This window comes from Emys orbicularis, chromosome 13, assembly GCF_028017835.1.
Source record: "Emys orbicularis isolate rEmyOrb1 chromosome 13, rEmyOrb1.hap1, whole genome shotgun sequence".
NCBI classification, from domain to species: domain Eukaryota; kingdom Metazoa; phylum Chordata; order Testudines; family Emydidae; genus Emys; species Emys orbicularis.
In genome coordinates, this window is record NC_088695.1 from 29,091,840 (window position 1) to 29,163,146 (window position 71,307).

Below are 71,307 nucleotides of genomic sequence, written 5' to 3' on the forward strand. Positions count from 1 at the left end.
TGTATATATGTGAATATTATTCTGTGCATGTAATTATGAGTGTACTTCTGACCCACCTATAGCTATCTTATACAAATAAACAAATTATATATATAACCTTTATCTCTTCTAATATCACTATATATATAGTGGAGGAATTTCAGTTGCAGCCTATATATATATATATAGTGATTTTAGAAGAGATAAAGGTAAGGTCCACAACCTGTCTCCATCTCTCTGCTCCATCTATACCCCATTCTCTTATGCTGTATGAATTCCACGTTGCTGATCTCAGTCTAGATCTCTGCCCCTTCCCCTCCACAAGTACATTCCGAACCTCCTGCTGTGTATGGCTTTAATCAGCAGGGTATGAAACAGGAAACAACTCCCAAAGGTTCTGCTGACAAGGCAAGGCTATGGGGTTAAAGAAACCCATCTGTGGAAAGACATACAGTGAAAGTCCTGTCTTTTCAAATACACTGGAATAGCTTGTAAATAGAGTGGTCAAATTCATCACTGGTATAGGACAGAAGGCTGCAGAGACTTTGAGACACCAGAGAAACAAGAAAGGGAACAAGAAAGGGAAGAAGGAGGATCCGGGGAACTACAGGCCAGTCAGCCTCACCTCAGTCCCTGGAAAAATCATGGAGCAGGTCCTCAAGGAATCAATTCTGAAGCACTTAGAGGAGAGGAAAGTGATCAGGAACAGTCAGCATGGATTCACCAAGGGCAAGTCATGCCTGACTAACCTAATTGCCTTCTATGAGGAGATAACTGGGTCTGTGGATGAGGGGAAAGCAGTGGATGTGTTATTCCTTGACTTTAGCAAAGCTTTTGATACCGTCTCCCACAGTATTCTTGCCAGCAAGTTAAAGAAGTATGGGCTGGATGAATGGACTATAAGGTGGACAGAAAGCTGGCTAGATTGTCGGGCTCAACGGGTAGTGATCAACGGCTCCATGTCTAATTGGCAGCCGGTTTCAAGTGGAGTGCCTCAAGGGTCGGTCCTGGGGCCGGTTTTGTTCAATATCTTCATTAATGATTTGGAGGATGGCGTGGACTGCACTCTCAGCAAGTTTGCAGATGACACTAAACTGGGAGGAGTGGTAGATACGCTGGAGGGTAGGGATAGGATACAGAGGGACCTAGACAAATTAGAGGATTGGGCCAAAAGAAACCTGATGAGGTTCAACAAGGACAAGTGTAGAGTCCTGCACTTAGGACGGAAGAATCCCATGCACTGCTAGGGACTAGGCACCGAGTGGCTAGGCAGCAGTTCTGCAGAAAAGGACCTAGGGGTTACAGTGGACGAGAAGCTGGATATGAGTCAACAGTGTGCCCTTGTTGCCAAGAAGGCTAACGGCATTTTGGGCTGTATAAGTAGGGGCATTGCCAGCAGATCGAGGGACGTGATTGTTCCCCTCTATTCGACATTGGTGAGGCCTCACCTGGAGTACTGTGTCCAGTTTTGGGCCCCACACTACAAGAAGGATGTGGAAAAATTGGAAAGAGTCCAGCGGAGGGCAACAAAAATGATTAGGGGGCTGGAGCACATGAGTTATGAGGAAAGGCTGAGGGAACTGGGATTGTTTAGTCTGCAGAAGAGAAGAATGAGGGGGGATTTGATAGCTGCTTTCAACTACCTGAAAGGGGGTTCCAAAGAGGATGGATCTAGACTGTTCTCAGTAGTACCAGATGACAGAACAAGGAGTAATGGTCTCAAGTTGCAGTGGGGGAGGTTTAGGTTGGATATTAGGAAAAACTTTTTCACTAGGAGGGTGGTGAAGCACTGGAATGGGTTACCTAGGGAGGTGGTGGAATCTCCTTCCTTAGAGGTTTTTAAGGTCAGGCTTAACAAAGCCCTGGCTGGGATGATTTAGTTGGGATTAGGTCCTGCTTTGAGCAGGGGGTTGGACTAGATGACCTCCTGAGGTCCCTTCCAACCCTGATATTCTATGATTCTATGATTCTATGACTCCTGCCAGGTAGGACAGGGAGCAGCCTGATAAAAGCAGGGACTTGAGGGACTCTATTTTGGGGACTTTGAGTTTTGTTCTGACCTTTTACATTCATAAACTCAGACCCCTAGGAGGGGTGTGTGCACAGAGAAGCCTGTGTGGAGGGGAAATGGAGGCAGAGTTCTGTAGATCCACCCCTGGCCATGAGGGGGCGCTCGGGAGGCAGTTGACCCTGTCACACATATCTTGGTTTTGCGATCCCAATCCTCATGCCAAACAGAACTGTCTACATTGGTATCTATGGAGCAAACATATGCCATATGCCCTTTGGGTGCCACCATTTTAGAAGCATTCCTCTTTCTGTTTAGTTTCCATGTTATCCTAACAGACATTTATCAAGCACGTTCTATTTGCTGAAGGCATAAAGAATAGCCCTCCTAGAAGCTTATTCACATGATTGAAATATTTGGAAGCAGCTTGGTATCAAATCCCTAGAGCTATAAGGGAAATCACATGCTCAATAAATATTTCCAAAGCCCCGGTCTGTTTGGCTAAAGTGCATTTCCAAAAAGAGACAAAACTCTGCTGGAGGAATGTCTGCGGAATGGGCTCTTTGCTGTGTACATCCTCTTTATTTCCTTCTCCCTGACTCTTTGCCAGCGAAAGCTTCCTCACCCTTGGGCCACTCTTCTCTCCTATTGGAGTTTCACATATTTCTCTCTTGCTTAAAAAGCTAGGTTTGGCTCCATTTTCAGAATCCCTGGAAAACAAGAGTTTATTCTCTCCCATTTACATGGACAGGAGTTCTGCTCATACAATCAACCCATCTTGGTGCTTTTATGGCTCTTATCGCAGAATGAATTGAGCTCCCTCTTAAGCGTAAGTTGCGACAGACCTGTACTTATGCCTGTAGGTCCATTGGAAATCCTTGTGGGTGCTGCTTAATGTGAGTGGGGGCATATTAGGCCCAAACTGTAGGGAACGTCCTGTACTAGCTGGGGGGAAACAGCCAGGCATGTCCTCTAGCCCTAACTCCTATGGGCTATGGTTAAAGATGGACAGCGTTTGTAATTCCAGGTGAGTTCAGCTCTCTCGCTGTGATGAAATTGGGGTGAGATCATGGCTGACCCTGCACAGGTGCACAAATGGGTGACAGGTCCTGGGGAGCCTTCCCTCTGGCCTGGCATCGCTGCACAGGGATGGGGTCACGCTCCCACGGCTTGCGTCTGGGACTTTTGAGGGTGCAAGTGGTGCTGTGGTCTGCTGTGAGAGCCTGCACAGGGAGGGAAGCAGACAACTGCAACCAGAACAACGCCCCCCCCTCGGCCACTGGGCAGAATTCTGCTGGTGCTTGACGGTTGGGATTCTCAAAATGCCTAAGGGACTTGGATGCTTGGTTCTCTTTGAAAATCAAGGGGAGTTGGGCACCAAATCCCTCTGGTGCTTGAAACATCTCGACCTGAGTTTTGTGGAAAATTGCTGCATTTCACAGGCCTTTTGCACTTGAATCCTGGTGCCAAAATTCCTGAAGAAATTTCACTTCCAACACACACACACACACACTCTCTCTCTCTCTCTCTCTGCAGGCAAAACCTTGCTGGATGCATACACACTTCCATTTAAACATACTATTGGAACCGAATCCAGGTGGTGAAATCCTAATGCCATTAGAGTCAATAGCAAACCTCCCACTGACTTCATGGGATTTCACCCCAAGAGGCCACACATCAGCCCCATTCTGAGTACTTGATGATGCCTATTCCTCTTACAGTTCACACTTCCAAAATCTGATGAGGCTGATGTAAGAGGAGCCCCCAATTCTTTGTGCCCTAATAATTGTCACCCAGGACACATCCCCTAAGCCTCCCCCCAACTTGTATTGAAAAGACTCCCTGAAAACTGCTTATTTATTGCTTTCAAGAGGGAATCTTTGAATTGCCATTACTGCAGAAGAGCTGTAAACCAGAGCAGCTATATCACTACCTCTCAGGGTACGTCTACACTGCAATAAAAACACAGTGGCACTGAGGGCTTGGCTACACTTGCGAGTTAGAGCGCATTAAAGCAGCCCCAGGCGCACTAGCTCACTACCCATCCACACTGGCAAGGCATGTAGAGCGCTCTGACTCCACAGCTAGAGCACTCCTGGTACTCCACCTCCATGAGTGGAATAACATTTGATGTGCCTTGGCTACAACACCCAGGCGTCAGTGTGAACAGGGTGTTGCATTACTGCGCTCTGAACGGCCTCCGGAAACGCCCCAGAATCCCCTTAAGTCAAGTGGTCACTCTTGTCATTGTTTTTGAATCACTGCAGGAATGCGGATATGCCCTTTCAAAGCTCTGTTTCTGACAGCCGGCATGCTTATCTGCTCTGAGACAGAGCAACCATTACTGTGGAATGCTGTGTGTGTGTGAGAGAGAGGCAGGGGGTGGGGAGGTCTGTGCTGTCTGAACTTACAAGACAGTATGCTGACATGCTCTCAGCCCCCCTCAAACCCACTCTCTCTCCCCCTGCATACACACAACACACTCCCTGTCACACTCCACCCCCCCACATTTGAAAAGCATGTTGCAGTCACTTGCATGCTGGGATAGCTGCCCATAATGCACCGCTCCCAATGCCACTGCAAGTGCTGCAAATGTGGCCACACCAGTGCACTTGAAGCTGTCAGTGTGGACAGACTGCAGCGCTTTCCCTACTGCGTTCTCCGAAGGCTGTTTTAACTCAAAGTGCTCTACATCTGCAAGTGTAGCCATGCCCTGAGTCTCAGAGCCTGGCTCAATTGACTTGGGCTCACAGGGCTAAAAATTCCAGTGTAGTCGTTTGAGCTCGGGCTGGAGCCTTGGCTCTGAGACCCACCCCCCTTGAGGGGGGGTCTATGCTGCCATTTTTAGCCCCACAGCCTGAGCCCCCTGAGACTGAGTCAGCTGATCCAAGCCGGCCGCAGGTGTGCCACAGCTCTTTCATTGCAGTGTAGACATACCCTCAGTGACCAAGGTACCCTTGAATGCTGGCCCCTCTGACACCCTCCTGGCCTACAGAGAAACTCTGTGCTCTCTGCTGTTTTCTGTAAGTCAATCACTCTGAATGTCGCTGACTCCAAGAATGTAGGCGTTTTGTGTAAGCAAGCAACTGCGCAGCCTTTGAAATAGACAAGCTGTCTTTGCCTATCAGGAATGAGCAGTGTTTGAGTCCTACCCCCTAGACTGCAGATGCCTGTAATTCGGTTTGATGAAGCGCTTGAACTGAAGGGAGTGGGTTGAGAGAATATTGTTCCCTCTTGTTAAAGGTACATCAGAGATAGACAGATGGGTATGTATGGGGATGGATGGATAGATAGCAGGGAAGGAATATAGAGGCCACTTTGTGTTCTCCATTACCCCATGAGATTCTGCACCAACTCCACTGACTTTAATGGATTTCGTCCACTTTATAGCAGTGTAGTTGAGATGGGAATCTGTCGCTTGGGACCAGCTTCAGACATCCGTAGTCACTTCACAGAGCTCCTCAAGTAACACTGCGGAAAGGCACTGGGTGACTCAAGGACTATCCGGTTCCATTAAGAAGGGTGTGTGTAAAAGAGGTGTGGAATCTGGATGTAAGTGATCATCACCCCACCTGGACGACTCCGCCAGACCCTGTGACTTGCCCAAACATTTTGTGTGATCACATGGTGCAGAGCCAGCAACAGGTGGTTTTGAACCACATTGTTTTAATTTTTTTTAGTGACAATAGTCAACTGGGTGTTTAAAAAATATACATAGCAGCAAAACAACATCACCTTCCGAAAGAGGTTAGAAAAGGCCCCTTGTTAAACAAATAATACCCAATAGGCCAGTCCTCAGCTGGGTGTAGATGCTCTGAAGTCAATGGAGCCGCACCAATTTCCGCCAGCTGAAGATCTGACCCTAACCCCCCAGCAGCGCTGTCTAGCAGCTTCCCTCTCCCTTCAGGCCTGGAAACATTTAGCCTGGCTGTTTTGCCAACCCCTTGAATGACAGCTTCCCGAAGGAGATCGCTATTTATTGTTCTAGCATCCAGGGCTTTGATTAAGCCTTTAAACTGGGACGGAGGCCTCTCAGCCACTCCTTTCTATTTAGTCTCCAGCACCCCCTAAATAGCCCCTGCGTGCTGGGCTGTGTTCTGGGGAGGAGATAAAGATAGGAGCTGTCTCTTTAAATACTAGAGGCTGTGCTCTCTCAGGCCACCGTGACATATCTGGGCGTTGGACTGGGGGATGAATAAACAGTGAATGCACCAGATCTGTGGTTTCAGAGAAGGGCTCCGATACGCCAGGGATCCCCCTTTCAACTCGACCCCACGCCACGAGTGGCTTTTAGCATCCTCTGGGATCCTGCCCCTGCTGGAGGAACTTTAATGCACGTTGAGCTGGCTTCCTAGGAGCTACCATTGCCAGGAAGGGCGGCACGCTTGGAGTTTGGTAAGTCTTTGGTGGTGAAATCCCAACTGAGCTCTGCCAGCAAAGCCACCCCCCCCCCCCCCGCCCGACAAACAAAGAGAGGGGCGCTTTCTACTGCCCTTTCTCTTCCCTGAACTGTGGCTCATCTCCAAAGCGCCATGCAATTTGGAGACACGCGTTTACAAGAAAATAAGCGAGTGGCAAACATGCGCAATTGTATTTGGATGAGCCTAACCCATCGAGACCATTAGAGAGCCAGGCTTGCTTTGCATCTGCGGGTGAGCGCGGGAGAAAGCAAAGAGGCAAGAGACAGAAGCAGCAGCAGCAGCAAAAGCAAAGTCTGGTGCATCTAAATTAGGCTGACACCGCTCTTCGGGACTTCGTGAAGCGCTTGGGGATCCGCGGGTGGATGAGTGTTTGAGGTGCAGGGTGAATGGTTTGGTTTCCCAGAGGACTCAGGAGAACAGGGGGCGTGTATCCCCCCCCCAACCGGGCAGATCTGAGAGGGGTGAGGAGTTGGGGTTACTGAGCTCACCCCGTGTGTGTGCTCAGCCCCGGAGCCAGGCTGCGCCCTGCGGGTTCCCGGAGCGCGCGGCGGCCACTTGCACGGTGCCTGGCGGAGCTGGCATTTCCCCTGCTGCAGCCTCCTGCCCCTCGCCAGAGCGCAATGGGGAGTCTCCCCCGGCTCTCCCGGCCGCTGCCCGCCAGGAGCCCGCAGGCTGCCGGGGGGGGGCTCGGTTGGAGGCAAGAGGAAGCAGCCCCCATGTGGAGCGCCAGGCTAGTGGCACGGATGCCCCTGCAGCCCCCAGGGCTGCAGCCGCCTCGCCTCGCCTCCCTCCCTGCACAAATCGAAGGGATCGGGAGCAGCGCGCAGAGTGGATCCTCCGGGGACGGGGTGTCTCCGCTCATACACCGGGAGGGGGGGCTCCCCGACCCCACCCTGCCAGCGCCGCCGTGTAGGGTGCGGCCGCTCTGAGGTGCTGCTGGGACGTGCTGCTCCCCCAAGCCATGGGCTCGCCTCTTCCCCACGTGGGCTGATGAGACATGCGGGGGGGCGGGGAAAGTGCCGAGTACAGCGTGATCCAAACGGGTGTGAGTAAAAGTTCCCTGCTGCGGCGAACAAGCGAGTGTCTTTCTCCTGCGGGATTATTTATAGCCGGCTCCGCTGCCTGGCCGGGCTCCCTCTGCCTGACCCAGGGACACACCCTGCGGCACAGACGCAATCCGGGGCGTTGTTCCTCGTTAAAGGGGAAACTTTATAACTTCGCGCTTTGACCTCCCCGCCTCCCTCTCTCCAGCCCCCTGGCTCAGTTTGCCGTGGGCAAGGGGACTGGCGCACACCCGCACCCACGGGCTGGATTTGCTCCTTTGCTTCGGTTTGATCTTTTGGGGCCAGTCGAGCCTCTGGGACGCCGCTTGGTGGGTGACTATTGGAGAGAAGTAAGTAGCAGCTGTACCGCCCAGGAGCGGGTTATTTTCGATAGTGGAAGCGAGGGGAGGATTTGGGGGAAGACGGGGAGATCCCAGTAGTGTGGCAGTGTATGGTCCCCACCCAGGAGCTGTCTTGCCTGGTGGTGTCTGTCTGCAAATAAATCCCCTTCATCTTCAGCGATTCTGCTTGTCAGTGGGTTCCCTGTTGCTTGGTTATGCTGGTTTCACCCTCTTGTTCTGTAGTAATCTCTGTGCCAAAACCACTAGCTTGTTGTTGTGGTGTGTGTGTGTTTAAAGCAGATTCACTCCCCTATACGGATTCCATTAACCTACTTCAGACCTGACCTCGCTTTGTTATAATTAGAAACAGTTCGAACCATTGAAGAACGTTAGCTGGGTTTTTTGTCCCCCCTGAGACGCGCTTTGTATTTTTGTAACCTGGTTGATTTCCATGGGGTGTGTGCACGGACTGTTGCTTGCAGTGGGGGTGTAGCTGTGTTCCTTTCTCTATGGAAAGGCTCAGAGTTTACACATACACACACAATGCGCCGTATGGTCATTTCCCTTTCTTTCCACAGAGCTATTTAACCAGCTCTGTTGGCCTTGCTCAGCTAATTGAGAAGCGCAGTAAAGGCAGCAGCGGGAATGGCTGGGGCATGGCTCTCATCAAGGGGCTCCTGACTTTAATGGAGTCCAAATGTTGGCTGTGAAGTGGAGAATAGTGGCTTTGTGGAATAACGGTTTCCAGTCCCCCTCCCCCTACCTGAGCCTCTGAGCTAAAAATATTTGATCAGGGGGCTGGTTGGGGTGGGTTTTTTTTTTTTTTTTTTAAATATTTTAATTCTTTGGCTGGAAACCTAGGCTTTCATATTGTTGTGACGCTGCTTCAGGAAAAACAACCCCTTATTTTAGCTTTGGCTAATAACACTTCCAAGACAGGCTGAGCTAAGTGGAAATTTTGAGGAATGTAATGGAATTTGCATTTCTCCTTGTATCATGAGTCATCAAACTCTGGACCATGAAACTTAAAGTGTGGAAGGAAAATAATGTAGAAGTTGAAGGTTCCTTGATGTTTCACAGCATTTATTAGAACTTCCCCAGCCCTTCTTTGGGCACCACAAAGAAAACCCCTCTTAGATAGGTTTGCTGCCCTTTTCCAAACCGGGTGATGTCTGGCATTTCTCAAAGCTGTCTCTTTCCTTTTCAGGCTTGCAACATTTGACTCTAGTACTGTAGAGCCACACCATGGATTTCTGTCCAACCCTGGGAGCCTGTCCCTTTCACATTGTAAACCCCAGTTAGCACTTTAAAAATCTCCCCTGACCCCTCCCAATAGCTGCATTTGTTTGCCAAAAGAGATGTTGCACTGGTGAAGAAATGCATTTAATACAAATTGTTGAGCCTATTAAACTTGAGCCCCTTTGCTTATTCTCTGTTGCTGCAGTGCCCCCTGCTGCCTTTTCGGATCTAGTTATCCCTAAATGCTGGACACACCCCACATAGACACAAATGCAAAGGGCTGACTGCAAGGGGTTTTGCTGTCACTTAAAAGCGTGTCTCTTTTTTCCCCCCCTTCAGATCTTTCCAAAACTTCAGCCAAAATGCTCCTTTTGTTGCTGGGGATCATCGTGCTCCATGTTGCGGTTCTGGTGCTGCTCTTTGTCTCAACAATCGTTAGCGTAAGTACAAACTTTATCCTTCCGATCCCCATATGGGAACATGGGGGTTGTGAGTGTCGCCTGTGGGTTGGGGAGTGCGGGGATAGAGAAGAGGATATTTGTCGCTGAGCGTCACCTTTCAGAGTGTTTTCTGTAGGAATCCTCCGGTTTCAGCCTGAAGTTCTTTAGCAATCAGAAGTCATGACCTCCGTAATTGAGGTCTTGGAGCACTTTGCACATCAAGCCACCCTCTTGGTTAGTGCCGAGAGCTGCATGTGGGTTAATTTTAGTTTAGCGCAGCAGTGGGGACCTTACCTTAAAGTAGATCAGAATCCATTGCAGAGTTCCATGTGTAAGATTTGTCCATGTAGATGAAACCAAGGGCCAGATCTTGTGAAATTAAAGGTTACGCCTCCAATACCAGACCTTAATTCTTTCAGAGGCCCTGTATTAATTAACATGGCCAATCTAGGCAGACATGTTTGTGGGTTTTGGTTTTTTTTTTAATGCAGAGCTAGTCACTTCCAGACTAGCTTTCAAAGGGCTTTTTAAAAAGACCTTAAAAAACTACTTCTAAAATAATCTCTAAACTGGTTGGGATTCATATGGAGCAGTTACTGTAGCTTTCCATGCTGCCAAGAAAACGCTGGAGAGGAGTGAAGTGTTTGAGAGCTTTGGCACATATTTAAAGAGAATAAGAAAAGTCTCCTCTTTTAAGCAGTTGAGTCTAGAACAAGTAAAGAACAACGCAGAGCATTTTCTTTCCAAACTCACTTGAAGTGTGTGTGTGTGTGTGTGTGTGTGTGTGTGTGTAATGCTTGTGCACAGATTGAAATAAAGACATGAGACAGAAATAACCAAAGCAACGGTAAGAATGCAAAAGACAACAAGAATGAACGTGCACGATTATGTCGGATCCTTTGCAAGTGCATTTAGTTGAGCACAAGCTTATCTTTTACTTTGGTAACTCTGCTCTGCCACCCCCCGGGCCTTTGCTGCCGCCTCTCACAGATTTGTGCTTCTCCTTCAGCAATGGCTCAACGTTAATGGGCGTACGGCAGACCTTTGGCAGAACTGCAGCACTCTAGTGGCCCCGAGTTCCTTTCAGTGCTTAACGTCCTCCACGAACGGTGAGTGCTCTGACATCTCGTCTGTTTCTTCAGCAGTGGAGGTTTTCATCCCTTTAACTCCTCCCCCACACCTTTAGAAATAGATATGTATTGCAGAACGATCTCTGCAGGCTCTGTCTGGTACAAGTCAAGCACGATCCATCGAGGGGCTTGGTTCCGTCCCTCATGTGAGTGGTTCTTTAAGCATTGTTACTCAGGCGGTTTTGTCGATACTGCTTCTGGAATACGGTACCTGAGTAGAGGTGGAAGAATCAGGCCCTAAATAAAGATACAGAGCAGGGTGGAACTGAGGGAGAGGAATTTAACTAATTTCATGTAAAGGCTGCCATTCTATCAATGGTTCTTCTGGATTGCTCCTTATTTGTATCTGAAGTGGGCACATCTCACTTGTTTTGCAGGGGAGCCTCTGTCTGTACAGCAGCTCATCACACATTAGAAAACCAGGGCTTGATTCACTGTTGCACAGCGCTTTGTGCAGTCATTTACACCGTGCTGACTAGGTGGGGCAGGATACCTACTTTGCACTGGTGTGCATGGCTGCATGAGATGCTGTGCAATGGAGGATCAGGCCCACGTGGCCGGATTCTGGGCTCAGATGTGCACATGTGAGTCATGGTGAAGTCAGCGGATCAGATTCCTGCTCTCCGTGAGATCTGCGGAATCACTCTAGATTTATGTTGGTGTAATTGAGAGCAGAATTTGGCCCATTGAATTACTAGTTGGGGAGAAGCCATGGGTCAGGTACTGTCCCCGGCCTTGCTTCATTCTGTATTTGTGGTATGTTGACAGTGCCCTCAGCTGCAGTGGGGGATGACCCCATGTGACCTCTTTGCAATATGCTCCTCACAATTATTCCTACTAGGTAATACCCAGAGAAACAAACGTGGGCAGCCCTTGGAGTGGGACTTTTTACTGCTGTGACAAGTGTGCAGTAGTCATTCTAGGCATACCTCTTGTTTGCTGAAAGGGATGAAGTGTTAAAGGGCCAGAGCAGATATGCTCTATGAAAAACACCCGCTGGGTCTTTGGGGAAGCCAGTCCCACTTCTTTTTATACTGCCTGCCTCTGTGCATATTGCTAAGCAACCAGGACAGATCCCCAACATTCCCCTCTGCCAGTGCTTAGCCGCTACTCCCAGGATGGGTCCCAACTCCCCCCAGTTATGGTGCAAGTTAGTGCTCCAGATGGTCACTTATCCCGGGGGATGGAAGGTGTTCAAGGACAGCTGACCATCGCGGACTTTCCCTGCTCCATCTCCATTACACCAACGCTTGCTCTCCCATCTCTGCAGTTTCCTGAGCACAGTGGCTTTGCGAGAGCTAAGCATTTAAGAGCTTCCCATTCCTCGGCTGGGGTGGGGTAGTCCAGCACTCTCTATGTCCGCCTGTGTGAAGAAGTTTCTCTTAAAACCTGAGCCACAGTAAACCATGCTGTTGTAGTTATCCTTATACGCTTGGTTATTTCTGTAGCGTGTATATTGGGTAAAGAGCAAGATTGGGTTTTCGTATAGATCACCTTTTACTTTTCGTTACACTCGTATGTCTGGAGTAATTCAGCGGAGTTGCTCTAGATTTATACTGAGCACAGGGAGCCATATCTTGCCATCAACTTTTCAGACAAGCCTGCTATCGAAATCAATGGGAGCAGAGCTCTTCTTTAAGAATGAACAGCTCAGAATTATGACCTACAAGTTTCAGAGCACAAAAAGTCTGCGTAGAAGGTAGGGACCAGATTCTGCTCCACAAGTGGAAATCATCAGTGACCCCATTTGATTTCAGCCAGGGTGACAGTGGTGTCAATGAGATCAGATTCAGGTGTGTAGGAGAAGTCCCATGGAAAGCACATCGATCCAAAGCTAGCTTCAGGTAGCGCAGTGCCTCACGCTTTGATCAGCTGGCTTGCCCACATTGTGTGAGGCCAAGGAGTTGCCTCTGTACACTGTGGGTACAGAATTACCAAGCGATGTAGGGGAGGCAGTGTGGTATAATGGATAGCACACTGGACTGGGGCTCAGGAGACCGGCATTCTAATACTGGCATGCTGAATGACCTTGTACCAGCCATTTCCCCTCTCTGCCTCAGTTTCTCCCTCTTTATAAAGGGAACCATGATCCTGACCTCCTTTATAAGCCACTTTGAGATCCACTGATGAAAAGTGCTACGTAAGAGCTAAGTATAATTATCTGGACAATTTTTTAGTTGAGCGATTGGTATGGGGTTTTATTACTATCATTGCTAGCTTTAGGAATTTGCATCTTGACTTTCCTCTCAGAACAGTTTGATCCCAGCATATCCCCAGTGAGTTCACTGGAGTCAATCCTGATTTACACTAGTGTAATTGAGAGTAGAACCACATCTCCGGTCTGTGACAGTGTGACCTGCTGCCCCTGAGATGCCAAGAAAGGGGAAGGGTCTTAAGATTGAGCCACTAGATTGAACATAACACTGGTGCTGGGACTGGTGGGGGACATTTGCCTTGTGGAAAAGGAGAGCATTGCAGGTGGTGTGTGCAGGGAGTGAAGCCTTTGTGTAGCTTGGCAAGTTCTTATCACTCTCCACCCTGCAGGGAAGTGAGTCTTTGAAAACTCCTACTACAATTTTGTAGTAGGAGTTTTCTGGAGATCAGGTTTAAAACACTCCAAACCAGCCAGTCTGCTGGTAATGAAATACTCGTGGGGACCCCATGTTGGGAGATAAATGCAGGAGCTCGCCCTGCCTCTAATTTTAACTGTACTTAAAGCAGTAGCATGTTTCTCATCTCGGGAAGAGGCTCAGATTTCCAAGGTGTTGGTGGAGTGGTTTCGGCCTTCTTCACAGCCTTCTAGCAACACCTGGTGGCCACAAGTCAGACCAGCTGTGGAAACCAGCTGGAATCTTCTGTTGGGGCACTGCAGATTACTGTAGTTATGTCCTGAATCAGCATTTGGCAATATTGGCCTTATACTGCTATCTGCAACGTAGGCAGGCTGGTTCAGATTCACTCATGCATGCTCAAAAACGGCTGTACATGTGCTTAAAATAATGGCTGCAGTAATTGCGCCCTGAACACGTTCTCCCCCCCCCCCCCCCGAAGTGGGGGAAAATCTGTTGCCCTTATAAATGTGCCTATTACTTCAGATAACTAAATAGCTTGACCCCAGTATTTACAGTATCCTGAACATTTTCTGTAGGGAATATTGTAAATAACAAGATAATCTTACCCTAGGCAAGAGGTTTTTTTTTTAAAGGGGGAACTCTTTAGCTACTTGTGATCAGACCTGAATGCTGATGGTGATAGCAGAATAAATTACACACCCGGAACCAATGAGGGTGGAACCCTTTTAGATCCTTTCAACTGATTATTTTTACTATTAAAGGCACACATTTGAGCAGCTAGTTTAAAAATGTGACCTGCCACTGCTAGTTGGATATGTGGATTGCAGGATTCATGCATGTACAGTGGTGCTTTTCCTGCTTATGCCCAGCTGCTCCATTCTTGTGAGCTGGCGGAATAATGAAATCTGAGCTACTTCGAGGAGTTGTGACCCAAATCCAGCGCAAGCCAGGAAAAGTCACATAAATTCAACCTTCCATCCTTATGTGAATGCTCCTCTCCTGGCATTTGCCTACATGAAGCGGGGTTTTTCATGGGCAAAGGGGGTCTGACTACATCCATCCCTTTGCAGGATAAGGGCTTTATGCATTAGCTAAATTACTATATAGAATGGTAGCACCAAGAATCCCGTGTCTTTGGCCAGGGGCCCCACGGTGCCATTTTCCGGGCAAACACAGAACAAAAAGACAGTCCCTGCCCCCAGAGCTCACAGTCTCACTCTTGCAGTTGTTTTGCATTTTGCTTGAGGCTGATCTGTTTTGTTGTGTTTTTTCAATAGAGAAAATATTGTGTGATATTTTTATTTTCTAGGTAAGGTAAGCTAATCTGGCCCCCATTCGCATTGTCTCTGAGCACCTCACGAGTTTTACTGTGGTTTTTTCCTCCCAATCCCCCTGTGAGGTAGGGCAGTGCTATTATTTTCACCGCATAGATGGGAAGCTAAGCACAGAGATACCAAGTGATTTGCCCAGGGTCACACAAGAAGTCTGTGGCGGAGCATGGAAGTGAGCTTGGGTCTCAGGTCGGGAACCTAGCTTCTGGACAACTCCCCACCCCATCTGCCCCAAAAGAATTGGAGACTCTAGATGCTCTTTCTTTTTTGGGGGGGGGATATATCACATGAACACCTCCTCCCTCAATATATTTTCAATGTTTTCAACAGCCATATTGTTTCCATCTTCTATGCTATTAGCTAAAAGTATACTTATTTCCACCCCTCCCCGCCAATACAAAGTATGTTCCACAAGAGTCCAGGGGAGACTCATGGGAATGTGTTTCCAATACCTACGCCATGCCTGTTGCACAGTATCCTAAAAAGCTTTAGGAAAATGTTTATCTTTTTTCTGTGCCTCTGCCAAAGACACTGCTCAACATTTAATAATGTGGCACTAAATTCCGCCCTTGGGGGCAGATATGAAATTCCCATTGAAGAATTTGGCAGAATTTAGTCCTTTGGTAGAGATGATTTCTCCTCCCCCGCCCCCCAACCCATCATAAGAGTTAAGTCTGTATTGTGGAGTAATCACTTGCCAGATTTCCCCCTCTCTTTTGCTAAACTCCCGCACCGCCTCCTGCAACATTCATCATAATTGTTAGCAATTAAATAGGGCCTGATCTTTCACTTTGGAAATGAATGGGCGTTTTGCCATTGACTTCATTGGGCTCCACATCAATTGCATAGTGCTTATACTTAGACTGGAAACTCTGCGTAGCAGAGTCTGCATTTGTACAGCACCTGGCACAGTGGGGTCCTGGTCCAGGTGCTACAAAGACCTCATAATAATTGTTTGTTCATAGATCCCAGAGCTTCATAAATTTTAGTGATGGGAAAATGATGGCACAGAGAGGCTAAGGAACTTGCTCAAAATCAAACAAACCCAGTTCTGTCCAACTTCCACTGATTGGTAGTTGAGGCTGGAATTTTCAGAAGAGCTTAGAATGTTGGGTGCTGAAAGCCAAGCCATGTGTCTCCCAGCAGGAGATGGTGGGTGCTTTGGAGAACATGGTCTTTGTTTAGGGGCCTTCATGGGAGCTGAGCTCACTGGAAGATCTGGTCCCAGTGGCGGGTGCTGAACATTTGAAAATCTGGTCCTGAGCTTTTGACTTTTCAGCCTGTGCCATGCAAGTCATGCCTTTGAAATCAGAGGGTGGCACAACCAGACCCCAAGTTAAACATCTGGGAACAGAACCTAGTTCTCCTGACTCCTAGTGTTTAGGTGCAAGCCACTAGCCCACGGTTCCATTTGGAACTTGTAAACTTTCAGCAGCTGGTGGGGTTGGCTCCCAGTCGAAGCTGAATGATGACTTCAGGAATTTCTTTCGGAGCATATGAGTCTGACAGGCATGTTGCAATACTATGGAAGGACGCTTAGAGACGAGCAAGTGTCACAATCAGTGTGGGATGCCCCGTTCCTTTGGCTTTCATGTCTGTGGACTGATTGCTTTGTTTGCAGCATTTGCTTGCTAGATAATGTCATTTTTCAAGAGGCTGAGAATTATGCCAAAAATGTTGCAATCGCTGCTTAATTTAAGCTGCCTGGCATTCCTGGAGCAGATTTATCTGAGGAATTCAGCACTGAATCCCAGAATTGTATATTTAACAGGCTATGGGTCAGATGCTCAACTGGCAGGGGCGCTAGAACAATTTGTATAGTGGGGGTGCTGAGAGCCATTGAACCAAACTGTAAACCCTGGAGATCATGAAAACCACTGTAACCCTGTATATAACGGAAACCACTTCAAGCCAGGCAGGCAGAACCCCTAGTTCTGTACCTATGTAGTAGTGTAAATCTAATGAAGTCTGGAGTTATGCCAGCAGAGATTTTTTGACCCTATGAGTTTTAATGCTCTTAAGTAGAGCTGGACAGAATTTTTCAAACTTTTTTTGTCAAAAATTCCCCCTTCCACCCCTGCAAAAAACAGAATTTTTCACAAGAATGTGCAGATTTTTTTTCCACCTTGCAATTTTTATGTTTTCAAACATTTTTTTATTTTTTTTATTTTTATGGAACCTTTAAATGGACAACCCCTGCCCCGCCCACTCCCGCCGGCTTCAGGATTGTTCGGTAACATGTTTTTCCTGTTTCCTCTTTCTGTTCCTCAAATTGTGACTTTGTTGGTTGGCTTGGTCACTGCTTGGGATTGTGGGTAACCTTTAGTAATTGAAGGGATTGGTTTTTTGAAAATAATCCCATGGGAACTTTGCACACTGCAAAGCAGATGGTTACTAAGCACCACGGGAGGGAAGGGACTTTCCAGTTTGCTGATATGAGGGCCACCATCTTGGCCCATACATCAGGAATTGGAAGGGGGACCTGTACAGCTAAAAGCATAAGCTGCTAAGCTTGAGCTAAAAGAGCCAAGGCTCACTTGCTGCAGGCCCATAAGAAACGCCTGCCCTTCTGTGGATTGGGCACAGAGCAGGACCTGTGACACATGCCCACCCGTGGGTTCCACTGACCGTTCTGAAGACGGCTCTTGCAACACATGGATACCTCGCAGCAATACAGCCTCTGATCCTGGACTGACTGCTCTGCATTGCTCCACTGGCGCACCACACCCTCAACATAAGAACGGCCGTACCGGGTCAGACCAAAGGTCCACCTAGCCCAGTATCCTGTCTACCGACAGTGGCCAATGCCAGGTGCCCCAGAGGGAGTGAACCTAACAGGCAGTGATCAAGTGATCTCTCTCCTGCCATCCATGTCCACCCTCTGACAGACAGAGGCTAGGGACACCATTCCTTACCCGTCCTGGCTAATAGCCATTAATGGACGTAACCACCATGAATTTATCCAGTTCTCTTTTAAACTCTGTTATAGTCCTAGCCTTCACAACCTCCTCAGGTAAGGAGTTCCACAAGTTGACTGTGCACTGCGTGAAGAAGAACTTCCTTTTATTTGTTTTAAACCTGCTGCCTATTAATTTCATTTGATGACCCCTAGTTCTTGTATTATGGGAATAAGTAAATAACTTTTCCTTATCCACTTTCTCCACATCACTCATGATTTTATAACATCACTCATGTTACTTGCATTGAGCCTTGGAAGGTTTTCTCCTTGTAGAGAGATCTTTGAGTGGTATAGACTAGAGCCATTGTAGTGGCTCCCCTGCCACTCCTGGCTGCTGGCATGAGGAGTGTGGTGGGGGAAGGTGGTATGTCCAGTGCTCCCCTGGACCCCAGCAGTCCCTAGCTCAGGGGTCGGCAGCGTTCGGCATGCGGCTCGCCAGGGTAAACACCCTGGCGGGCCGGGCCAGTTTTATTTACCTGCTGACGCAGCAGGTTCGGCCGATCGCGGCCCCCACTGGCCGCGGCCCCCCAGTGGGGGCCGCGATCGGCCGAACCTGCCGCGGCAGCAGGTAAATAAAACTGGCCCGGCCCGCCAGGGTGCTTACCCTGGCAAGCCGCGTGCCGAACGTTGCCGACCCCTGCCCTAGCTGCTGGGACTAGCCTAGCACAAAGTGCCCTAAATTCCCAGGAAAGCAAAGAAACTCTTAGGCCCCCTCCTGCTGCTGTGCTCAGTGCTCCACATCCACTGCTGAGTGTCCGGTCTATAATCTGCATAGATGGGAGCCATGCCAAGGCAAGGCACCATTTACTTAGGGGGATCACTAGTGATTCGCACTGGTGCAGCTACAGCAATGTAGCTACATTGGTGGCTGAAAACCCCAGTGCAGCCAAGCCCTGAGCCACACAGAGCCATGCAGCAGAGCCAGGATTTGAAATCCGGAATTCCTAGGTCCCCTGCCCTGACCACTAGACCAAGGGTTCTCAAACTGGGGGTCGGGACCCCTAAGGGGGTTGCGAGGTTATTACATGGGGGTCACGAGCTGTCAGCCTCCACCCCAAACCCCGCTTTGCCTCCAGCATTTATAATGGTGTTAAATATATTTAAAAAGTGTTTTTAATATATAAGGGGAGGGGTCGCACTCAGAGGCTTGCTGTGTGAAAGGGGTCACCGGTACAAAGGTCTGAGAACCCCTGCACTAGACAGTGCTTCTGAGTTGCTGGAGAGGTCATCTTTTGGGGAAAATTATCCCCATGAATTTGTAGTGGTTAATCACTGCTGTGACACAAAACCCACACGAAAAGCAGGGAGGTCAGTGGTAGTTGTGCATGTGCAATAAGTGCACAACACTTGACAGCAAGCCACACTAGACTGGCTAAGAAAATTTTGCCCTTGCCTAAGACTGAGGCTTCAGATGGATTTTCTTTGCATCGGGAGAAGCAGGACAGAAACATAGCACTTGAGTTATGGTTGCATAATACAGTGATCCCTGCAATTTGACTTATCTGCTATTCTTAATAAGAGTTCCACTATTCATATCTACTTTGAAACACATGATGCAGAAATACGCACTGCTTCATAGCCTTCTCTCTGCCTTCTCATTGAATGGATTTGCCATCCCTGTGTTTCAAAACTACTTTTTATCCTTTTTGTTTCACTTTTATCTAAGTGTGTTTAAAAGGTAAAGGGTATTCTCAATGTTATCGTGTTAAATATCTTGTTAAAGTCCCAGTGTAGATTTAATACAGGTTTTCTTTTCAATTAGCAACTTAAGGGTGACCGAGCAAAAGGAGGCAAATTAGCAGGGAAAGATAAATATCCAGAAGAAGAATTGTCTACCTAGCTGCAGGAGACAACTGCAAATGCCTCAGCTCCTTGTTTTGATTTGTTCACACTAATCTAAATTAGGAGTAACTCCAGTGTAGGATATGCACGGAGGCAGAGAGCTGGCATTCAGTCTCCTATCCTGTTAGCTCATTAATTTGCATGAGGGACCAGATCCTCAGCTGGTGTAAATCGGCACACATCCATGGAAATCTATGTAAGTGCTGCCTTCTAACACTAGCAGATTAACCTTAAGCTGAATTCTCAGCTGGAGTTCTCCAGGTTCTCCTGATGGTCTTGTTAATGGGTGCAAGTGACCTGGCCCGAGCCTGGTTATATGGATGCAACGGAGAGCAGAATTTGACCCAAAGTGTAGTAGCTTAACCAGAGCAGACCCTTGACTAAGTTTCCCAGTGAAGTATTGTGTAATGTAGTCTGAACAGACTTTTCAGGAGAGTACCACGGATTGTCTTTAAAAAGTCCTATTTTCTCTGTGTGGGGATCTTCCTTGGAGACTTGTCTTTGGTGTTACTCTCGACCCATGACTAAAAACTGCCTTAAAACAGTTTGCCCCAAAGAGAAATGTCACGCAGTGTCTAATTCTGTTATTGACAGCAAGTATAAATCAAACGTATGGGCAAAAAGAACTGCATCACGGAAATAGGGATACAGGAAAATTCTACTCGGCTACCCTAGTGTAAATCTGGACCAAGTCTTAGAAAATCTGTTTCATTGGTGAGGTGGATGCTTTCCATGGCAGGGTGGGGCCTACACCATTAATTTCTGCAAAATGTGTCTATTTAAAACATTTGAAAGGTTTGTAGTGTTTCAGGTTGCGAAGATAGCCTTCCAAATGTGACTTAATTCAGCGTCACCTTTCTGAGCCTCCAGGGCGACAGCCAACCCTGCCGCTGCTCATAGCTTTGCCAGACAGCAGCAGAATGACATTAACGAGGCTGTAGTCAGTTTTGCCAATGCAGTACGTAGTGCCTAGTACTGTTAATGGAACCCAGGAATCGTATTGTCTTTAGACTAAGTGTACTGATCATCACATGCAAAGGCTGGTCCCATTCAGTTTACAGGCTACGTTTAAAGATGTCGCTGTTTGCAGTAATTCAAGATCATCAGAGTTTCCACTATGAAAAAGGGACAGATTCTGATGGTGGTAACACCACTGTAATCGTGGAGTAACCCCACTGAAGTCAATGGACTGCCTCCAGGAGAATAGCAACCTAACATAGCTTAGAATCTACCCAGTGTCTACTAGCATCTAGGCAACCATAGCTCTTGAATTGCTTCCCATAGGGCAAAGTCAAGAATGTAGCTATATTAAATCTTACTCTTGTTATGTGGTCTATAGAAACATTTTATTTTTCAGTCCAATTTTTACAATGTTCTATACTGAAAATATCAAAGGGATGTTGTCTGCTTAAAAGCTACACTTGTTTGAAGTTTTTTCTACCCACTCTTTGTTACGAACACCTGCCGTTCCCGTAACTGTATGAGATTAGAAGCCCAAGGTATCTTTCTCCCTCTTCTTTCAATTTGTTAACTGAATAATTAGTTTTTCTACATTCCCCTGTATCGCGTGTTAGTCAGTTTCCCCTGTTTGAGTTTCTTTTACCCAGAAACAGGGGAAAAGAAAAAAGTATCTGGGGGGAAAATGTGATTGTAAAACCACAAACATTGTTGCGGGAGGACTGAGGGTTTGTCTACACTGCAGTCACGGGGTGCGACTGTAACTTGTGTAGCTACACCTGACCTAGCTCTAATCTGGCAAATTTGGGTACTGGAGCAGTGAAGCCACAGCAGAACAGACTAGCTGTCTGAGTAATTACCCAGGGTTCTAGGCGGGTTTGTACAGCCCGCATGGAAGCCTGAGCTGCTGCAGCCATGCTGCACCCATACCTGCGCTAGCTAGATTAAAGCTAACTCACGTATGTCTAGATTAGCTGTAGTCATGCCCCATGACTGCAGTGTAGACATAATCTCAGAGAAAGGGTGTAGTGCTAGAAACTCCTTTTTAATATTTTTTTTTAATTGGTTAGGCATGAAGCTAATCCCATGCCTAAATCTTTGTCGGATCTGGGCAATAGATTTCAGCTGGATGATGTTCCTTACGATACTGGTGACATGCTAAAAATAAAATGTGCAGTGTCAAGGGTGTCTCTTAGTCATCCCTGTCTTTGACCTCAGTGGGAGTTTCCTGGGGTGAAGTCAGGGGTGAATGTTTTCTGTGGTGGAAGATTCCTTGCATTAGTCATTAATGCAGATTGCAGTGTGCTGCAGTTCACGTATAATCTCTTCAATCCCAGAAATCACTGGAACTTGGTTGAAGTGACTAATGTCACATTCTGTGGGTCATTCCTTGTGCTGCAGAACTAATGTAATTCATTGGCGTGTTGTAATACTTTCCTGCAGATGAGGGATGACTGGGACAGATTCACCAGTAGCCTGAACCGGCTTTGCACCACTTTGTTGAAGTGGATTATGGCTGCGTTTGCATTGCCAGAGTAGCACAAAGCAGTTGAAGCATCGTAGTGAATCACTGTATTCGATATTGGCTTCAAGTTAGGAAGATGTGCTAGCACATCTCTCATAATCTCTTTCTGAGGGCTGAATCCTGTCTGACCATGAATAAATGCGCTTAGCAGGGCGAGGGGCAATGAAAGAGCTTAACTTTTATTTGTAAGCATTTCTGTGGCATTCATCGCCGTAGTGCCCAGGCACCTTGCAAATAGCGATGAATTTATCCTTGAACCATCCCAGTGGTTGAGGGAAGCATCATTATACCCATGTTACAGATGACAAAAAACAATGGACAGAGAGATTAAGTGACTTGCTCATGGTCACCCAGCAGGTCCTAGGCAGAGCTGGGAATAGAACCCAGGGACTTGTTTCTCTCCACACTTGCACTGGAGTAAAGCACGAATAACTCCACTGAAGTTGAAGTGACATCTCGGCTAGCTTCTCTGCAAATCACCAGAGTAACTGAGAGCAGAATCAGGTCCCAGATCTCCTGATTCTCAGTCCAGTGTCTTAACCATAGATCATCCTTCTGCAAGACCCCACCCCTGGTCTCTGTCTCTGTCTGTCTCTCTCAGGTTGCTACAGCAGCTATGAGGCTGCAGTAGCTCTTGCTGCTCCAGGGGAATCAGTGGCTGGTGGACCTGCATGGCAGCAGATTCATGAGCCCAGGCAGACCCACAAACTGCATTGCAGGCAAAGGGAGCCTACTTGGACCTGAGTTGCATGGTGTACAGCGGGTGCAGACAACCTATCCCTCCATAGGACCCCTCTCCAGATTTTTCCCCTCTCTGTACAGCAGCAGGATTTCCCCTGACTACTGTTGTTGGGATGATGGTGGGTGATAGAGAGGAAATGACAAATGTCTCCCTCATACCTTGGCACGTCTCACTAGGGATTCAGTTGCTCGGCCTGGCAGGGGGCTCCCCGGGGCATATTGCATTTCCATCCTGGCTGCTCTCAGGAAATACCACGTGTGCCAAAACCCAGCCACAGATACAAGCCTGAACCCGAGGAATTTCCAGAGAAGCTAGTTGAGACATCATGAAGCTGGTAGTGAGAAGATGCTTAGCTTTTTCCTTGATGCCTCTAGTTTTCCAGTGCCAGCAGGGCATTTTAATATCTAGACGTCAACCTTCAGGGTCCATCCAAATGGATGAGTTAGTGTGCAGCCAAACCACAGAGATCTGGCCACTGCATATCGTGAATTGAGAGGATTTCTGAAGAGTAACAGGGAAATCCCATTTTTTTCCCCTGGGGGGGAGGTGCAATCTAGCTAGCAATGGTAGCAATGAACTGCTGCTTTCCGAAGCCCTGAATGGCATCTTATTGCGGAGTGGGAAGGCATGCTGTGTCTTTCACAGCCCTGTTTATGCAGTGCACTTGTATATGAGTCTAAAGCTCTAGAAAGTTACATAGCCTTCTGGACAAGGCCCTTTTTCAGGGCTAGTCTACACTTACTGGGTATTTCGACGGCTGCGGATCGAAGTTCCGAGTTCGATTTATCGCGTCTGGTGTGGACGCAATAAATCGAAACAGGAAGTGATCCCCGTCGACTGCGGTACTCCAGCTAGACGAGAGGAGTACCGCGAAGTCGACGGGGGAGCCTGCCTGCCGCGTGTGGACCGCGGTAAGTTCGAAGTAAGGTATGTCGAATTCAGCTACGTTATTCACGTAGCTGAATTGGCGTACCTTACTTCGACTTGGGGGGTAAGTGTAGACCAAGCCTCAGTGTGGGCTGGAGGGAAAGGCAAAGAGGAGGGATGAGAGAGGCAAAGAAAAGAGGTCAAGGTGGGAGAATGATCCACAGCTAGAAGGAAGGAGATGGAGCAAAAGAGGAAGCCCTGGGAGGGGACTAAGAGGTCTGTAGTTAGGTACCCAATTCCCACTACATGCTTATCTGCATCTTTAGGCACCTAAATGCCTTTAAATATCTGGCTGTGGGTGACTATCTTTTGGTGCCCAAAATACTGTCTGGAATTTTCCAAGCCAAGTTGGGCATTTAGATACACGACTCCTATTAATTTTGAGGGGAGTTGTGTGACTACATTTTGCTGTGTTTCTACAGCACCTAGGACAGTGGGAGCCTGGTCTGTGACCGGGGGCGGGTCCTCACCTCTACTGCAACATAAATAATCTCTCACTTGTTCTGAAAATCCTGACCATTAGTCTTAGCTGCTCCGTGCCTCAGTTTCCCCAGATGTAAAATGGTGGTGATAACTTGCCTTACAGAGGGGTTGTGAAGCTCAGTTCATTCATCTTCTGCATCCTTGATGGCAAAGTATGATATATTGTCATGGGAACATGCTTTAGTCCATGGGATTGATTTCCTTAGGTTTCCGTTCTGTTTTCCATATGCCTGCCATAGTGTACTAAGCTAATGCCTATTGAACAGAAGCCCAGACTAGTCTAATAGAACAGTAAATGCAACAATAGGCAAAAACATTTCTTGCAAGAAATGTGGCAACACTGAGAACGGGGATCATTGTTAAACAGCATCTGTGGATAGTGGGTTTAAGTGATCAAATGTCCCAGGGAGAGCACTGCTAGGTGTGCATACCAGTCTCCCCAGCAGAGTGGTGGTGGTATCTGCAGTAGAGTAACACCTAGGACTTCACCCAAGATATCTGCCCCCATTGTGCTAGGTGTTGTACACACACAATAGTGCACAGCCGTGCCTGCTGTGAAGAGTTTAGTCTAAGGCCTTGTCTATGTGGGGAAATGTTTTGGTTTTGTATAACCTAAGTGTTAATTTAAACTGAAAGTTATACCAGTATACCACCCCCCCTGCACGCACACACACTGTGGACCATCTGATTCTAGTATAAGAGAGACTCTTTTCAGTTTAGCTTATGTTGCTTGGGAAGGGGCATAATAATAATACCTGGCTCTTAGCAGCAGATCTCAGAATCGTTATTTTCATTTGCAATGGGGGAAACTGAGGCACAGAGAAGTGAAGTGATGTGCCCAAGGTCACCCAGCGGGCCAGTTGCTGAGCCAGGAATTTAACTGATCTCCTGAGTCCCAGTCCAGTTCTGTACTTTGGTTTAAGCCACCCTTATGCTGGAATAAGAGGGCCACTCTGGTATAACTTCCCCTCTAAACAAGGCAGACAGAGTGGGGAGTGGAAACCTAAGCACAGAAAGGGGTGAGTTGTCGCAGAGCTGGGAACAGAATCCAGGGCTCCTGATTTCTAGGGCAGCATGCTCTATGCAGGACCACCCCACCCCACATCTCCTGGTACGAGGTGCTACAAAGTGAGCGTTCTTGGATGGCCAGAGGGAGTGGTTAGGGTTGCTCTTCTGCACAGGGAGATGGGTGAGGAGAGTTCAGGAATGTCCGTGATCTCAAACTGCACTCCCTGGGATGTTTGCCTCCCTCATACACAAAGGGATTGGACATAGAAGTCAGGGCAGCAGTAAGGTATGTGCATGGGCTGATACAGCCTCACTGGAAAGCTCCTATATGTAATGCTTAGTGCCCTTATTGGTCAGGAATCTTGCAAAGCTCCTCCGGGCTCCTTTATATTTACCAGTCCGTAAAGGAGAGGAGGCAGACATGAAAGGGAGCCTGGCTGCATTTTCTTCATTCTTTCATTTAAAGACAACAATTCTCTCTTCTCCTCTCCTGCCGACAAAGTGGAGTTTTATAATTGTTTAATTCCAGGCTCCTGTTGCTCTCCAGTGTGCTCTTTACCTGTTATTGCTGGGAGTCTGTCCAGCCACAGTGTGAGTCAGAGATCTGTCAGGAGCACTTGTACCATGCTATACCTGACAGTCTCATTGGAATGGCACGAAACAAAACTGTGGCGCTTGCCACCCACGGGATCAGCGCTGAAACATCGGTCTGAGATTCCTTACACAGGCTGCTCGGAGAGGCATCAGTGGGAGGCTAACACGAACCTCTCTGATTGCTGCAGGGATGAGGGGGGGTTGGGAACAAAGCAGAGGGCAAGTTACCATATTTATGGTGCCAGCCTTTCCATAGGAAAATATGCAGGTGGATTAGCAACCCCACTAAATCGCTGGCTGCTTTACAAGTTTAGGGTATGTCTGCACTGCAATCGTGGGGTGTGATTGCAGTTTACGTAGACAACCCCTGGCTGGCTTTAATCGCACTAGCTCGGGTACCAATAGCAGTGAAGCTGCAGCAACGTGGGCTTCCTGGAACCCTGGGTAATCACTCAGGTGGCTAAACTGTATTGAAGCCCAAGCAGTGGCTTCACTGCTCCAAGCTAGCAAGATTTAAGCTAGCTTGGGTACGTCGACAGGCTGCAGCCACGCCCCGGGACTGGTATAGATGTTGCCTGGTACTCTTGGCTAGAGGGTGTTTGGTATCGAACAAACCAGCCATGAATGAACTGTATCTGGATTGAGCTGGGGGACATGTGTGGGAGTCCTAGATTACCACAACTGCAAGAAGATTCTTTCATTCAGATGCCCACCCTCGTGTTTATTTTCTAGCTATTACTAAGGCTATGTCGACACTACAGACCTTACAGTGGCTACAGCTGCGCCGCTGGACGGTCGACAGCGATGGGGTGTTCATCCTCTTTGAACTCAGCGTGTCTGCTGAAGTTCACATTTTGATCCGTGCATGAAAAGCAAGATCCTGCCTCTGCAACCCACTTGTAGAGTATGTGGGGTGGGGGGGAGTCTCTCCCACTAACAGGCTTAGCCCGTTAGCTCAAAAAGTAGAGGCTTGTTTTTAATGAACCCCGCTGACCTTTTCCAGCCCGTGGCCCTTAAACCGTAGCATGTTGCCCTAACATTCTTGGCTTTCCTTCCCCTTAGTTTTGTGTATGCATGTTGTGTGCTATGGCTGTGTGCTTGGCTGATGCCTTCCTCCCAAGAGGTGGCTGCATTTTTGGGGTGCCATTTGTATACAGGTTGGGCTTTGAGATCCTTCAGGAGGAAAGATGCCCCATGCATACAAAATATCATTTTAAGCTGCAGACTACGGCCCATTGGTATGTTCTGTTCATGTCCCCATTTTGCATGACATGCTGGACTTAATACTATGCAGATTAACCAGGCAGGTTGTTCGAATCTACCTCAAGATTCTTTTCACAGGAATTAAAATTAAGGTCAGGAAAATGGCACCACAATAATCATTTTTCACAGAATATCAGCTTCCTGGGTGGTGGCTTCTGCTGCACCTTGCGTCATCATTCACAAACCTGAGTGGTAGCCTTTCCCACTTGGTCTGTGCTCATTCTGCCAAACGGTAAATGATAATTAAGTGAATGGCACAGATCCTGTGTTGTCTCATTATACCTGCTCACTACGCTTTCACCGCTGTTACCCCAGCAGGACTCATAGCTCTCTGTGGTTACCATCACTAAACTGCCTGACATGTCTACAGTGTTTCATGTAGGGAAGAGTTATTACCCCCCACTTTATATGTGGGGAAAGTGAGGCACAGAACATGGCTTACCCAAGATCACACAGGTAGCAGAGCAGGGAATCAAACCCAGGTCTTCCAAGTCAGAGGCTAGTGTCCTAACCACAGGACAACCCTTCCTTTCTCTAGCAGACTGAACGCGAGTCTACACTACAGCAACTGTAGTGGGGAAGTTTAGGCTTGAAATTAGACGAAGGTTTCTAACCGTCAGAGGGGTGAAATTTTGGAACAGCCTTCCGAGGGAAACGGTGGGGGCGAAAGACCTCTCTGGCTTCAAGATTAGGCTTGATAAGTTTATGGAGGGAATGGTTTGATGGGATAACGTGATTTTAGTCAATTAGGCATTAACGTGCCATCGCGGGTAAAATGAGGGTCCGGCTGTAGAATCTTGCCTGTATGCTCGGGGTTCTACTGATCGCCATATTTGGGGTCGGGAAGGAATTTTCCTCCAGGGTAGATTGGCAGAGGCCCTGGAGGTTTTTCGCCTTCCTCCGCAGCATAGGGCAGGGGTCGCAGGCTGGAGGATTCTGTTGTGGGTGGGTCAGCTTTTGTGGCCTGCATCATGCGGGAGGTCAGACTAGATGACCATATTGGTCCCTTCTGACCTTAAAGTCTATGAGTCTATAAGTGTCGTCTGCAAAACTGCACATTTCTAAATGCAGAATCTTCGTTGCTGGTGAGGGTGTGAGAAGCCGGATGAATGTGGATGGATTTGCAGATCCTAAGTAGAATTTCAGTGGCAGCTCTTCAAATAACTCCAACCTTTCCCAAAAGCCATTCACTTAATGAGTGTTAGAAAGGGGGCTCTAAAAACAACCTGGCACAAGGTGCGCTATCTTCTCTGCTGCCCCACCCCCTCCCATCCCCTGTGTATTTCCTTCCATCTCATCCTGGAAATAAGGATGCGAACACTTGGGTGGATAGATGCTTACCTACATTCAGATTAAGCCCCTCGATCCACTGTGGAAGCCACAAACAACTGTTTGTAACCCTTTGAGATTATGTGATTCTGAGGAGCCGATAGCAGATTCCATTAGCCCCAGATCTCTCCATTGGAAGTTTTTTTTATAATTGAAAAATACACATCTGTAGGGTATAATATTAAATCAGGAGAATTAACGTAATTCCAGGGGCAGTGATTGGACAGCAGCACTCTGCACTTGGAGGTTGGGATATTCAAAAGAGATTAAGGTAGTTAAGTTGAAACTCTCACTGAGACTTGGGCACCTGCCTCCATTAAAAATACTAGCCTTTATCTGTTGATTTCAAAGCACTTTACTACCTTGGGCAAGTGTCCTTGTGCCCATTTTACAGAGGAGGCCAAAAACCCGCATCAAACGGCAGGTTTTGAGTACAGCCGCAGACTAGAACCCAGGCTTCCTGAGTCTCAGTCAAGAGCACTGTCTACTACACCCCATGGCTATTACTTACCGGTGGCTTTTCTTGCTGCTTTCAGTTGCTGCCTGTGTATCCCCATGAAGTGGATTGCTATTACCATGGGAATGTGCCCATTTAGTATAAAGCCTTCAGGTGGCAGAACCAAGAGGAGGGATGTGGTTCAAGGGGTCCTCACCGTCTAACTCAGCAGAACTATTTTCTCTCTGGAAGGCCCTCTTGTAAACTAACCACTGCCAAAGGGAAAGGATTTAGGTGCCTGATCCAGAGCCCACTGAAATCAGGAAAGGTTCCAGTTGGCGGCATCATCATCATCGGGCTTTGACTCAGATCCTAGATTAAGAGCAAAATCCACCAAGCTTTTAATCAGCCAGCTGGTGTACTGAACCATCTCTCCTTATTTGATAGTTTTAAGGCTCATGTGGCAGTGAGAAAACAAGGAGAAAGGTTGTTACTGTTGTCATCCCTGTGACTTCCCGCCCCTTCCCCATTGATATTCCCCTGGGAATAGACAAACCATACTGCTTTTTCCTAACAGCATTGGCTGTTAGCTGATGTGCTGAAGATGCAGCTGCTGTATCGCTCCTCCCGATAGCCAGTCCTCTGTGGCTGAGTTTCAAGGAGTTCAATGATTTGAGCTGGTCTGCACTGAAAACTTACATCACCATGTCTCTCCCTCTCTCAGGGGTGTGAAAAATCCACTCCTGGAGTGAAGCTGTCCTAACCCCTGGCATAGACAGCACTAGATCAAAGGAAGAATTCTTCTGTTGACCTAGCTACCGCCTCTCTGGTGATGTGGATTAACTACAGCGAGGGGAAAACCCCTCCTGTAGCTGTAGTGAGTGTCTACCCTGCAGCCCTGCCGCTGTAGTGTTTTAAGTGTAGACACAGCCTGATTTATTATTTGATTACATTAGCGGCACTTCAACAGCTCTTATCTCACTGATAACACGGCTACATTCCAGAAGCTGTCGAGTGGCAAAAGGTCTGAAGGAAAGTGCACAGTTTGTGGTTTTGTTGACCTAACAGGGGACTTGAGATTGACTAGCTGTTCAGAACGTTTCATGTGCATGGCATTTAAAACATAAAGTGATCATTGAGACTCTACTTGCTTACAGTGGTGATAACCCTTGCATCCTAAGCGATGGCAAATATCATTAGAAACGGCTGTATAATGGAATGTCTGCTCACCACCGAGATGCAGCCACCTCTGGAATAAAATACAGCAGCTTTTTTTAAATAGCTCAGAGCAACTCTGCATAGTGCTTTGGGACAGGAAGCACAATAGAATAGTGGGGCAAACTGTGCTTTGAAATGCATGGGAGCCGCTCCCGTTGACTTCATTTCGCTTGTGTGATCGAGACCCGAATGTGGCCCACTGCATGGAACTTTACGGAGGCAGGATAAACTTAAAGGAGTTGGCACTGGGTGTTGACGCTGGGGCTAACCCAACTGTTCTTATGACGTGTGTAAGCTTTAAAAGAGCCCTGAGGGGGGAAAACATCCAAAAGGAGTGAAACTACCAGGACTATAGAAATGCAATAGAGCTCTATGAAAATTCCTCTAAAAATGTATGGAATTAAACAGAATCCGAGTAGTATGCATTGTCCTTCAGTATTTTCTTTTATTCCATAGGCTGTCACAAAGAAATCTATAGTGAAGTGATCATTTTCTGTTAAATTCTGTAGGACTCTTCCACAGCTGTCTCCAATGGGATGATGCAGGCCTGTATTACAATTAGAGTTCTGGTTGAAGTCTGTGTTTAAATTTGGGGGGGGGGGGGGGAAGTTCTGCTCTCAGTTCCACAGGTGGAGCTCCCATGGACTTCAGTGGGAGTAACATCCATGTCACTGAGTGCAGCAGTTGACCTTTGCGTTCTAAAATAGCTTCTTTCCGTTGCATAATGCTTTAATAGAGTGGCGCGGAGGCAGCTGGACACAGACGAGTCATTGGTTGTCATGTGGCTAAACAAATAGCCAGGCAGGGTGGAGATTTAATAATGGCTGGCCGTCTTTAAACGGTTCACATGAACGGAAACTGGGACACCGCTTAAAACCTAGGGTGCAAGCAGTATTATGTAGTGCAGGGGAAGAGCACAAGTTTGGGATTCAAGAGACTTTGGCCACATCTTCAGTTGGTGTGAATTAAAGTCAGTGGTGCTACATCTGTTCACACCAGCTGAGGAGCTGGCTCTGTGGGTTATGTTTCTGGGTCTGCCGCTTATTTTTTTGTACATGGCTTTGGGCAAGTCATGTCCCTGCTCTGTGCTTCAATTTCCCCCCTCAGTAAAATGAGGATAATAATCCTTGCTTATTGTACATGATTGATTAACTTGAAATGCTTTGAGATCTCAGGATAATATTGGGGTTTTTTTTATGTCAAGTTTTATTTAAAAAGCCACTACTACAGTGTTTATTACAATGACATTGTAATGGTCCCAAGCACTACAGATTACTGTAGTATAGTTGCAGTATTTTGAGTCATTGCTGTAGCATTTGTTTTGTTTTCCAAGGCGAGTTACACACCCACGAACAATGGAAATAGCTGGGCAATGACTCATGGAGGGGCTGGTCTGACTAATCTCCTCTTTACTAGTCGCCAAACTTAGCTACAATAAAGTGTCTTTCCTAAGGGCTTAGTTCCATAAGGGTGTAAGAGGGAGCATTTATATCAGCTGTCTATTTATATCCCCTAGGAGCTAGCCAGTTCACTGTCTTCCTTGTTTAAGCATGGCTTTCATGTTTCTCTTCAGGGCCTGATCCAAAGCTTACTGAAGTCAATGAGAATATTTCAATTGACTCTTGTGGGCTTTGGATCAGGCTCTGAGCCCCTGTGGGCCCACTAATATGAATGTTCCTCAAGTTACAAATGAACAGCCTTGCCCACTGGTTTGGTGACATGTTCCAGGATCCTAGTGTTACGCTATATATATATATATATATATATAAAATAGATGCTCCAAACAGGTTGCAACTGAGAAAATAATCCATTGAAAGTGGGACTTTCAGGGCTGCCTAATGGACTGTGTTGCCCAATTCCTGTTCACTTTAAGGAAATAGGAATTGGGTATCCAAAACATTTTAGGCAGCTTTGAAAATCTCATTCTTAATGCTGAGCAAATATAGACAAGAGTAATTGCTAACGCGTGATCTCCTGGCTGCCTCACATGTCAGCACTAGGGTAGGACTGTACCCAGGGCTAGCCCTGGGACCATATTGTACCCCCATGCCAGCCCTTGGGTAGGTACCCAGGAGCAGTACTGAGATCCTACTGTGCTTTGTGTGACTACACTGGGACCACACCATGATTTGTCCAAGCTGGCTAGCCCTTAGAAATCCCGGGGCCATTCTTCCTTGTGTAACTGGGGTTGGCTTCTGCAGGGGTTGCTTGTGATGACCTGGGATCTGATAAGGGAAGGATGTATGTTCTCCAGTGAATGGCAAATGGTGGAGATGGAAAAAGACCTCGCCTGTCCAGCCCTTCTCTGTGGCCTTGCAGGATTGTTCCCTGCTATGCATGAATGGAGGCAAGTAGTCTCATTCCTATGGATCCACAAGAGGTTACATGTGCACAGCAAGAGCCTATGAGCCGGATCCAGAACACACTGAAGTCCATGGGAAGATGTCCGTTGACTTTAATGGTATCAGAATCAGGCTTTCTAGTAGAAGCAGCAGCGGTCTATGCAGAGAAATCTCAGCTGTAACTGATGTTGCCCTGACTGTGTGTTTCTCTTTTCCCCAGAGTGGCTGCAGTCTGTCCAAGCTATGATGATCCTCTCCATTATCTTCAGCGTGCTGTCTTTGTTCCTGTTCTTTTGCCAGCTGTTTACGCTCACCAAGGGGGGACGGTTTTACATTACTGGAATCTTCCAGATCCTTGCCGGTAAGTGGGGAGTGATAAATGGGTGATGGCTCAGAGGACGTAAAGGGAAAACGCTCTCAGGTGGAGGCATGAGGGCTAATGACAGACGAGAAGCAAGCTCTTGAATAACAGAGGGCTCTGTTTGGCTATTACTTAGTTTTAGTTGACAAGGGGTTAGGACTGGGGCAGTGGGAATTGGCTCTTCTAGAAGCTGCAATGCGAAGGCCTCTGAGTTAGCACCTACACTACATGACTGAGGAGAACAGAGCATTAATGGGAAGGCCAATTCTGCCTTCAGACGCATAGGTCTGTAGTCCACTGGTATGTGTGTGTTACGCGGTCCCCACTCTGTGCCAGATCCACGGAGGTTAGAAGTCTGGTATAGTCCCTGCTAGAGGGCTGTAGCTCAAGCTGCAGTAGCTTCTGCTTTTAGCCCTGGAGGTTCCTGGTTCTACCCCTGGCGCACCAGCCCTCGTAGGTCCTAACTCCCAATTAATTCGCTGGGAATTACTCGTGCTCAGCACCTCTGAAAATCAGCCCCTGTGCCTCTTGGGCTGGGCACACAATTACTGCCCACATCTTCACCTTTTGGGGTCTGCTGAGACACTGCTGAGACAACTCCGTAGACTTCTGTACTGTTACAGCAGGGATGAGTTTGGCCCAGTAGCTACATCTTCCTTTTGTTTAGCTGAGAGACTGGATGCTGACAGCTTGCAGAGAGTTAGACTGCCCCAGGGACCTCACCTCTCCTAGATTTCATACTGAATGGAGTCAGGCTTCCTGAACTGATGGTGTGAGACATGTGACTTCTTCCCCAAAAGACGTTCTTTATAGGCGTGCTGTAAGGGGGCACAGTGCTTTCCATCTCAGCCAGGGCCACTACAGCTCACAAAATTAGCCAGCCGCTTTTCATATCCAGCTGCATCTTCTAAGTCTTGGATATGGTTCAGCTTTGAAAACCTGTTTCTTTTAAATGTAGTTAGTTACAGCTCTTGTTCAGACGTAGATGCCATAAACACAGTGGGGTCTGTTAGGTTTCCTAGTATAGAATTATGCAGATGATTTCTAAGAGTTAAATCAAAAAGAAACAAATTGTGCAAATAGGCTCTTGTGAAATTTATGTTTCCCAAAGGAGAACAATCTGAGGATGAGATTCAGGGGCAGAAGCCACCCTGCTGGCCAGAGCTTTATTTGATACACTGATCCAAAAGCACCTTGGGAGGTGATCCAGAGCTCACTGAGGTTAATGGAAAGGCTCCAAACCAGTTTTAGAATTTTTCTCCTTAGTGGCTGGCAAGTGGGCAGGCTGTGAAGAAGGGACTTGGAAAAGTTTAGTGCAAAGCTACGTAGCAAGCATGGTATGAAATCTATTACACATCCTGTGTAGAAAGCCATCAAGCAGGTGGTGAGCTTATATTGGGCAATGATCTCTGTGTAGAGGCTGTGTGTAATAACTCATTACAGCTCTGGATTCAAGTAAAGAAAATGGATACTGACAGTTAACGACGCACTCTGCATTAATAATGAAGTTCTCCAATTGAGAATCGATCTAATAGTTCTGACCGCAATGGGCTTCCCTCTCCTTATTGAGTGGTATGCCCTGTGCTATGTTTCCTCCAAAAAGTTGTTTTCTCCTGCTTGTAATTTCTCCAGGCAGGGTTTTTCTGAATGTGGTTCTCTTGTTGGTATCTGTCTTTCGACTTCTGCACATGGGTGGAAAAGGGTTACACTGAAACATGAGGGCTTGATAATTCCGGGGACACACATAGGGATATGGCCTGTTGTTAATGATGGTGGTGAGCAGATGTTGTGCTCAGCACTGTTCAAGACGCAGAAGGAAAAAAGGTATTTTTCCACTGGAGCTTAGAACCAGATCCTGGGGTCCAGCCAGACTGCACAGCTCACCTTCACACCCCAACACCCCCAGCCAGAGGGCTTCCTGCTGTGATAGCCCCCTTTCCTGTAAGACGGCTGATCAGGGCAGTAAGCCCTGCATGCAGCGGTAAGTGCAGGCAGTGATCGGACCCTAACTCTGGAGCCTGTAATCCAAATTATCCATGTCCTCTCTGAGTCACAGGCCTGGCCTCAGCCCAGATCAAAAACCTTTCCAGTCCCTTCTTCACAGCATGCAAACATACCAGCAGCTAGGGAGGAGGCGAAGGGCCTGGTCTGATGCCCTTTGAGAATGGGAGCCTTGACTTCAAGGGATAGTTGGGTGTGCGTTGGTTAACTGGCCAAGTCCACTGCCTTGTGGACACAAGTCCACATCCAGCCAGATGGGCCCCTTGTTGAGGTCCCAGAAGAAGGCAGGGAGTGAATGAGCCACAGTGCTGAACTCCCCTCTCGCCCAAGCCAGGGTTGAGGCAGCTTGTGGGAAGGCAGTGGGGTGGGGGTGCTTGCACCGCTGTTGCCTGCATCTACCAGTTCTGTGGATAAACACAGGACGTCCTTCCCCAGCTCTACAGGTACCACTGCCCTCATACCTTCCCCGTTGGGTAGCCTGGAACTAAATGCTGGCAGCAGCTCCTAAATCAACTCTGTCAGCATCTCTGCCTCTGTCAAAGCAACAGGCTGAAAAGAAATGGATAAAATAATAGAGCTTGCGTGAGTGCCCCTACTTCTGTATGGAGAACCTCAGAGCAGTTGTTAGGCCTCATTATCCTGAATTTCAGGATAGCTATTAGTAAACAGCAGCTAGAATCCATGTCCTCAGCTCCTTCAGAGCAGTCTGGTCCAGAGCTGAGCAGGCATGGTCCGAGGAGCAGGATGGTCTCACCTTGGCCTCCTCCCAGATTTTCTTGTGTACCAAAAAAAGGTGGGCTGGGGTTTCAAGCCAAAAGAGCAAATTCCTGTAGAATCCAGTCTTTGTGGATATTAGTCCTTGCCCTCTCTATAGCCTTGGAAAGGCCTCGCTTCGCTCCTGAGGAGCCTTGATTCAGGATCCCTTCAGAAACGGGCCATCGCCTGCCTGTGTCTTTCCTACTAGAGGTCTCCGGCAAGGCTAGTTTGAGCGATGGAAATTCCATTGCGGCTGAGTGGAGCTGCTGCAAAGTGCCTTTGTGGGAGGTGAGGAGACTCTCTTCCCAGACACGTCGTTCAGCGCTGGCACTGTCTGTTCAGATGATCCTGCTTCCAGGGCAACCCGCTGACTGGGTGACTCACCCTGGCAGGGCCAAGATCCACAGTGTAAACTCCTCTGTTTGTGGAGCCTGACTCACCAGCCACGCTGAGGCTGAAGCCAACGGGCTGTCAAGTGCAGGATCTCTGATGTTCCCAAACGGCTGCGCTGGTCCCAATCTGTGCAGGGCCTTTCAGCTGGGAGGAGACACTCCTCTCTCACCATTGCTGCTGCTTTCTGGTGGTGACCCAGCCCATAGTCCCTCCATGTCTCTCTGCCTTGTGGGAAGCATGGAATTGTAAGCATTGGGGATAGACAAAACTTATGAGTTCATATCTAGCCCCTCTTCCTGGGCCGGTGCTGGGTACACCTAGAGCATGTTCCCTAGGACCCATGCAGTGAGCCTCCCTTTAGGAGATGATTCCGGCGTCTAGATCTCACTGTTAGGCAGTGTGTCAGGAAAAGCTTCCTAAAGATTCCTTGATGTGAGTTCAGCCCTGTTACTCCTAATTCAGACCCCTTCTGCCACCCTTAAAAACTCCTCCCTATCTATCATGGGTGTCTACACACTGGAAATATTTGTAGAGGGATTCCACACACAGTGTAAGTGTGAGAAGAATCAGGCTATCGGCAGACTGAAAGAACCCTTGCAAGTCCATGCTTCCAGCCCCTTTATCATTTTTGTTCTTCTCTAGACTTCATTTGTCTTTTTTGTTCCCTAGTGCCCAGGACTGCAGTCGGTACACTTGGCTAATTTGTGGGTTAGGCTCTGTTAGATACAAACTGGTTTTACTGACTGACTTTTGCATTCCATGCGTCTCAAGGCATTTTGCAAAGCCCTGAGATGAAAAGGTGGCTGCGCAGGCAAACACAGCAGCCATTGCACCCAGCAATAGCTCGCACACAGCTTTGGGTGCTGGAACACCTTGTGTGCAACAAGGGGATGGCAGACAGGGTACCAGAGTTATCTTGCTACTCAAAGACCGGTGAGAGCAGACAAGGAACTTGAGCTAAACTTTCTTCTGACGGACAGTTCCTCTGACCATACAAGGGGAATGTTAGTGTTGAAGCTCCCAAAAGAGAACATTGGCTAGAGCCCAGCATACATGTTTTCCCCACGCTGTGCTATCCCAAATCCCAGCAACCCCGGTCTCCTTCAAATGGGAGGCTAGACTTAAAGTTCTTCCTAGTTCATGGCTGTTCTAGCCTGGTAGTTGCCACATCAGGCTGCCATGAGGTACAGAAGATAGGGTATCAAGAGCAAGGTATGGTCAGGATAACCTTACAGTACTTCTACGTGCCCTTCTGTCTAAGGTTCTCAAAGTGCTTTTCAGACATCAGGGAATTAAGACCTCACAACACCCCTTGGAAGATCAGTATTCACACAAATGCACGTGCCTTTGTGCACTGAACAGCACCATCAGGTGGCTGAAAATCAAACCCCAAAGGAGTTGCACAAGGTACACATTGGAACGGGAAAGAGACCCCAGTTCTCTTGATACCCTACCCTGAAATTTACTCACGGGAGTATATTCCCAGGGTCAGAATCACTAATTCTGTATCTCCAAGAGAAACGCAGGCATTATCTCTTCTACCAGATTCCTTCAATGGACAATTGACTGCAGTATTTTTAGCCATCCGTAGGTGGCTCTGGAATGGTCGCTTGCTGGTTTTCTATCCCACCAGAGTCAAGAGACAATCATTTTGCTTTCTCTGCATGGGCCAGTGCAGTAGGAGTTGTCTTCTGTGTACGGAAAATGGAAACCGTATTCAGAAGCTTATTAATTAAACATATTCCCACTTCTGCACTTTCTGTGAACAAAGGAGCAGTGTGAAGTGAAAGAACAGCTCAAATTGCACTGCGGTTAGCTGTAGGAGGTCCTGATGCCCGGTGGAGAGATTTGGAACAGAGTTGGCTTCGATAGCACCGTGAATGGATAATGGAATTGCGGGGATCAACTAAAAGCCCTTGTTTTTGGTGGGGGATAGTGGTGGCTTTGTGTGAGCACTTTGCAGTCCCCGATGTGGATATTTTTTGTGACACGGCTGGAGTGTCGGTCGATGCTGTGATTCAGAGGGATCATGCCTGGCCCACTGTAAACACAGGACTCCCAGGCTTGGTCCTTGGCAGCCCTGAGCTTGGGGAAGCTGGGGAATAGAGACAGTGTACTCATCCCATGACAGATAGAAACTCTTCCCAGGGTGGCAGTGATGTACTTTGGACATTGTGTTCCTCTCTCCTGCCCCCAGCTGTGAGCTGATCAGAGAGCATGGGGAGGAGACTAGGAGGGGGACCCAGAGCACACCTCTCCCAAATAAGCTTGGATAAGGGCCCATTTTAAAGAAAGCTTAGATTTCAAATGCAAAACGGCTCTCTGCATCACTGCACCAGCAGGTGTGGCGTGACCTTGGGAAATTCTGTGCCTCTCCCTCCTAACACAACGCACAGGAATTTGCAAATGAATCTGCGCTCTTGCCATATTGCTCAGAGAAAAGACCTAAACATCGAATATCCCATGTACCAAATCTGAGGCCCATTGAAATCATTTGAGATATTTAACCCTGCTGTGAGCTTTAACTCCGCAAGACACAAAGTTTCCTACTGGCCTGGTGCTGTAGTCGGGACGTTGGTTCATGCATTCTGCAGACCCTGAGTTTGAATCATGGCTTGGATCATGTGAAATAGGAGTTGGCTGGAGGATATCACAAAACTGGGCATGACGGGTGATCTCTCCTCTAGAGAGGCTCAGGAATTGTAAAATAGGCAAGGGTGCAGACTGGGATTGAGGAGCATTGGCAGAACTGTCTATGTGGAGCATACACAGTAGCTGTCTACACTGTGGTGGGGTCACTAGCTAATTATGCTGCCCTTACTCGTCCTGGTAAGCACTTTGCCCTATTAACTTCAGTGGGACTATCCCTGTGAGTGAATATTCACCCCCCAAGAGTAGGGGTTACACAAACGATATTGCCTTTTAATAGATCAGATTCCATGAGCAGGTCTCACGAGTGTGATTGCCAAGCTTGATTGTGTGTCAGTCCAAAAACCACAAATACAGAGCGCCGATCAACTCCTACATTCTTAAACCACAGCCATTTTTTGTTTTTTTTTTTCCCAGCTGCATCCCCATACATCCAGATTTTCGATCAGGCTTCTCTGTTTGTGGCACATGGTTATAGGTTGGATGGGTGGGTTTTTAATCCGTGCTGTTCAGCATTATCCCTGCCAGCATATGCCAGGAAAGCAAGGGTAGCTCTTGCATTACACAGAGCGTCCACAGTGCAGCTTGTTCCATATTTACTTCTTCTCCCTAGGTCTGTGCGTGATGAGTGGTGCAGCCATCTTCACTGTGAGACACACGGACTGGCAGCCCACCACAAGTGATACCTCCTTCGGCTTTGCCTACATCCTGGCTTGGGTGGCCTTCCCACTGGCTGTCATCAGCGGGGTGATCTACGTCATCTTGAGGAAGCGCGAATAATGAAGCATGAGGCGGGGGGGCCACGACAAGGGCACTCATGACATCCATGGAGGGGATTGAGGCAGGGGAAGAAAAGACGACAAAACGGGGGGAGGAGGGGGGTGTTAACCAACCCCCCATCCCCTCAAAATAAAAACCCAACAAAAAAACCCAAAAGGAAACACACCAAGGGTTACTGTGTTAATTGAAGATGTATATAGTATCTATGGTTTAAAAAACCTATTTATAACACTTTTTACATATATGTACATAGTATTGTTTGCTTATGTTGACCATCCGCTATGTGTTAAAGCCTAAAGAAAGTGCCTAAAGAACTATTACTCCTAACAGTAACAAGAGCGCAGTGTTTTTTGTCCTTGTTTTTGTTTTACCCTCAATGCGAATGGAATCCTCTTTGAAAACTCCCGCCCCAAGGCAACCCACCAAAGAAACCCCAACTCAGACCAGATCCCCAGATGACGTAAATCAGTGCTGCTCCAATGGCTTGAATGGAGCGATGTCCATTTACACCAGCTGAGGATCTGTCCCCTCCCACAAGTGCCATGATCCTATTGCCTGAAGCGTGTGTATAAATATCATGCCTCAGGAGCCAAATTTTCAAACCACCTAAGTGATGTAGGAGCCCAAGTCCCATTAGCTTTCCAACCACACCCAGTTGGGAACTTGGGTTTTTAACTCACATAGGCACATTTAAAAATGTTACCTACCAGTTCCATTGAAATGTTACTGTAACTAGTGTACCTTTAACCCGTTTTTCTTTTGGAAGTTTCCCCTTAGAACATCAATACTTTCCTGTGTTAGGCCTTGTGTATAACAAACTCTCGTGTACCCATCCCCACACACCCAAACCACCCAAGAACTGTAGCCTACGACCTTGAAATGTATTTTTTCCTTGCCGTGTAGATAAAGATGGGAAAGAATCAAACAATATATATCTATGAAATAAAATACCAAATATGTGAAATGGTGCTATCTATTTGCCATTCCTTATATCACTAGCCATTTAACCTTACTCACTGGAAATTCAGTTAACAATTTTATGAGATAAACAAAGAAGATAGAAATGATAAATAATTCTATGTAATATAAGTGGTCTATAACTGCTTTTGTACTTAGACAAGTTGCTCTTAGTATTATTGTTAATAAAGCATTTATAACCAATTTTTTCCCCCCTCATGGTCAGGAGTAGCAGAAACAAATCTCTGGATGGAACCCATAGGTCTTCATCCTTCAGAGTCTGGCTTCTGTAATCCTCTTTCTGTGCTTCAGAGGTGTGTCTGGCAATGAATTGTATGGGCATTTTACTGTAGATTCATATACGGTGCCTTCTGATGCTAAGACTCCAGACATTCTGTTTGTTTGTTTTATTGTTTGTTGTTTTTTTGCTTTGCTTTTCTGATTTTATACCGACTGTGTGGACTAAGCAGCAATGAAATAAAAGTCAGAATAACTCAACTGGTTCAGCTTTATTTATTTATTCAGGGCTAGATTGTGAATTCACCAAATTGATCTACTTACAGGCCCCTGCCGTAGCATCTGAGCACCTCACGATTGTTACTTGGTTTGAGCCTCGCACCAGCCTGTCATGTAGGGAAGTATCATCCCTGTAAAGTGGGCATTGCTCAGGGGCCAGCAGGCATAGTGGTCAGGCTGCAGCCAAACAGTCTCCAGGTCTCGGGATGGGCTTTTCTGGGTAGCCTCGGGGGCCCAATGGCCAAGTTAAAGTTTCTTTTCCCCCCTCCGCCCAAGTCCTCCATGTCTCTCAGTAGGCTGGGGGAGGAAGGAAGGATAGGGGTACCCGGACCCACCCTCTCCACCAGGTCTGGGCCTGGTCCAAGGTGAGGAGAGGCAACGGGGCTCAGTCCCTTCTGGCTGCTACTTGAGATCAGCCTTCCCTGGGCTGCTTCCACCTTTCCTGTTTTCCCTTCAGTTTGGGGCATGGCCCCACTCCTCTACTTCAGTCTCAGCCATTTCTAAACCTGAGGGGGGGTGCTTCCTAGCTCTCTGAGTCCAGTTATTCCTCCTGGTCAGGCCCTGGCCTCTTGGCCAGGTCTTATAGTCCTGATACTTGCCCCATGGATCGCTCTGCCTCTGTGGCTGCAGCCTCTCTGCCATCTTGCTGTCCTCTACCTCAACCCTACCCCCGCACCCACAGTTCCACTGCCAGAGCTCCCTGGTCCTCCATTGGCAGCTGCTGAGGGACACGGCTTTGGCCCAATACTGCTTTACCACTTCTTTAACCTTCATGTGGGGGCTGGACACTCCATCACACCCTGTTTTACAGATGGAAACTGAAGCACAGAAGAGGTGAAGTGACTCGGTCATGCAGGCAGTCTGCAGCCAAATTCGGAATTGAACCGGGTCTCCTGAGTCCCAGTCCAGTGCCTTAACTATTAGGTTAAGGTCCTCACAGCTGAACTATTAGGTGTTCTTCCTAATGGGGGGAGGGATGATAGCTCAGTGGTTTGAGCATTGGTCTGCTAAACCCAGGGTTGTGAGTTCAATCCTTGAGGGGGCCATTTAGGGAACTGGGGCAAAAATCTGTCTGGGGTTAGTCCTGCTTTGAGCAGGAGGTTGGACTAAATGACTTCCTGAGGTCCCTTCAACCCTGATATTCTACACTAGACAGCTTCAAGAGGAATGCAGGTGTGTGCTGCTGCTGCTTAGCATATGCACAACATGCCTCAGGTGGCACGTGACCAGGATTCATCACTGAATTTGGTCCACTAGTTGGATCATTAGCTTCCCTGGGCTGGGATTGGAACTGCACTTAAAGCCTATTTCCTATCAGAGCCAATGGGTGGAGAGGGTGTAGCCAGTCTCCACTGCCTGGCCACCATGTTATCCTCACAGCTTAAATAGTACGAGAGGGAGCATTGTAAGGTCATGCTTGTATGGTCTCCTGAGCATGGGGACTGCTCTCTGCTGATGCCCCTTGGGGCACTAGGCACCACCAAAGGAGATGGTGAGGGCTGCTGATTGGGTGGATGCAAAGGAGCATGCTGCATTTTGTAAAGGTGTGTTGTGGGAGATCTGGGAAGGATTTTGCTTTCTTGAGGTGTAGCTCTGCATGGAGCCTAACTTCAGCTGTGTGAGCAATGGCAGATCTGTCTTAGGGAAGAGAGGCACATGCACCAGCCAGCCTGTGTCCTGAAATTATGGGTGACACCGCTTTGCACCTGCATTGCTGGCTTATATTGGGCCTGTCTTTGTTTCCATCACATGGCAAAGCCTCAGTCTGCCATGGTTAAGATTTTCCCAGCCTCACTCACTCCCTTTTCCAAAATGATGGGTGGGGCTATACAAATCAATAAGTGTGACATCACTAGCAAGCTTTGATGGGCCTTGGCAGTTCCTCCATGGACAAGCATTTCTGCTAATGTGCTGGTAACATGAGCCAAAGTGCCAAGCCCCGAGGATGCAGTTAGGAAGGTGATTTAGGGGATTAGCAGGTTGTGAACAGAATGTACTGTCTTAGTGGCTAGTGGTGAAACATTCACACTTCCATTCACTCGTTGCTTTTGGCTGCTGAGAATCTGAGCTCATCTAGCAAGGGGATTGGCAGAGACACAATGGCACACTGTGGGCCAAGTCCTGAGGCTAGTTATAAATACTGGGCCAAATCTTGAAGCCTTTACTTTGCACGTACTCAGTCCCTACTAGGGTTGCCAGCCCTCCAGGATTGTCCTGGAGTCTCCAGGAATTAAAGATTAATCTTTAATTAAAAAGATTATGTCGTGATGAAGCCTCCAGGAATGTGTCCAACCCAAACTGGCAACCCTATTCAGAGTTTACTTAGCCCTTGCTCATTGAAGTCAATGGGAATTCTGAATGAGTAAAGACTGAATTAGAGCTGAGTAAGGAACTCACGATTTGGACCAGGGTGAATGAAGGAGCATTCCAAAATGGTCACAATTTATTATCATTATCATTAGTAGTGATAGTATTACAGTAGTCGAGGAGTCCCAGTCATGGACCAGGTGCTGTGCATTATTGCTATTTATGGTAATGCCTAGAAGTACCAGCCATGGACCAGGCCACAACTGTGCTAGGCACTGTACATTATTGTAATTTATTAGATGTATTACGATAGGTCCTAGGGGTCCCAGCCATAGATGAGGGCCCTGTTGTACCTTATTATTGCTATTTCTTAGGTGTATTACAGTAGCACTTAGGAGCCCAGTCATGGATCGAGACCCTGTTGTGCTAGGCATTGTCCAAACACAGAACCAAAAGATGGTTCTTGCCCTAAAGAGCTTATAACAGTCGCACAACTAGAGAGATGAGCCCAACAAGCTTATCTGCCACACAAACATGTGCCGTGCCCAGGACCGCAACCGTTAGTGTGGCTTGAAAACAGGTGGGGTTGTCCTGTGACAGGACATTCCTGAGGGGCAGTGGCCACACACAAAGCACTGAGGCAGGAGGTGCCTTGTCTCTCATGCCCTCTGTGTGGTCCAACAGCCTGAGCTCCTAGGCTTGACCCAGATCCTTAATGGTCTCAATGTGGGGTTTGCACGTAATACCTTTGAGGGTCTGGGCCTGAGGTCCAAGTCACATAGGAAATCTGTGGCAGGACAGAGATTCAAGGCCTTGGTTAGGACAATCCTTTCACTCTATTGAAAGTCTTCTGCCTCATCTAGAACTGGTCAGAAAACTGATATTTTAATCCCTCATTGGTAATGTTGGGAAAAATGTTGGGATTTGGATTGACCTTTTGAAGGAAACAAAACCATTCATTTTGCTTTAACTTAAACTAGCGTTTTGTTTCAGTTTACAAAAGTACCTAAATGAGACGATAGGTTAAGTCAAAACACATTTTGTTGCTTCCAATCAACGTTTTGACATAAAATGTTGTTTTATTTCGGCGGGGGGGTGGGGTTAAACCGAAACAAAATAAAATTTTGTCGACGCTAAAGGAACATCCTTGCTGCCTTTCGAAAGGTTGATTCAGAACGAGAATTTCCTCTTCAACGTTTCCCACAGGAAACTGCACAATTTTTGTTAGAATTGACATTTTCCAGTGAAAACAGGTTTTGAGGAAACCATATTGTTTGGCGGGAAAATGTTCTGCATGAAGGATTTGCACCAGTTGTATTAATACATTGACCACTGACAGGTTACTGGTCTAGATGGACCTTTGGTCTGACCCAGTATGGCCATTCTTATGTGTGTCTCCCTGTCTGTATCCTTAATATGCCCATCACCATCATGTCATGGCACGGGACTGCATCCTCTGGCAGCCGGCCTGGGTGTGGTGCAGTTTGCTTGGTCCCCACCGGCTAGCCTGGCCACTCTCACACAGCTCCGGGACCTTTTGGAACTTCGCTGCCCATGTTAGGAATGGCTGAAGGAACCTTGTTTTTCCTGGCAGGGCTGCTAGGGTCTCTGTGCTCCCCAGCACCTAGCTAAGAGCAGGGCTCTGATTAGGCATAGGGGCAGGGTCATTTGGGTGCAATGCATGCCATTGCTGCTGCAGGAATAACAGGCCCTTGTAAGAGCAAGAGAAACAGTTGGTCATTCTGTATGACAGGTTTTTACCAGGAACTTTGTGCAGGCTCCAGGTTTTCCTCTCTCTTGCATGGACATAGCCTTCTTTCATCCTGACCAAGAATGAATCACTCCCCCACTGAAACGCAGCCTCCTCTGGGGTGGAGCCCGGCAGCCAGGAGGACAACGTACGGTGTAATGGCCAGGGTGTGGGGAAGAGTAACTTGGAGCAAGACAAATCCCTGCTGATATAAGTCTCATGAGATTTCTAATGAGATTGTTTTATTATTATGATAGCACTTATGAGACCCAGGCATGGACAAGGACTCCGTGGTGCTAGATGCTGTACGGACATACAAAGCAATGGGACGGCCCCTGCCCCAAAAAGCTTACAATCCACATACCAGACCAGTGATGACAGGTGGATAGAGGGAACCAAGCGAGGTGAACCATGGACTACATATTGCAGTTCAAAAACCAGATATTTAACGCCCCCTCCAGGTACATATGATAGTTTCTATAAAGGCTAGTAGAAAAAATCCTAATGAATTTCCACTACATTTTAAAAACAAAATGAACATTTTTCATTTCATTTTGAATTTTTTTACAGAGATTTTTTATGTTTTTAATGAAAAAATGCAAAACAGAATGAAAAGTTCCATTTCTTTGTCCAGTTTTTTATTTTTGCCCCCACCCATGCCCCTCCTTTCTATCTTTTTTGATCATCCTTTTGTTCTGGGTTTATACAGCGCCTGGTACAAGAGAGCCTGGGCTATGGTTAGGATTCCTAGGCACTAGTCTAATGCAAATAATAATAATAAGGCAATTTTTCCTCAAAAAACCCTTTTCGACAAGCTATAGGGTCATGAGCGCTCCAGTTACGGTTGCAATTCAGTTTTAACGGTAACCCTCTTTTCACTTTCAAGTCCTTCAAAATTCTCTTCCGAGGCTGAAACGTTCCGTGACGTTTGAGCAAAAACCGCCTTCCATTTTTGAGTTAAACAAACAAGAATGTAGCTGTTTACATTAACAGATCTTCAGGCTTCATGATCATCTAGTCTGACCTCCTGCCTGGCACAGGCTAGAGGATTTCACCAGTGATTCCTGCATCCCACTACTGCCACCTGAGATGATAAAAGGACAGTGTGCTGGGCTAGGTGAAATCTCTTTGGTTTAGGGTGACCAGACAGCAAGTGTGAAAAATCAGGATGGGGGTGGGGGGTAATAGGAGCCTATATAAGAAAAAGACCCAAAAATCGGGACTGTCCCTATAAAATCGGGACATCTGGTCACCCTACTTTGATTTGGGTATGACTAGAGTAGGCAGGCCATTTGTCCAGTTTTAAGCCGGACAGTCCTCTTTTCAGGTGGTTTGTCCCCTGTCTGGTACTGAGACAAAACCAAATCTGCTTTTGTCCGGTATCTAGGATGGGGGATGCCATTTTGATGAGCATGCCGCTCCATCCCCACTGGTGTGACCTCACACGCATCGTGTGAGTGAGTTCACACCAGTCGGGGCAGAGAGGTGCACTCTTCAAAATGGCATCTGTGGGTGACTTTGTATGGTCCATGTGTGTGAGGTCACGCTGGCAGGGGTGGGCCCACACCATTCCTGGAAGTACCAGAATGTCCGGTGCCAGGGAATGCCTGAGTGGCCACCCTGGCTTATAGTTCCCAGCCCTGTGGTATCTAGGTGCAGAGCTTGGGTGTGGCACTATGGGAATGAACCCAGCCACCACGGTCAGTAAAACAGGCAAATGGAGCAATTTATTGAAATAAATGGGCTCAAATAAGACCAGAGGAGACAAAGGCTCCTGCAGCCCTGCCCAGCCCAGGGTCATCAGCTGACATGTCATCCCATTCTCTTAAAGGCAGTGGTCCTGCCCCCATGGGGTGGCCATTGGATGCTGATCTCACAGGAATGTTTGCAGGTGAGGTTTTTGCAGCAGACTTGGAGAGCAGCGCCCCAGAGAAGCACAGTTTGGCTGGATGTTCTGCCCACAGCACTGTGTCTTGCTGGGGCCCCGATGAGGGAGGTTGCATGTGTGGCCCTGTACACAGTGCAGACAGCCACCCTTGCCTAGGCAGAAGTTATTCTCTCTCATGCCTGCACAGGCCAATCCTCCAGCTGCATGGCAATGTGAAATGTGGTGTAACTCTGCCCCCTTGTGGTGAAACGTGCCAAGAAGAGTTCTGTGTAGCTCGAAAGCTTCTCTCTCTTTCACCAACAGAAGTTGGTCTAATAAAAGATATTACCTGACCCACTTTGTTTCACCACAGGCAGAAGCAAACCTTCCCCTCATGGTTGCTAAAATAATTTCCAGCTGGGAATAAAACTCCCCCTTTTCAGTATGAGAAGCCGATCTTAAAACACAGCCAGTCTACTTAACGGGCCTGAAGAGTTGGTGTTCATAGAGCAGAATAAAACACTGAATATGCTGCATTCTGTATGAATAACCTGTATGTTGACTGACGACCTCTGGCTTTTAAAGGGGATTTGCAAGTAGTGTTTTTTTAATGCACGCCTGAGAGGGTTATACAGTGAATTTTCCAAACAGTGCAGGTAATGGGCATTCTCCTCTGTTTGCCCCACTGTCCCATGGGGCAGAGGGGGCAGAGAGAGCACTGACTGCCTCCATTGTGAGCCACAGCATAATAGGTAGCAGGCCCTAAAACTCCCCAGACTCTACACACAGTGCAAAATCTGAAACCACCTCTTAGACAGCAATACGAGAATTTCCCCTGCCACCACCACTATCACCTTCCCAAAGACTGGATCTTCTCTACTCAGCCCACCCCCTGCAGGGGAAGCAGGGGCCAATAGGTATGCCATGGGATGTGTCCTGAGGATCAGCACATTGGGGCTCTGTTAGGCCAAAGTTCTGGAGCTGAGGGCCTTCTGGGGAACATGCCCAGTCCCTGCAGACACACTGACCTACAGGGGGTGCTGTCTGCTTGAGCATCTTAGCAGTTGCATTAGGCCCTGATCCGCAAAGGTAGTTAGGTGCCTAACTTCCATTAGAGTCAGTGGACATTAGGAGCCTAAATCCCTTTGTGGATCTGAGTCTTAGAGCGCAAAGAATGAGGTGGTCTCTGAGATACCCACATCCAAAACCAAGTGCCTCGCTTTGTTTTGGGTTCACATCTCACCACCGGCCACTCTGAAAAGCAACCCAGCAAGTGTTACAAACTAGCTGCAGACGCAGGGCCACCAGGTCATCTGTGGGGCTTGAACCCAGGCTCTGCAGCTCAAGAAGCACAATCCTCAGCTTCTTAACCCTGTACAGCTCCTGCCTGCTGTGAGTAATAGCAGGTTGTTGTAGCTGCTGGGACCAACCACCAGAGGGAGATGAATATTGCATGCCAGTGATGTATGAACAGCTTCTAGATGAGGGACCACCTTAGCATGGCTGCAGCTGGCTTGGCCTGGGAGAGTGTCCTTTGGCTCACCTGCGAGAGATGCTGCCTGGGCACAGCCAGTCTCTGTTTCTGACTCTCTGGGTTAGGCACTGCCATTACTGGAAAAAATCACTCTAAAGTCTGGCCCCCTCAGGATATTGTTCAACCTGCCCCCTTTCAGAGAAGTCGCTTGAACCCCTTCAGGTCTAGCCCTTCTGCTTTCTGGTGGCATTAAAGCTCGTCAGAAAGGTGCCAATGTAACATTTATTTTAGTCAAATTGGAAAGGTTTGCTGGAGACAATTCAGTTTTGACAGAGGTCTGAGGGAACCCTGGCGGGGTTCTGACAGAAACCCCACCTGGTTTCCTGCCAGCGCACCTGCCCGGCCCATTGGCAGCCCATTTGGGGGGCTGCAGAGGCTCCCAAAGCCCGGAAGCCCTGGGTCTGCAGTGGTGGGGCAGCATTGCAGGAGAACTGTCCCTGAGCCGGGGCTCTTTGCCATTTCACAGAGAATTTCAAAATATTTGGGCTTTGTTCTAAATAGGAATGACACTGCATTTTGAAACAGCTAAAACCCCCGCAAAAGGGAATCACCTTTCTTCATCCAGCTCTAGTCAACATTTTTAACTTGAGTTTCTCTTGGAGCATTTTGGTTTCTCCTAAGTGCTTGCCTACTTCTTCCTCTTATCTCAGCTACTGGGGGTGAGTCATCATGCAAGCGTCAGCCTTCTTCATCTGTGAGATGTGGCACTAACGACCACCTGCTTGCCATCACTTCCTTAGCTTTCCTTAGGGTCTCTTTCCTACCACCCTTTCCTGCCATATAGCATTGTGTGGGGCATCATTGTTCTGTACACTGTTCTCAGTGGCATACACTTGCCATACACAACCCCTGAGGTGTTATTCCATGCTCTTCCAGCACTCCCAAATCTGAACTGTCCCTCACATTCATGCTCATCCCATCTTCCATGACCCAGCCATCAAGGTACTTGAACTGGTCACCCCAGGCCAGCTTAGCTGGTCATACCATTAGTTTCCAATTTCCTCCAGGTCTTCTTCTGAGGATGCCCTTATTGTCATCCGCACGTAGCAGCATCTCACCTTTTCCCATTAGGATCTTCCTGCTGACGCAGTCCATCAATCTGATAAATAGTAGTGGCCTGAGGGCCTGTCAGAAACCGAGGCCTGCAGCAGAGCCAGTCTCCAGGCAACCTAATGAGCACAGCTGGCCTGCAGTAGGCTGCCTGATTGGCTACATGGCCTGGCTGGTGGGAAGGGTCAGCAGACCAGCTTTTAAGTCCAGCAGAAGTTCAATGACTGATCAGAGCATTCACCTCTGGCTGTTATAGGGGCTGCTCCAGCTTGTTCCCTGCCTTGGCCCCAACCCTGCTCCTGCTTCCCCTCACTCCAGGTAACTGGGTCCCTGACCCTCGGCTCCGATTCCTGACTTCTGACTCCAGCTCTGATTGGGCTCTGCTTCCTGCCTACCAACTCCTGCTTTAACTACTAGACCTGGTTCCTGCGCTAACCACTAGGCCTGACCATCTGCTAAGGGCTTTTCCTTTCACTTTCCCCTGGTTCTTGCCACGCAGCCAGAAAACAGAAGACTAGAAGTCCAAAGTGCAGGCAAGGCGATGCTTATTGGGGTTAATCAAGCAAGCATGTCCATAGCTCTACATGCTGGCAGAGCCTTTTTCCCAGTGTCCTGGTTTCCCCTTCCTTAGCAGGCATAATTATACCTGTAATGCATGCCCCTAGTCCCACCCTTACAATTTATGGTCATGTTCCATTTTGGAGGTTCTGAGGGCTTCGGTACCACCTCCTTTGTATCCCATGGGAGGGATAGGGAGTGAGGATGTGCTTCCATCAGGAACAGGCTTTTCTTTGGCTTTTAGAGTTTCTTATACCTTACCCGCCCCCCCCCCCATCCCCCTAACCCATCCCAACTGGTTGCTTGACCTTATCTCGGTAGAGGAGTTGAGGCAGGACTGTCCTTCAAGTATACGCTTGTATATGTGCTTATTACACTCCCACTATACCCAGCAACGCTTTAGCTCTATTCCTTATCTTTTCTCATTGTGATAAAAACCGCACCTGGTCGTGGGAAATGCAACACAGTCTCTTTGTTCTTTGTTCACTTATATTAGTAAGGATATAAAAATATCAGAAATCAAACCCAAAATTCTATCTCAGGCTAACAAACAGGGCTATATACTAACACCACTCACGTCCCGGTCACTGACAGGGCCAACCCTTGGTGCAGTCTGACTTTCCCTCGACTTGTTTCAAAACATGTCTGGCTCACTGTTTTAGGTGCTCAGCTATGCAGGCCATTCACCATAGTTATTAACTGCTCAGACATTCCATATTTCCTCAGCACTGCTGTGAGCATCCTTCTGTCCACTTTATCATAGGTCTATAAAAGCCCAGACGCTGTCCTGTTGGTACTCTATCTGCTTGTCTACCTCTTGCCAAATTACAGACATGGTGTCTGGGGTTCCTCATTCCTTCCTAAAGCCTCATTCCTTCCTAAAGTTCTTGTTCGAGGAGGGGTTCCAGCATTCTCCTAATCCTAGCAGTCAGGACCTGTTCCTGTATCTTTATCCCATGCGACAATAGCTTTATCCCTCTCTTGTTTCTCCATCTGACTTTAACCTCTCTTGCCCAAGACTTTTGCCATGTCTGCTGTCACTTCCTCAGGTCCTGCTGCCTTACCATTCTTCCATTTCTCCCCTCCGCTCTATTTTGTCAGGCTCGGGTGCCACATTAGGCTCATATGTTGGCAACTCCCCTTTATAGGGGTTGGCCTCATTTAAGAGATTCTCAAATATTGTTTCCACCTCTCTTTCACTTGTTCCGGTGTTACTAGCAGTCCCCTCCAATCGTCCTTTACAAATGGTGTTGCAATGCCATCCTCCTTCCCTTAGCATCTCCTTTTTGTAATGCTATAGAACTTTTTGCCAGCCAGCTGCGAGTCATTTACAAACTCGGCACTCTCCCTGACCTTCTGCACTGCCCGCTTGGCAGCTCGCTTTGCCTTTTTGTATTCGCTTTCACTTCCACTCCATTAATTCCTGCCATTTTTCTTGGTTTGGATTGCTACCTGCACTTTGCTGATCCACTGCCACTCCTCTCTGGCCCTCCGTCTTCCCCATCAGCATCATCCGCATACCTCTTCTGCTGCCACAAGCCACATTCTTTTGAGGAGGTTCCACTCCTTGTCAGCAGAAGCCAAATCTGTTTCCACGCATGTATCCTTTACTGCTTGCACAAACTTATCTCTTGCACTTCCCCATCACTTCCTGTACTTTAATTTTCCTTCCTTTGAGCTTAGTTCCCTCCTCATCCAACACACCATTGCAATCTTTGCCACATGGGGTTTGAGGTTTGTGCTGCAGCACTGTGACGTTGTGCAGTCTATATGGTTTTATAAAAACATGATAATAAGTGAATATAATGTAACTGGGATAGTTTTAGAAAAATATGGTAATAAGTGAATACAACGTAACTGGGATATGCTTCATGCAAAAGGTCTCTTGTAAGGTATCATTACAAAGCTTATAATCTACTGAGTGTGATCATCCGATTTGTATAAATGTACCACTCTTGTATCTAAAACTAGAAATATAAAATGTAACTCTGAGGGCCTATTGTAATTATGTAAAGTGTGGGCCATTAATGATGGTTTGGAATCTTGATGACTCCCATTGTCTGCAGATGGTTGTGTTTACCTGTGAGTCTTCCTGTATATGTGTGTGCTGGCAAGTGAGTAATGAAGTCTTGCAGTGACATGTGATCATGTCACCTGAACTGGAATCCATCTTTAACCTGGTGCTTTTCCAGTGAGGGGGGGTGGAAACCCAGAGGGACAAAGGGTTCCCGCCTTATGCAAAAGATATATAAAGGGGTGGAAGAGAACAGAGAGGGAGAGAGGAGCCATCATGAAGAATCCCCTAGCTATCACCTGAGCTGCAACAAGAGCTGTACCAGGGGAAAGAATTGTGCCCAGGCCTGGAAGGTGTCCAGTCTGAGAAAAACTTACTGAAGCATCTCTGAGGGTGAGATTATCTGTATTCAGTTTGATTAGGCATAGATTTGCGCATTTTATTTTATTTTACTTGGTGACTTACTTTGTTCTGTCTGTTACTACTTGGAACCACTTAAATCCTACTGTCTGTATTTAATAAAATCACTTTTTATTTAGTAATTTACTCAGAGTATGTATTAATACCTGGGGGAGCAAACAACTGTGCATATCTCTCTATCAGTGTTATAGAGGGCGAACAATTTATGAGTTTGCCCTGCATAAGCTTTATGCAGGGTAAAACGGATTTATTTGGGTTTAGACCCCATTGGGAGTTGAGCATCTGAGTGCTAAAGACAAGCACACTACTGTGAGCTGTTTTCAGGTAAACTTGCAGCTTTGGGGCAAGTGATTCAGACCCTGGGTCTGTGTTGGAGCAGACTGGAGTGTCTAATTCAGCAAGACAGGGTGCTGGAGTCCTGAGCTGGCAGGGAAAACAGAAGCAGGGGTAGTCTTGGCACATCAGGTGGCAGCTCCCAAGGGGGTTTCTGTGATCCAACCCGTCACAAGCACTACCATCTCGCTGGGTATCACTTTGCAGTCCATAATTTGACTCCACTAGGATTTCCTCACCAACATCCTATCAGTCTGCCCCCCCCCCCCACACACACACCTCTCCCCACTACTGCTGTATGTAAGCAAATGACTCACCCGCTTTTGGAGCTCTGTATTGGCTATCATCCATTGGATGGCCATGCACGTTTACCAACCCTCTCCCTTCCTATTTCATGTCCCTTTCTGCTTTTGCCCGTGTGTGCATTCAGATTGCTCAGCACCAACAGCAGTGACTCAGGGGCGGCTGTGGCTGCTAGTGCCTGCGCAATGCATTCTCCTTTAAAGTCCGTGCGTCAGGTTTGTGGATACAATTCTGAAATCCCTTCTGCTCCTGTCAGAGGGAGTTCAGATCTATCTATCTATCTATCTATCTATCTATCTATCTATCTATCTAATCTCACCTAGCTCCCACCATTGCAATATCTAAGCATACAGCCAATTGTCAAACAATTGTAAGCCCCATATCTGAGGCCAGATTCAGAGGCACGTTGCTGCTACAATGCGCCTTGCGCTGGGTTCTCATACGTCTCCTTCCAGACTTCTCTGTTGCTTCTCTCCCCATCCGCCTTCTCCCATCTCATGAGAAGAGGCACAATATTTAATCAGGACTCAGCACTTGCAACCGGATCAGCTGTAAAGGACACTTTCGAATCAAATTGGCTTTGGGAATTTCAGCATGGCCTGCAGCTGCCGGCCTATTAAAACTGAACAATCCAATAGAACAGCCAGTTGAACAGGAGAACAACAACAATATGGTGAGGAGCTGCAAAGAGGGATGGGGAAGAAACGCTATTTGGAAAGTTTCTTTAATGGGTGTCCTATCATAAAAGTAATTATTTTAATGACTTTCTACTGCGCTCAGCAGTAAATATTCTTGCCATATGTGCTGAGAAAACCGTATCTTCCTCTTCCAATAATTACCTCATAAATTCCAAAATTATAGTGGGAATAAAAAAAAAAAAACTTAATGTTTAGAAAGCACTATTTAGCTTTTTGATTTTGATCAACTTCTAGCCCAGCCACTTGGTAGTCCCTTCCAGGGCCACATGGTGGTGCTTGTGAGCTGTGTTTCTCCTGTGAAAGAGCTCACTGAGGTGCTTTGGCCATTTTGGGCTTGCTCCTGTGAGAGGCAGAGCACCTGCTGCAAGGTGCTGAGTGCCAGTTGCTCCTGTAGAAGCCAATGGTAGTGGCAGATGCTCAGCACTTTGCAGGATCAGGCCCTTAAAGAACTCCAGCCAGTAGCACACCCGGGACCAGGGAGACAAAGGACATTTTCACCATCGTAGGAAGAGGAGAATGGGGTTTGCAGAGCAGCTGGGGTCATATAAAGTTCCCCCGTGAGGCAGCAAGAGATGAGACATTTAAAACGCCTCAAGGATGTTCGTTTCAGGCATTTACATTCATTTCAGATTCAGCTTAGGTCAGAGGCTCTAAACGTTATTGTTGGATTGAGCGTGTAGTTCTGCTTGCGTTACGCAGCGATAAAACACGGGCGAGAGCTGGGGGTCTGACAGAAAGGGTTAATGTATTTCAAAGGCAGCTGTGCAAGAGGTGATGAATGCACATTAAATGCATTGGAGACTGGGGTCTAAATCTTCATCTCAACTTATTGTTCCCATAATCTAGTTCAGCAGGAATGGCAGCCTCGACGCCTGGAACTCCCGGTCTGGGACGACGGGGCTAAGGACCGCGATGCGCTGAGCAATGTGTGTGTATTTCTTGCACAGCACCTGCATGTACTAGATTGCAGTCAAACCCAGGGCCCTTAGCCCATCACATTCAGAAGCACTATATTGACTCAGGGCCAGATCCTCAGCTGCTGTAAATCGAAGTCACTCCACTGAAACCAGGTCAAGATCTGGTTCACAGTGTTTTTAAAAACACATTTTTTAAATGGAATTCCAGGGAGACAAGTGTTTGACAGACCAGATCTAAGGTCGCTACGACCTCTTGGGGAAAAGCCCTCTGGACAGCTCAATGGAAATCTCTGCTCCATGAATTGGGATGCTTTTAAAAACACGTTGGACTGCATAAGGAATGGAATGGGCTGGAAAACAATACTGAGAGCATTCTAATGCCATTGTATACATGAATGGGACACTCTTGTCTGTAATACTGGTTGACCACAACACAGAAAGGGGGGCATTCAGAAAAGAACAAAGGAAGTGATTCAAGGCTTCCATAGGAGGAAAGGTTGGGATTCTGCAGGTTAGAGAGGAGACAATGGGGGTAGGGGGTGGGAATAAGGCTCAGGGAAACATCAGCAAGGTTTGGAACAGTGCAGATCCTGGCTGCTCATTTGATCCCTGAGCTGGATCCCAGAGGAGTGGGTGGGCCCGGGTTCCCCTACCAGTCACTGGGGGAATAGCATAGCTTTGAATTAGAGGACTGCTGGGAATGATACTCAGCCAGCCAGTCCAGTCAGATGTTGATACCCCTGAAGGAGCAAACTGAATAGTGGCCTGGGCCAGAGGGCCAAGCCATGAAGAGGAAGGGCCAAGCCATGAAGAGGGAGCATCCTCACTCACGAAGAGGAAGCACTGCAACTCATGGAGTGCGAGAGCGGCCTTAGCATGAGCAAGAGACAGAAGGGGAGTCAGACCGAGCGAATCTATTCCCCGACGCAGCCATGAGGGGGCGCCCCAACAATGGGTAGAGTGCCATGACGTGCCCAAAGAACGTTCACAATGGGTACTACTGCTCAGGACTCGTGAGTTGGTGGATCACAATGGACAGCGATGGAAACCGAATGTGCCATCAGAGATGGAAGCCAGAATAGGGCTGGGCATCTGATTTTTGCAAGGACCCAAAATGTCTCAAAGACCTCAGTGTTTCAGTTATTGCTTATGTTTATTAGGCACTTTTGGGAGGTGGTGTGGCTGAAATCAAGTCAGATCTGGCCTCTTCAGTGTATTTCTACCACCCAGGAAGTCAGACATCACAAGGAAATCAGGTCTGCCTTTATTTGGGTCTTTAGATGGTTTCCAGAGGCTTTACAAATCCAGTGGAAATCCAAATATAAATGCTGGAACCTAAGAACACCCCTAATGGAAACTCCTCGGTCACTGGACTCAGAGGATCCATGTTTGCATTAGAGTCAATCCTGCCTTGCAGAGTCTGGAATCCAGTCTGCATTTGCACTTTTCCCAAGTGGAGGGAGGGATCGGGGCATTAGTGAAATTTAGCTACTAAAGTTATTCTTGCATTCAGCACTGCACAGTGGAAAACTGACACAGGGCACTCTTGCAATTGCCACTATTTCTGCCCCATTGACTGATTTGCCATTCTGCTTCTGCGTTAGTAGTATTTATGCCTATAAATTAGGCATGCAGCTGTGTGTGCATTTGCACGTACAACTGCTTGCTTAAGCTTCTAGCAAACCTAGCCCTTAAAGTGTTGCCAGTAAGTTCCAGAGTTAACACAATAATGAGGTAACTTTGCTCCTTTCATCTGTTACTTGTGTGTCATATACAACATTACATCAATTCGTATTGGGGAAGGTTTCTTTCATGACCATAAGGGCTAGTAGAAATACCCTTTTTATAAAGAAATGAGAGGTTTTTAGGCTGCAGATTTTGGGGCCAAGATTTTCCAAGGTGACTAGTGATTTGGGGTCCCTTAGTTTTGGGATGTCAGTTCAAGACTCCTTCAATAGGTTTAATTCAGTGGGTCTCAAACTTTTTTCCTGGCGACCCCTTTCACATCGTGAGCCTCTGAGTGCGACCCCCCTAATAAGTTAAACACACTGTTTAATATATTTAACACCATTATAAATGCTAGAGGCAAGCAGGGTTTGGGGTGGAGGTTGACAGCTCACGACCCCCCATGTAATGACCTTGCGACCCCCTGAGGGGTCCCGACCCCCAGTTAGTCTAATTTTCAGAGCACAGCAAATTTCCAAAAAACAATTAGGCCTCTTTAAGGCATCCCCCACTGAGCACCCAAAAATCACTAGTTAGCATCTTGGCCTGAATCTATCATTGGCCAGATAAATACATCAAGCAACCCAGGCCTGGGATACCTCGGGCATAACCCATTTACAAAACCTTGCAGCGATTTGGGAGCAATGTATTGAAGTCAATTAGCAAAGCGGCAGAGTTTGTTAGCGATGCATAATTAATTACCCTGACCAAGCTGCATGGAGAAAACGGTGCAAGCAAGTGACCCTTTGATTTGATTTGTGCACGAGGCACAAATCAAGCAGGCCTGGTACAGATCATCCTTTTTGTTCTTTCCTGCTTTGGTTAAAGTAGCCGCTTACTCTGTTTTTATGAGCTAAATAAAAAGAAGCACATCCACAGTCATTTTTTATTACTCTCTTTTAGCAAGAACGGGGGGGGGGGGAGCACAGATTTTTTTTGTCATTTTATGTGACATAAAATGTTATGGAGGAGCTGACCTTGGATAGAGCCTCCCCACTGAAAACTCCCCCCGCCTCTGATCTGCGTTTGGACAGTGGTGTGTGCAGTGGGGGATGGGGAGAAGAGGAGACTCAGGTTCTGCAGAGATCACCCAGGTCTTTGGACTTTGCAACCAAATGTTATTAAAGTGTGTGTAGTTCTCACAAGCGCCAGAAGCAAGCCCCTCCTCTCCTGAATTCCCAGGGGATCGGAATTTTGCAAATGACCCTGACTTTATAATGGGCTGACCCTAAACTGGAACTCTCGGGTCAGCCACAAAGTCTGTCACTTGCCCTGTTCCCCACCTTACCCAATCCAGGGCTCTGCCTGGCCCGCTGCTCAGCCCTCAGCTCCCACTGAATTCGGGGAAGGAAAGAGTGCTCAGCACCTTTCACTCCTGGGGCTCGCTAATTCATGCTACGGCTGATTATATTTGTTAATTGTTAAAGAGACGCTGCCCCGCTTGACCCAGACCCCCGGTTTGTTTCAAATAGGCCCCATGCAGGTGATGAAAGCGTTAAAGTGGCCTGGAAAGCCCATTAACCCACTGGGCTGCGCCTGGAGGGGTGTCAGGCATAGCTGGTGATCAGTCCCAGCTAGTGAGGGGCTGGGAGTTGATAGAGGATGGAGCAAAGGGCTGCTGCAGGAGGGCCAGGGAGGAGATCCAGCCAGCTGAGAGAGAGCTGCTAGCTTTGTCTCATGGGCTGAGGGCTGAGTGAGAGAAGCCTGGGAGGCTGAGCCTGGGGATGGAAGCCTGACTGGAGACAGGGGTCAATCAGGGATTGTAGCCTGCTTTAATCCCTGGCTAGAGGGAGAGCGTGACTACCCTGGGGAGGTGGGAGTGGAACCCAGGAACTCGGGTTGGTGTTGGGACAGTTTGAAGCTGGGGCTGGCCTGCAAAGGAGGAGGCTGCCAACTGAGCCCAGCTGGGCTGAAGAGTTGGTGTGCTGTCTTCTGGTGAAATTTGTTGAGGCCTTGCAAAGGGCCAGGTCAAGCCCAGGGCTGAAACAGACCAAAGAAGGCACAGGGGAAACTGAGGCACAGCTGTCACAACACCTCATACAGATCCCCCTCCCCCCTCGGGGGCATGCTGCAGCAGCAACTTTGCCACAAGGCTACAAAACACTGCCTGGTTGTAACAGCTGTTATGTTCATGGGGGCAGCTGGTTCCGATCAAATTAGAAATGGGCTCAAGGTGTAAAAATGAGAAATAGATTTTGACTTGCCTAAGTTCAGGAGGAGGGGTTGGTTTGCCCCATTGTAAAGATGAGGAACATGTCCAAGGTTTGAGTCCAGATGGGGATTTGTATTGTGACCCTCCCAAGCACTCAGAAGGGTTTGGATCCAAAGTTTTGCTTTAGGCAATTGGCCCTGGATTTTACCCAAACCTGGAATCAAATCAAAACCTAATCTGAGGTTCAAACACCTTAAACAACAGTTGTTTTGTTTGACATTTTCTTTCCACCCCAAGCAGAAGCCAGATGCACCGGAAATGCCATAGAATTTCCAGGCCAACGGTGTCTGGAGTGGGTGGCTGGAGCCTCTTGATTCTCCCCAATGATCTAGGGAGGTTTTGAACTGGTGAGGGGAGGTGAAAGGCTCTGTAGCCAGTATCCAGTCCCCTGAACTCTCCAATCCTCCCCAATATTCAAACCTGCCTTTAAACTTCTCCCTCTTGTCTCTGGCCCCTGACTTTGACCCCAGAGTCCTTCTGTTTTCACTTGGTCAACTTTCTGTCCCCTGTAATTATTTAATGTGATTATTACTGCTTCCCTGAGCACTGACTCTTTATGTCTGTAATTTATGGAGCTTGTCCGCTTGCACCAAGTCTGGCTGCTGCCGAGTGGTTTTGGTTCTCTTTGCGTGAAGGAGGCTCTGGAACGTGGTAGGGCCTTGAATTAGGTGGGTGATATTCAGATCTGGGGAGATGCTCCGATATTATGGCGATGGGCAGCAGTGTAAAACCCTAACACAGACAGATTCACAGAAGCACTGCGAGCTGTCTCCATAGCAGAAACACTTAGTGGAATTTGGAATGGGATAATTGCAGTTTCTGATGGCTGCTCCTTTGCCCAGGACACAAACCCAACCTTTTCTGTTGTGTCCCTGGGCAGATCCTGCTCCCCCGAACTCCTTCAGCGTCTGTCCTGCACCTAGCAGAGGCCCATCATGCTGGGCACTATGCACACACACAGACTAAGAAACACTTTGCCCTGGAGGCCTTGCCAGGCAGACGGGGAAAGGGGCATGCACTCAGAGGACACCCCTTGCCCAGAGTCACAGAGCAAGTCAGTAGCAGAGCTAGGAACAGTAGTCAGGTCTCCTGCGTGCTAGCTTGGTGCTCTACCCACTCGACCACGCTGCCTCTCAAGCTCTCTTCATTACTTAAATGGCTGAGTATGTTCTGCAGAGACGCTGCGGCTGCTTCTGCCTCTGCCTCTGCCTCTGTGATTGGGAGGGCCACCCCAATCCCTCGCCTTTAGATTCTGCACTCGTCAATGTCACTTTTTATCTAGGGTTATTTTTGCCCTTTTTATTATTTGTTATCTAAAAAAAGACACACACAAACACCTTTTCATTGCAGGGATAAGAGGCGGGAAAGGCAAAATGGAAACACGAAAAATAAGACAGATTCCAACGGGCGAGGCGCGGAATCCAAACTGGACCCGATTCCAGCGCCTCCCGGCCACCCCTCCCCTGGCACCTCGGTTTGAAATTCACTCTCATTATCGCAAGCCTCCATCCATCAAAGGGCACCTTTCATCTCTAGAAAAATGGATTAAAAAAAAAGAAATCTCTGGGAGACAGCCCGTTTCATCGGATTTCCAGCCCACCACGAGATAGGTCACCCTGCAATGGCTGTGCGTCGGGCAGCTATTTTAAGGAGCCCATTTCAACAGATCTCCTTACATGGCCTCCTCCTTGGCAGGTTTGAGCCAACTCAACAGGGCCGGCTCCAGGCACCAGCTTAACAAGCAGGTGCTTGGGGCGGCCAAGGGAGAGGGGCGGCACCTGCGGCAATTCGGGGGCAGCAGGTCCCTCACTCCCTCTAGGAGTGAAGAACCTGCCGCTGAACTGCCGCCGCCGATCGCGGCTTTTTTTTTTTTTGCTTGTGGCGGCAGAAATGCTGGAGCCAGCCCTGCAACTCAAGCCTTGTTGCAAGGTTGAGAGTTTTTGGTTCGGGGTGTTGCAGGCGTGCGCTATAAAAGAGATGTGGCTGTGTGGATGTAGCCAGTTAGTTAATAGAAATACCATCATCTGCTGGCCCATAAGAATAGGGAGATGTTGCAGGTGGGCAGGCCCCTTTAAGGGGAGATGGGGCCAGCCCCACCTGTGCCGTGATTCACTGGATTGTGGCCTGAGGGGGTGGGACTAATGGGCTCAGGTGTGAATATGGTGAACACCTGGGCGTCCTAATAAAAAGGGTTAAGCGCACACACTCTTAGGAGTGACTCAGGCTCCTGGGGGAAGTCCTGAGACAGGGTCTGTAAGAAACAAGGAGGTCCCTGGGAGAAGCTGCTGGAGTCCCTGGCCTTGGGAACCTGCCTGGAGGAAAAGAGTCTCCGGAGAGGCAGCACTCCATTAAAAGGAGGAAAGAGCTGTGTGGGAGCAGGGGCCAAGTACAGGGAATTTCAGTAAATTGTAGGCTGTGAGAGGGACTCCAGTCAAGGCAGCCTGGGAGTCAGCTGTCTGTAACAGAACTGGAAGGACTTTCAGGGAGCCCAGAAGGGGTGAGAGCTGTGCCCAGGATGGGCAGAAGCATAGTTTTAGATGTTGGTTTGCCACTTGGTTGGACTCTGGTTCCCCTGGAAGGGGACTGAACTTCAATCTGACCTGACTGGTGGGCTGCTTCATGGAAGGCATAAACAGAGAGGCCATCATGGGGCTAAAGAAGTGGTCACCAGGGGGTGCCAAGATGAGGGCCCCTGCAAGTCTGCCAGGGGGTGCAATGGTGGTGAGTGGCATTGTCTGGAAATTAGTGGATTCAGTAAAGTTGTTGCAGTTACACACTGCAATTGGTTTCCCATGTACAGCTCCTAACACAGAGCCCTGGCGAACAGCCTGTAGGGAACAAACTACTGGTGTAGATTACTTTCCCCCACAGAGCCAGGAGAAACCTGGGAGACAGACCAGCAAAGCCCTGGACCTAGCTCTAAATATTATAAGTGGTTTACAGTAATGTCTCCAAATGCTGTACTACAGTTCTGTAAACAGTAGTGTTTTGGACCATTATTCTAGAGTACAGTGTAGATATAGTTCATTATACATCCCTTTTGGCCACTGATCTAGGGTGTAAATAGGTGTAGTGTCACTGATTTCAATGCATCTAGGCCAATTCATAGGATCTGACCCTAGTGTTTTGCCACTGATTAGTCCACACCAGAATCTTTCATCTGATCCTTCTTAAATTCAATGGTCTGTATAAAATGTGACCCAGGATATGAACCATCCTGGGTTTGGGTTTCCAGAGCCAAAAACCAATCACACCATCCTCGGCAAACCTCCCCTCTCACCACCATTAACTGTGTTGCAATGAAATTGTGAACACTGGCAAGCCTTGTGCTCTCTGTTTTTCTTATAGCCCTGACTGCTGGAGTTGTGTGAATACAGGAGTATCTTAGCTTCCATGGGGCAGAGTTTGTAGTCTCATGACTGTGGAGAAAAGTTTGAAAACTTGACTTGAGTAGAACCCCAAAGCCTCCCAAACCTGAAGCTAAATAGAAACAACCCCAAATGTTGTTTTAAACAATCTCATGATTTTTAAGCCAATCTCAAGAATTTTGGGGAACCTGACTCATGATTTTTGAGCACTTGTGGTTGGCAATACTGTATTGATAGTTCTAATGTGTATAGACAAATGAATTCATGAGGAACTTTGTCATTATTTGCAAAGAGTTTGAGATGAGAAGAGCGCTCTGGGAAGTGCTAAGGGTTCATTATTCTCAATGCCCCATAGGTCCACCTGCCTCTGGATCTGTCTTCATTGTTTAGTCTGGGAAAACATTCACACTCCAGTTTAGGGTTCACAAGCCATTTCCCCAGCTAGATTGGTTAAAGGTTAAAAGCACTGAGTTTCTGCTATCCTCTCTGGTTTATTTGCCTCTCGGGGTAATTAAACATCTTCTTTAAACTTTTGCTCAGGGATGCACTTTCTGAAGGCTGAGGGGGTCTTTGTTTAGTCATTTGCATGGTGGCTTTATTGCTGGGGTGCTGGTTCTGTGTTGAGACAGACTTTTATTTTTAAACTGCTGTGGTGCTTTAATTTCCTTCTTTTTCCTACTGCTTCCCAGAGCTTCTCTTATCTGCCTTGTAAAACCTCTCTGATGCTTTCAGGGAAAAAAGGAGTATTCTCCCTACCCCTTTCCCCAAGAAAAATAGATCTGATCCCTACATATGCCCCAGTGTACAGGAAAGTCTTTGAAGTAAATTAAACTAAATTAGTGTCTATGATACAGACTGAGGAGCCCCCTGCTGTGTCCCTGGCCCAGCCCTTTTCATAACCTTTAACCCCCCTCCCTTGCTTTGCCGTTGCCTCTAATTCAGCGTGAAGCACCTGGGGGTGATTTGGAAGTGTTCCCATCTGCCCTAGCACATGGCAGCAACTCCCAGCACCTATTCCCCAGCCAAGAAGATGGGACTATTTAATAGGCCTGGGAGTAAGCTGGGATAATGAATTACTTTTCCCTTATTATTCAGTGTCTAATCTTTTTTTCTTTTCTCCCCTTCCTTCCCCTTAATGAGAGACCCCCTGAGTCTAGTCATGATCCCAGCCTTGAGTGCTGGTGTCTCCAACTACACTGCTGTAGGTGGAACTGCACCTGACCCCTTTGCCACAGAGGAGCAGGTATGCTGGCTGGAATATTTCAGAAGTGACAGGCTCAGCAGTTCATTGTTAAAGCTCCATGGGTTACCTTTTCCCAAGGCACAAGCCAGCCCTGTTGTGTGAGACCCAGTTGCTCAGGAGCAGAGCGTGGCGGTGGGAGGTTTGGGGGGCAGGTATGCTGCAGCTTTGGCCACAAAATGAAACTAGGGAACTTTGGATTTTAGCCAGTTTAGGAAAAATGCTTGGGCAGGGACTGGACTGTCGGCACCAATAGGCACCTACATTGTGCATGGAAAATAGGTACACAGGGTTTGCAGGCAGGTAGTTGCACACACAAGTTATATATCTGTAGGTACAAGGAGGTAATTGTATATGCAAACTATACACACGCAGGTGCAAGGAGGTAATTGCATAGCTAGTTATTCACACACTGGTGAAAGCAGGGAATTGCATGTGCAAAGTATGCCTTTGTGGGTGCAAGCAAGCAATTGCATGGAAAAATAAACATGCATGGTATTGAGCAGACAATTGCCTGGACCCCCTATGCATGTAAAAGCATAAGCCTTGTGCACATGCCAGCTATGCATGTGTGGCTTCTTGTTTCTTTGGAGGCAAATTCAGTGCTCCCAAGAGGTGCTGTTTTCAGAGTCCCGGAGACAGGAGTTCTCTCCCCACAGAACAGGGGTGACCTAGGCTGTGGCAACGTGTGCTTCCTCCATATCGCCTCCCTGCCACGGTAACTCAGCCCTGAGCAGCTCTAGGACTGAGTCTCCATGGCATGTTTAACCCTCTATCCTTCTGCTCCTCTGCAGGCCTATTTTGGGGGGGGGGGTAGGAGCTATGATGCTCTATTTTTCAGGCAATATATATTGCGATTATTGTAATCCCTAAAAGCATTCATGTGGACAGAGCCTTGTGCAATAGAAGCATGTTTTATAAATATAGCTAAAATAAATCATGGCCAAATTAAATCAAGAGGCAAACACCTCCATGATCACTGGATGTGTTTGGCAGAGGGAGAACATAAGAACTGCCATACTGGGTCAGACCATTGATCCATCTAGTCCAGTATCCTGTCTTCCAATAGTAGCTGGTGCCAGGTGCTTCAGAGGGAATGAACAGAACAGGGCAATTATCAAGTGATCCATCCCCTGTTATCCAGTCCCAGCTTCTGGCAGTCAGAGGTTCAGGGTCACCCAGAGCGTGGGGTTGCATCCCTGACCATCTTGGCTAATAGCCGTTGATGACTGATCCTCCATGAATTTATCTAGTTATTTTTGGAATCCAGTTATAGTTTTGGCCTTCACAATATCACCTGGGAATGAATTTCACAGGTTGACCGTGTTGTGTTGTGTGAAGAAGTACTTCAGGGAGGCAGGGTTATGTAGTAGTTAGAGCAAGGACTCTTGGGTTTATTCCCAGCTCTTCAAGTGATACATTCTGTGACATGCAGCAACTCATTTGGGCTTTGATCAACACACCCATTTACACTGGTTTCATTAAATTCATTTAGTTATATAGGTTTAATTAAAACCCTGGAATGATTTTGGTTTAAGAATAGCGGGTTTTTTTATTTATTTTTGGTTTAGCTTAAACCTGTTTCTAAGTGACTTAAGCCAAACAAAAGTCAACCTAAAGGAAAAAGGAGTGTCTACACAGCCTTTTGTGCCAGTTTATCTACATCTGTTTAAAATCACACTGTAATTTACACTGCCGCAGTTCTGTGCATAGACAATCTCTTAACTGCTCTGTGCCTGAGTTTCTTCAGCTGTAAATTGGTGACACTTCGCTACCTGGCTGGAGGTGCTTGGCCTGAGGCACCGTTAATTCATGTCTGTGGAGTGCTTTGGGATGCAGGGGGAAATGTGCCATGAATATGAAGTAATAGTTGGTTTAGCCTGTGCCTCTGGAGAGACGGATGCACCCATCACCCACTGCAAATGAAGGGCAAAGGTTTTCCCTCTGGCCCATGCTGCCCCTCTCTTTCCAGCTCCAGGGATTGTCTCTGCACCTCTTTCCTACACAGAATTCCCACTGACCTCACACTGGAATGCTAGGCAGCATTCTGCCAGATGCTGCCTGTTCCTCTCTACACAGGCTCAGACAGAGACGTGGCATAACCTGACCGCCCACAAGGTGCTACCGTTGCTACAGCTAAACATGACCAGCGGAGTCATGATCCTGGCCCTCTGCACAATGGCGAAAGGAGCCAAACTGCAGCTTGGACTCCATTAGCCCCCCAAACTGTTCCACATGAAGAACTGTTTGCTTTTAAAAGCTTCTTTGGCTAGAGCCTGGCTAGAGCCTGCAAACTCACTTTATTACCTGCGGACTGATTGAGAGTAACACTCCCTGTTGCTCTTGGACTGAGAATAAAGTTTCTCTTAAGAGTCAGATTTCCCGTTGGTAAATTTCACCGTGTCAACCTATCCTGGCATTCTAGATGACTGAAATCTCAAGAGTGGCCAAAGCCTTGATTACTGAGGTCCTTAAGCATGGTTGAGACACATCTCTGCTGAATTCGACCATGCTATTTGCACAGGTAGAGCCCCAGCATCCTGCAGCCCCACATTGCTCTGTGGTTGGTCCATGAAAAGCCGAACGGTCACAAAGACAGAGGAAAAGGGAGGCTTATTCAGGGCAAAAAAAGGAGGAACCAATAAATCTCTATCAATGTAAACGACGTGGTCTTTAAACAAAGCTGTGCAGAGGGGGGATCTATTAGCCGCAGTGCGGGTGGGGCCGGGGCAGGCGGTTTAGTGCTGTAAGGTCAGACTAAGTTATCTCATGCCCTCTAGGGCTAAAGAGCAGACTGTCTGAGCAGGTTTCGGTGGCTCGCCATTTCTCACCGCCCTCATAACATTAGAAATGGAACTAGAACTCTTCCCTGCAGGCTGATTCAGGGGAAATTGAAGGAAGTCTTTTTTAGCAACGGGGCAGTGGAATAAGTGATGGAAAGTAGTGCTAATTGTATGTGACGGAAGGTGGTGCTATTCATCAGGCCTGATATAAGTCTAGCCACACTTTGGCTGTTCACTGGCTGATCTCGACTTCATTTGAATTTGTTATTCCAAAGGGTTTTCTTTCTGCAGCATTTTTTTTTTATAAGAGGACACAACATGCAAGTATAACCTACTGTGTGTGTGTTACTGTCCTCCCCTGCCTGGTCTGCAGAGGATATTATTATTTATCTGGATTTCTGCAGCACTTAGGAGCCCCTGTCATGGGCAGGGACCCGTTTGTGCTAGGTGCTGTACAATGAATCTGTTGCGCGCACACAGCCATGGGGCTGCCCTGCCAGGAGCACCCTCCTGTGGCAGGCCATGCCACGACAAGTGCGCCTGCCATGGTTCCCCCTCTAAGGGTAACCTGAGGACGCTCTGATTTCAAAACTATAATGCAAATAAGTCCGTAACGAAAGACCTCAAAATAGTCCATTTATCACCCCAGTGCACAGAGCCCTTAAAATCCCAGGACAGGATGCCCTGTGTCCCGCACGCTGGCACCTTGCGTCATGCCTTAGCTCCTCGTCCGTCCTTTTCTGGGCCAGTACTGGGACAGCCACCCCAGCCCTTCAACCTGCTCTCCCCAGCAGGACCCGCCACAGCCTCTCTGCTGGGAGATCATCCTTACCAGGGAAGCGGCCCTCATTTCCCACTAACCCTCTCACTGTTCCCTAGCTCGCCTGCCTCTGGCCCTGGCGCGGGGAGGTCAGCTGGCAAGCCCCTCTAGCTGCTATCCTGCTGTCAGCCTTAGAAAACTCCTGCTTCCTTCCGCAACCTTCCACCGGCCCTCTGTCCGGACGGAGGGGCGGCCAGGCCAAATGATGTTGTGACCTGGCACACGGTGAGTCTGTTCCTGTGCAGCGGAGCACAGGGGCGTCTCCCGAGAACTGGACTTCTGGTGGTACTGGCTCATACACTCTATGGGTGAGAGAGAGAGAGGGGAGGCTCCCCAGCCAAGGGAGACCCAGGGTCCCTGAGGGGTAGGGTGGGGGAATGAGCAAGGACTAGAACGGCATCCCTGCTGGAGTGGGGGTGGGGCCTGGAATTTGCCCCTCCCTCACCAAGATGTGTCTGAATCAACACCACTGTCTTGAAAGCTAGCAGCCAGGACTCAGACCTGCCGGCGACCACCAAACAACATCATTATCTCCAGCCTTCTCCCTGGCTTTGCATTAACGACCTGCCCTGGCTTTGCAGAACTGCTGCAGCGAGTGGAAAGTGACCCAGGAAAGGAAATCTCCCCTGGCAAGCCCCCAGAGGGAATAGAGATAACACGGTGCAATCAGTGCTCTTCTGGGTTGTGTGCTGCTTCTGAGCAACAGATACTGCTGCTCTTACTTACTACAGGAGTAGCCTCAATTGCTTTCAATGGGAGCAGGCACAATGTACCCCCAGAAGAATGGTGCTGGGACATTCATTTCAAGAGCAGCCATCAGAGTGTCCTGTCCCTGCAAACCCCAGGCTCGAGGCCTCCACCCTCACCCCAAAATGTAGGTTGTGTGACCATTGTTCCTACTTTTCTACAAATAATAATTGCCTTAAGTGTCCCCTGGTCTGGAACCTATAGATCAGGGGGCTAGCAAGGAGGGTATAAGGGTTTGTAGTGACTTCTAGGCCACTGGTTTGAAAGCAGGCCTAGCTAGTAGCAATGGAAAGTTGTTATCTTTCTGACTATTGTTTGGTGGCCACAGTGAAACACGGTTGGTGACCTCCATGCAGTTTCTGGAGAACATGAATTTCTATCAAATCTTGCTCTTATTGCCATCCCTGCTGCCTGGCTACCAAGGGACTGGGCCAAAGAGACTGAGGCTTTGTCTACACTACCACTTGTGTTGGTAAAACTTTTGTCGGTCAGGGGTGTGGAGAAAAAAACCACAACCCTGATGGACATAAGTATCACTGACAAAAGTGCTGGTGTGGACAGCGCTATGGCCGCAGGAGAGGCTCTCCGGCTGACACAGCTAACGCCACTCGTTGGGGGTGGTTTAATTATGTCAGAAGGAGAGCTCTCTCCCGCCGGCAAAGAGCGGCTACGCAGGAGATTTCACAGCGGTACAGCTATGCCGCTGTAAGGTTCCGTAGTGTTGAATAGCCTGAGCTACCTTTAACACAGAGCATGGCAGTGAGGGATGGGGGCGTTATTAACAGGAATGGTTGTGATCGTATAACAAAAAGCTGAGCATAAAGCTTTCTCGCCGGCTTTGGCCGTTCCTCGAGTTCCTGAACAAAAATCAAAAATTTTGAAATTCTCTGCAAAAGAGGATGGAGTCCTGGCTCCGGGGCACTCTGCCTGGTGGGCTTCTCTGGAGCTGGGAGTCTGGGGGCCAGCACTCTCAGTACTTTCAGACTCCTGGTTCCCTGATGGCCTGCCTGGTGGACTGAAGGGGACCCTGGCAGCACCCCTCTGTAGCAGCCCGCCTGGTGAGCTGTGGAGAAGCCAAAGAGCTTGGCTACTTAGGAGCCGGGGTCATTAGCTCCCCAGAAACCTGCCTCGGTTCTAGGGAAACTTTGTCAAAAATGACACATTCCCATGGGACACTTTGCTGTTGAAATCGGCATTCCCCATTGGGAAGATCTTCCCTGAAGACTTTCCAGCCAGCTTCCCATCAGAAGTGACTATTGCTGGTCTTTGGGCAACCAGCAGCTTGCATCTCCCCCTTTTGTCCACTGCTTCCGCTCCCCCTCCCCAAAATTAGGGGAAATAAGTAATGAATTAGCCCCTCCCCAGCAGATGAAGGCTGCAATTAGCCTCTTTCTGTAAGGCTGCATTAGGAACAACCCAGCAGACTGCCCCGTCCTGAGGGCAGCTCTGTAACGCTCTCAGCTTCTGCTAATGCTGATGCCCTAGAATCCAAAGTTAACTAGTATTGCTCCTGTCCTGGGCCCTCCATATGGCCATGCAATGCACCCACTGAACCAGCACCCTATCTTTCACTTTACAGTGGACCAGCCTCGGTTGTGAGTTCAACAGATACAATAAACTAATCACCATACCTCATGGCCAGAATTTTCTCAAGGAGCTCAGCAGGTGGGGGGGCGTGTGGGATGCTGAGCTCTCTTAGGAATCCAAGGATCTCACAAACGTTAATAAACTGAAACTCACAAGAGGTTTGTGTGATAGGGCAGTATCCTTGCCCCTTGTTTTACAGATGGAGAAACTGAGGCACGCAGGCAGTGAATAGGGCATGGTCAGGAGCCATGAAACCTGGAGTCTAATCCAGGTTCTGCCACTTCCCTGATGTGTGACCTTCAGCAAGGCACTGCCCCCTCTCTGCCTCAGTTTCCCTGTCCACACCTCGTTTATTTATATTATAAACTCGGCAGAACAGGGACTATCTCTAACTCTGTACTGAGCTCAACAGGCCCCTGATACTGGTCAGGTACTTCTGGGCCCCATTCACCATAGTATGTGAGCACCTAATCATCTTTAATGCACGCCTCCCCAGAACCCTCCTGTGGGGCCAGACAGTGCTCTCATCCTCTCCTGGACAGACGGGGTGCGGAGACAAAGTAAGGCCAAGATGCTCAAGGGTAGGTAGGTGGCTAATTCCCATTGACTGATTTCAACGTTATTGATTTCAAGGGGAGTAAGGCACCTAAATGCCTTTGTGTATCTGGGCCTAAGTGACTGGCCCAAGATCAGAGAGGAGGCTTGTGGCAGAAGACCAAATTGAACCTGGATCTCCTGAGGCCTGACCCACAGGCCTCCCATCTAGGCCATCCTTCCCTTCCAGGCATTACGCTATTATGAACAGAGGGGATAAGTGACTTGCCCAAGGCCTCACAATTTACCAGTGAAAGAGAATCCAGGTCTCCTCAATCCTAGTCCTGTGCTTTTACCAGAACAACCTTCCATGCTGCGTCTTGCTCAGTTCCACGTTCAGCCATTGTCCGTCCCGGAGATTGAAAAGGGGTGACGCTCTCCAGTGGCAAAGCGAAAGATAGAAGGCTGGAAGGAAAAAGAGAAAAAGGGGGGAAGGGAGAGAGGAAATCGGAGTATTTATTTTAATCACTCTATCTTCTGGGAGATAATTCTTTTAATTTTCGTCACACAAAGAACATGTCCTGAACCAGAAGGGGTTTGCCTAATTCATCATGCTTCTTTGCCACACAATACCAGGGCTGACAACCAGAACAGTTTAAAATGAGGGAAGTGGACATAATTAATGCTCATGAATAACAAACGCTTCTTTATTAAAGGGCTTTTGCTTGCCCCCGGACCATCTGCTTGATATCACTGGGCCAGGATCCTGAGGCTATAATAATTTGCAGCTTTAAAAATTTTACCTCTTAATTAAAGCTCGGCTCAGAGGGCGGCAAAAGCAGGCGTGGCCCCAGTCCAGATTTGATTTGAACTGAGTCTGCCTTGAAGGATGGAGAATAGAATTTGCCCCTCTTTGGAGCTATCCCTCTGACCCAGGCAACGGGGCCTGGGAGCACGATGCCTTCTGTGTTTGAAGCTAGCCCTGGGTGTTTGGCTGGAGCCATTACGGGGGTCTTTGCACCTATAGCCAGTGTCAGAGGCGGCTGTGCTTGCAGTCGGAGTTCAGCTTAATGCTGACCCTTTTGTGATGGCTGGGGGGGGGGGAAGGGATGGAGTATGGGGCAGGAGCCATGTGTGGGTTCAGGGGCTGGGCAAGGCCAGGCTTGAAGAAGGGGCAGAAGAGGACACTTGAAACAGGAAACTCCAGGGACAGGGACATAGGCAGGTGGGGACTCACCAGGTTCCCCCTTCCTCCCGCATTGCCCTCCAGAATAGAACCCCTTGCTCCAGGCCCTTTTAATTAGAAACCTGTGGTTTTAGTTATTTATTTGTATAGTGTTAGTGCCTAGAAGCCCCAGTCATGGCCCAGGGCCCCGCTGTGCTAGGCGCTGTACAAGGATGAAGGATGAATTCAGACTGGAACAGGTACAGAAAAGGGCTACTAGGATGATCCAAGGAATGGAAAACCTGTCTTATGACAGGAGACTCAAAGAGCTTGGCTTGTTTAGCCTAACCAAAAGACGGCTGAGGGGAGATATGATTGCTCTCTATAAATACATCAGAGGGATAAATATCAGGGAGGGAGAGGAATTATTTAAGCTCAGTACCAATGTGGAAACAAGAACAAATGGATATAAACTGGCCATCAGGAAGTTTGAAATTAGACAAAGGTTTCTAACCATCAGAGGAGTGAAGTTCTGGAACAGCCTTCCAAGGGGAGCAGTGGGGGCAAAAGACATATCTGGCTTCGAGACTAAGCTTGATAAGTTTATGGAAGGGGTGGTATGATGGGATAGCCTTATTTTGGCAGTTAATTGATCTTTGACTATTAGCGGTAAATATGCCCAATGATCTGTGATGGGATGTTAGATGGGGTGGGATCTGAGTTACTACAGAGAATTCTTTCCTGGGTGTCTGGCTGGTGAGTCTTGCCCACATGCTCAGGGTTTAGCTGATCGCCATATTTGGGATTGGGAAGGAATTTTCCTCCAGGGCAG

At 47.9% G+C, this 71,307-nt stretch overlaps 1 protein-coding gene across 2 annotated transcripts; it reads left to right on the forward strand.

Annotated features, from left to right (window-relative positions):
• Positions 1 to 6,220: 6,220 nt before the first annotated feature.
• PMP22 (peripheral myelin protein 22) lies at positions 6,221 to 40,521 on the forward strand. Of its 2 annotated transcripts, none has more exons than XM_065415455.1 (5): positions 6,221 to 6,382; positions 9,371 to 9,471; positions 10,481 to 10,580; positions 32,351 to 32,491; positions 38,904 to 40,521. In XM_065415455.1, the coding sequence occupies exons 2-5, from the start codon at positions 9,394 to 9,396 to the stop codon at positions 39,068 to 39,070; spliced, it is 486 nt and encodes a 161-aa protein (XP_065271527.1). In that variant the 5' UTR covers positions 6,221 to 6,382; positions 9,371 to 9,393; the 3' UTR covers positions 39,071 to 40,521. The 2 variants fall into 2 exon arrangements, with proteins under 2 accessions (XP_065271527.1, XP_065271528.1); XM_065415456.1 differs by lacking the exon at positions 6,221 to 6,382 and adding an exon at positions 7,470 to 7,801.
• Positions 40,522 to 71,307: the final 30,786 nt, after the last annotated feature.

Excerpts from the sequence above, each read along its gene's own strand:
- PMP22 (XM_065415455.1), top strand. The coding sequence starts at position 9,394 with ATGCTCCTTTTGTTGCTGGGGATCATCGTGCTCCATGTTGCGGTTCTG. Across the intron at positions 9,472-10,480 it reads TTGTCTCAACAATCGTTAGC|CAATGGCTCAACGTTAATGG; the intron begins GTAAGTACAAAC and ends CTTCTCCTTCAG. Across the intron at positions 32,492-38,903 it reads AATCTTCCAGATCCTTGCCG|GTCTGTGCGTGATGAGTGGT; the intron begins GTAAGTGGGGAG and ends TCTTCTCCCTAG.